This window comes from Panicum virgatum, chromosome 8N (genome assembly GCF_016808335.1).
Source record: "Panicum virgatum strain AP13 chromosome 8N, P.virgatum_v5, whole genome shotgun sequence".
Taxonomy (NCBI): Eukaryota; Viridiplantae; Streptophyta; class Magnoliopsida; order Poales; family Poaceae; genus Panicum; species Panicum virgatum.
In genome coordinates this window covers 12879533-12951458 of record NC_053152.1, presented here as the reverse complement: position 1 = coordinate 12951458, position 71926 = coordinate 12879533, and the positions used below count along the sequence as shown (strand labels likewise).

The following is a 71926-nucleotide window of genomic DNA, read 5'->3' as shown; positions in this document are numbered from 1 at the left end:
TGTCGAGCCTTAAGCCCATGTTGTGGGCACCCCCAACCCTAGGTCACCCCTGGTTCTCCCATAAACTCAATAGCCGCCGCCGTTTAGACTCGGGTTTTTTTAGTTCTTGTGTTTTCCTTCGAGAAATAGAGATTGCATCGTTGTATCTGTGGCGACAAGTCCTTATACATTGATCTAGTGCCCCTGTTCTTGCTCTCCTCGACTGTGTCGATTAGTCCTTTCGAACCGAGTGCTTGAACCCCTATTATGATTCGCTTCATCCACATTTGCAATTATTAGATTGTGCGTTTACATCTTCTTGCTTGTGTCCTTGGATTCGCTTGCAGGAAAAGCCTTCTCGGCGAGGTCAATCAAATTGTGCTTGGTTGATAACCAACAGAGCAGTGGTGTAGCGATTGTAGGGTTCAAATCTTGCTGATTTGAAGCCAGATCATCAACGTCGAGTCCTCCACCAATCGAACGTACCTTTACCTCTCGGAAGATCGGGCCTAGTCTTCATCAAGTGGTATCAGATTTCAGGTTTCCTGTGAGATATTACCCTTCGTTTTTCCGCCTTAGATTCATTTTGTGTCATATACCTAGAGTCCACAAAACCCCTAAAAAATCATTGTCCTAGAACCATTTTGGCCTTTGCAATTTTGTTTCAGATTTGTTTTGTTGAGTTTGTGTCCGTGGTCGAGTCTTGTTGCTAGTTTAGTGTGTTCGTGGTCGTAGTTTAATTGCTCGTTGCTGTGTGTTTGTTTCCGCCGCTATCCCATCCACCTTTACCCAAACAACAAGTCGATCTACCCCATTACTCGACTTGCCCTCGCCAGCCGCCTTGCGTGAACTCTCGCCGTGCAAGCCCTAGATAGGTTGCAAGCCGCCTTGTGCCTTCGCCTTGCATCACAGCCCCCCTTGGTTCATCTTGCATATCCTATTGCTGCATCCACCAGGGATACTTTGCCCTAGCTGAGACGCTTTGCTCAGCCATTTTGTGTGCCGGGGTTTAGGGAAGCTTTTCCCTAGCTGCCGCTTTATCTGCCAAGTTGTGTCCTCTCAAAACCATAACTTGAGTTACCTTCGGTAAAACGGGCATAACTTTTCGCTCGGTGCTCTGTTTTGGCTCAATTTTTTACAGTAGAAAGGTGACAAAATTCTGCACATACAATAAGATCACTTTGCCATTTGGGACTGATCTCAAAATTGCCATAAAAAATCAGGAAGATAGAGTTTTGAGGCTCCCAAGTTGTTTTCAGGTTTTCAGGAAACGTGCCTGATTTTTTGTAGACCACATCCCACCTCTGTTTAAGGTGAAAATTTTTGTGGTTGCATTTTGTGTTAAATATGTTCATAGAAAAATATAAAAAAATAGTTGTAAAAATAAGAAATTTTGATTCCTACTAGTCCTGGAGGTAATTCGGCAAAAAGATTAAAAACAAGTGCATATAGTGTTGTTTTGCTTGTTCTGTGAGTTTTATCCACCGTACTTTGTTCCAACTTGTTGTGCTACGCTTAGGACACGTCTTAGCCAGCAATTGTGACTTGTACATTGGATACTTATTGAACTTCGCTATTCTGCATTTGTTTTTTGCTACTCCTTGCTACATATTGTGCTTGCCCCAACGCTCCGCATATACTTCAGTCAGTACAGGTTCATCTTACAACTGTTACACCTAGATCGACAACAGATTGTAATATCCTATTTAGCTTTGGTAAGAACACATGCAAGACGGTGGTAAGCCGCTTGAGATTTTGCACTCCACTTTCACCACCGCCCAATAGTTGTTAGTTGATAGGGACAATACTTTGTTGTTGTCTTTTGCTGTCTTCTAACCATGGTAGGGGCAGGGAAAGGAGGGGAGTCCCCTTCAAACATCAATGAATGTGTTTCCAAGGACGAGCTTCAGAGACTTGTTGATTACCAGCGCACCTACGTCGACGGGAAGTTTGATGAGCTGATACGCAATACCAATGGGCTGGTCACCTGGATTGAGCATGTTGAACAACGACCTCCTCAACGGCGGCACCGACGCCACCCTCATGATGGTGATGAGGACGAGGATGGGGATGCCGACCAAGATGATGATGTTGCTCGTGACGTGGACCGTCTTCGGCGCAATCGTCAAGATATGAGAGGTAATAACAATCGTGGTAACAATGATCCTTTTGCTAAAGCTAAATTTATCATGATTCTTTTTGCTGGTACTGCTAATCCTGAGCCTTATTTAGATTGGGAACTTGCTGTTGAACAAAAGTTTAATTCTCATTTAGTTCCTGCTGAGCATAGAGTTAAACTTGCTACTAGTGAATTTACTAGCTTTGCTATGTTCTGGTGGAATGATCTTTGCACTGCTGGTAATGCTGCTGCTGTACCTCAAACTTGGCCTGTTTTAAAACAGCGCATGAAGTCTTATTATGTTCCTCCTTATTACCAATGTGATTTACATTTAAAATTGCAAACTTTAAAACAAGGTGATAAAGGAGTAGAGGAATATTATCAGGAATTGCTTATTGGGCTATCACGTTGTGGTATTCATGAGGATGAGGATGAATCTAGTGCTAGATTCTTTGGTGGTTTAAACCGTGATATACAGAACATTTTCGATTACAAAGAATGGACTCATTTTTCCCAATTGTACCATCTTACACTTAAGGCAGGACAGGAAGTACAGGGATGCCACCAAGACCAATCTTCTTTCAGGTCCAACACTGGGAGATCGTTTCAGCAGCATGATGTTGACAAGCCCAAGGTGCATGTTGCTAAGTCACCACCAACACCACCAGCTCCTGCGTCAGCTTCTGAGGTAAGCAATGTGTCTTCTGTGCAGGCCCAACCTCAGAAGAAGGTAGTTCCTAGTAGTGCTTCATCGAGCCGCTCCACCAACATCGTGTGCCACCGCTGCAAGGGCACGGGACATGTCATGAAGGACTGCTCGAGTCATTGTGCATTCATTGCTACAGAGGATGGAGGGTATGTAAGTGCTAGTGATGTTGAAGATGGTTTGGCTCTTGCTACTAACTATGTTGCAGATTCGGAGATCAAAGAAGAGGCCATTGATCCTATGATTGCAACTGCAGGCTACAAGTCTATTCTTGTGCAGCGTGTATTGAGCACTCAAGTTGCTCACGAGCCAGAGAAGTTGCAGCACCATAATTTGTTCCAAACGTTTCTCATTGTTAAGGATTGTCGTGTCCGCACGATAATTGATAGTGGGAGCTGCAATAACTTAGTTAGTTCAGATTTGGTCAAGAAGCTTGGCTTGACCACACGTGCTCACTCCAAACCTTATCATCTTGAATGGTTCAAAAATAGTGGTAAGGCCAAGGTAACTCAATCAGCAAGGATACACTTTTCCATTGGCTCATATCACGATTATGCTGATTTTGATGTTATTCCTATGCAAGCATGTTCGCTTTTATTAGGAAGTCCATGGAAATATGATACTGATGCTTCACACCATGGTAGAACTAATACATATTCTTTGCTGCATAAGGGAAAGAAAATTGTTTTGCTACTTTTAACACCTGCTGAAATTGTCAAACATGATAAAGAGCTTGCTGAAATTTCTAAGAATGACAATGTTTTAGACTCATCTGCAGCAAAAAAACAAAGAGATTAAGTTGAAGGGAGGTGCTTTAATTGCTACAATATCTTTGAATGCTGAAAATTATGTTGATGGTGCCCCATGCCGTACTATGCTTACTATGTTCTCTACACAAGTTTCACATTCCCATAATCAGGCTACTTTGTCTAGCAATTTGTGTCCTGCTGTCACTAACCTTTTGCAGGAGATTGATGCTAGGATGGAGTCAAGGACAACTCAAATTCAAGAAGGGGAGGATGAGGAGGACATCACCACGCTGGACATGCTCGAGCCGGCCTCATCACCAAGCTTCAATTTGTCGCCAAGTTGGACAGCGAATTCGGTTCGGATTCAGCCGACATGCCTCCACAGAAACGGCGATTCTCCCTCATATGGCGTCCAAATAAGGCATTCTTGGATGCGTTGGAATTGTGATGACAAGACGCTTATTTTGGTTCTGGTCCTAGCTCTAGAAGTCTTGTTGATCATTATGTGTGACCACAAAAAGGTGTTGTGTCACATGTTTTGGGCCTTTTCAGGTTTTGTATCGTGTCAGGCCTTAAGCCCTTGTTGTGGGTGCCCCCTGGTCACCCCTGTAACACCCGGTTTATAAAAGAACATAAACCGAGCAATCATATACGTGCCAGGATCAAGTCACACGTATATACAACAGAATGAACAGTATATCATAGCACATATCACGTAAAAAGACATAATAAAGCGAATACGAATGTTATTTATTACAATAATGACAAAAATGTCTGATACAGCGGAAGCGAAGTACAAAATACGATAAAGCTCTCCGAAGCTGAAGCAGGGCGCCACAGGGACGTCGACTGGGAGACGAACACCTAGAAGTCCTCGTAGTCCTGGTAGCGCTGGACGAACTCCCTCGTGTCGGCAGGAACTGAGCAGCAGTAGCGTAGCCAAGAGGAAAAAAAAAGTAGAGAAGAGGCAAGAGTGAGTACACATCTTGTACTCAACAAGTATAACACAAACTATGAGGCTCTAAGGTTGGCTGACTCAACTGCATTAGCTTTTAAGTGTTGGCAAGATTTTATTAAAGCTATTTACTACGAGTTGATGAATTACCATTAACCCAGTTACATAGTAATTAATCAAGATTAAACATGTTACTACTGAGAACCAAACCGAAACCAAGCCACCAAGGCAACCCCGAGAAGCACCTCCCTCGTCGGAAGGAGATAACTCCACTAATCAAAAGGAGGATCTGGGCTGCTCATGACCGTGAGCACGGCTAGTATACCAGTTTTACACTCTGCAGAGGTTGCACATCTTTACCCACAAGTCGTGAGCTACGCTAGAGGTTCATCACACTTCCTTAGGTGAGATGACTAGCGACTCACTACGAGGCCATTACAAAGAATCTCGTTGGTAAGGCGTAACCGCGAGAGATAGGTCAGCGACGATGGGGCCCACCTCCGGGGGTACAAGCACAGGAGCGCAATCCAAGCACAGACCAAGCCGGAGGAGCAGGGACCATTGAAGCTTACTACTCTTGCCCCGCAGGTAAGTTACTCCAAACCAAAAAGACCTAATTAGTAGGCCAAGTCTATCCCATTCTAGCCTTGTGGTAGCGCTGTTGTCCCAGGTTGTCGCTCTATGAACCGGTCCTTATGGAGAGTGGCCAACCAAGCACTAAGCACCGTGCTGGCCCCCTAAACCATGTTTCTACAAAAACCATCTTTTAACGAGATGTGAGCCACTCATCCACACAGAGGGCCACTCTCAGAATTAAGTTCAAGTAAACCATTAATCAAATTAATTAAAAAGGGCCAGAGTGTGTTATAGCGCAACAACCTAGCACAACTAACCAAAATGCAACCCAAGGATATATATAAAGGATATAAAGTGGCTAGGAAAGTCCTTATAGGCATACAGTATTAAAATGCAGTATGTAATTGTATTTAAAGATGATAGGTTGTTCATGTTACACTTGCCTTCCTCGTACTGCTCTGGCTGCTGCTCAAAGTGCTCGGAAGACGGCTGCTCCGGGTACTGGTACTGGGGCTCCTCAGGTAGCTCAGCGTCTACTCACGAACACATGGCCAAAACAATGCACAATAATAAGCATACAAGCAAATACTAACAAAACTAAGAAACAGTACATCAATACATAAAAACAGCACACTAAACTAGTCTAAAACTATTCTATGCGTTACAACGATCGCGTTGATATAAAGAACGCTAAAAACGGAGCTAAAACGCATAAACTAGGCCTAAAACAAGGTCCAGGGGCTTATTTGTAACAAAAACAGGGTTCCAGGGGCTTTTCTGCTAAAACCGAGGGCTAAAACGTAAATAAACATTAATCCCAGGGTCTAACTCGCAAATCTACCAGAGCAGGACGGCGGGTTCTATTTTAAAGAAGCTCAGGGTCTAAAACATAAAAGGAAGGGCAGATTTGGAATTATTTTCCAACGGAGATGGACTGCGGGTTAAATAAAGAAAAACTGAGGGCCTCTTTAACAAAAGTAACGCGCGAAGGGGTATCTTCTAATCTGGGCCGCCGGTTTTGGATCTGACGGCTCGGATCTAAGGGAGACTCAATCTAATCTGAGCCATTGCGTACGGATCTGACGGTCCAGGGCAAAGGGGCGCAGGGCGGCGGCGGAACGCCGCCGGAGTTCTGCTCCGCGGCGGGGGAGGTCGCCGGAGAAGGTGTTCTGGAGCTACATGGCTCCTTTTGGGCCGGGGTTTGGCCGTGAAGGGCCATCGTGGAACGTGTAACCCACCTGGACACTCAGGGCTGCGGATCGGGGCTCGGACGTGGCTCGCCGCAGTGGGAGGCGGGTCTGCACGGCGGCACATCGCCGCCGTGCGATATCCCAACGGTTCCAGGGGCTACGGCTACTATAACTAGCGTATAAGGTCAAGGAAAGCTCGGGGAGGCTCACTGAGGCTTGGACGCGGCCGAAGCTGCAACACAGGAGGTTGGTGTCGACGGCGGGCGGCGGCGCACGACGAGTCTCGGCGGCGTGGTCGATGCAGGGCGTCTCTGGGCCTACGGATCCGTCGAGGAAGTCCGGCAGGGCCTGTGGAGGTGTTCAGGGGGTTATGGTGACCTGAACAGCACCGGTGGCGGGGAAATCGCAGCGACAGAGATGCTCACCGGCGGCGGGTCTCGCGTCCGATTCCGGCGCCACGCGGGTTAGAGTCGAGGGAGAAAGCTTCGGTGAGACTCCAGGCAGCGATTCGGTGCTGCTGCACGGCTTGGGTGGGTCTCCGGTGCGGTGGAGCGGCGTGGCCGCGGTGGCGCAGCGCGGCGGCACGGCGGAGTTGTCCTGGCGCGGCGGCTAGGGTTGGTGGCGGCTCTTGGCGTGGAGGGTGAGGGACTTGGGGGTCCGCAGGGGCCAATTAAAGGCCGGAACCGGGGTCGGGGTGTGCGTGCCCGAGATGGAAGGGCGAGATCTCTGGCGAGACGGGCGGGGTTCGTTGCGCCGTGGAGGGGAAGAAGCTTCCAAGCGGGGCCCACGGGTCAGTGGCGAAGCGCGCTCGGCGCGGCTGAGCGGGGAGGGCGCGCTGGGCTGAGGGGCTGGCTTGCGGGCCCGGCTGGCAGGCCGACGGGGCGGGCGAGCTGGGCTCAAGCGCGGGGGAGGACTGGGCTGCAGCTGGGCTTCGGCGCTGGCGCGAGCGAGCGCGTTGGGCCGAGGTGAGGGCCGGGGTGGTTGGGCCCGCGGGGAGAGAAGGGAAAAGGCTGGGCCGCAGGGAAAAAAACGGGCTGGGCTGGGAAGTTGGGTTTGGGCTTCTTTTTATTTCTATTTCTAGTTCTCTTTTCTATTCCTAATTCAAACAAAGTTTGAATTCAAATCAGAATTTGAATTCAAACCACACTCAAATAATTAAAACTATGCACCAGCATGAATGCAACACCAAAATTTAAACCTATGGTAAAATTTTAATTACTTAAGCAACAAAATTGAATTAAATGCCATACTAAACAAAATAAACCTTAGAAAATTAAATAAAGCCAATTAAATTTATTATTAAAAGCTGGAATTTAAACTAGGGTGTTACAACCCCCAACCCTAGGTCACCCCTGGTTCTCTCATAAACTCAGTAGCCACCGCCATTTAGACTCGGGTTTTGTTTAGTTCTTGTGCTTTCCTTCGAGAAACAGAGATTGCATCGTTGTATATGTGGCGACAAGTCCTTATACATTGATCTAGGGGCCCCGTTCTTGCTCTCCACAACTGTGTTGATTAGTCCTTTCGAATCGAGTGCTTGAACCCCTATTGTGATTAGCTTCATCCATATTTGCAATTATCAGATTGCGCATTTACATCTTCTTGCTTGTGTCCTCCGATTCACTTGCAGGAAAAGCCTTCTCGGCTAGGTCAATCAAGATGTGCTTGGTTGATAACCAACGGAGCAGTGGTGTACCAGTTGTAGGGTTTGAATCTTGCTGATTTGAAGCCGGATCATCAACGTCGAGTCCTCCACCAATCGAACGTACCTTTTCCTCTCAGAAGATTGGGCCTAGTCTTCATCATGCCCTGACGGGATCCCTCCCAGGCGAGTGTTCGTCGGACTTTGCTGATTCACCCCAGCGACCAGTCTAACTAGTCACTCTGACCGGTCTGACCGCTCCATGCAGGCAGCGCTGCATCGAGTTCTTCCTCACGTTGCGCGACCGTGCGCAGACATGTGTTGGCCCAGATCGTGCGCCAACATATTTTGGCGACTCCGCTAGGGAAGAAGTCATCATCGAAAAATATGGCTGAAGATAAATCTAAGATCCACCCCAGGAACATTGTTGATCCTGAGTGCGATGAGATTCCAGAGGACCAGCCCCAAGCTTTGGAGATCAAGGTCAAGGAGATAGAAGCTGAAGCCAAGAACAAGATGATCTAATGCTATGGGAAGACTCGGCAAGGTGTCATCCAAAATGAAAAATTCGTCCTACCGACTCTCTCATCTACTACTTCCACGGATGCACTTGAGGTAACACCCCCTATAAGTGCAACATCTTCTAGTGTTACTATGGAGCAAGTTAAGAATTTGTTAAGAATCTGATTATTGCTAAGTTGCTAACAGCAGCTAGTAAACGGTCAAAGATAACCGATGATACATCACCTGTTTCTACTGTTATTTCTACTAAAATTCATATCTCTCAACCATCGGCAACATTACCTATGAGCCAACCACGGTATGGAATGCTGATGAATTATTTCAGTGGTCAGACAGTAACACCGACTAACGCGTTGGTGGCTCAGCAAAAATATTATGATCCTCTTACAAGCATCACTGGTTCGGCTAACTTTCGCCGAACATATGAGTTGGAAAGTTCTACATCTCCATATTCCACTCACATGTATAATACGCCACCGGTACCCCTAGAGGTACTATGCCACCTATCGGTCTATTCACGGATGAGATGTTTGACCGATATTTGCAGCGTTGAAAAAAAAAGGCAACAACCAGTCAGACTGGTTCACCTCGACAGGTCAGACCGGTCGTATCAACCGGTCAGACCGGTTTCTCCGGTCATGTAACCTTAAACCAACAAATTGCATCTACTTCGACGCAACCAAATTCTTCAATTAATATTGAGAAAATACTTGCTGAATGTAAGAATGATTTGGCTAAGATGATCAAAGAAAATCTTGAAGTAGATGTTAGAGGCAAAACTCAAGCTTATCAAAAGCCGTAACCTATTTCTTTTGATACGGTTACTTATCCCCGCTGGTTTTAGGTTGCCTGAATTTGTTAAGTTTAATGGGGAAGATAATAGAAGTACTTTTGAGCATATTAGCCAATATCTTGCCCAATTAGGAGAAGCGGGTTCTATAAACGAATTGAAAGTGCGCTTATTTTCTTTATCATTAACTGGAACCGCTTTCTCTTGATTTAGTTCTTTCACTCCTAACTCCATTACCTCATGGGAACAATTAGAGGGAAAATTTCATGATCACTTCTTTTCTAGAAGTTATGAGCTTATTAAGTTGTCCCATTTGACATCGGTTAAGCAAATACGCGATGAATCTGTTAATGATTATATTAGAAGATTCCGCGACACGAAAAACCGATGCTTTAATGTGAACCTTCATGAAAAGGATTTAGCATTTTTAGCTTTTAATGGCTTCCGCTCTCACAATAAAAAAATTAGAGGGCATGAATTTTTTTATCTTAATCAAGTGCATCAAAAAGCTTTGGCTGCGGAAAGCTGAAGCAAAGAGTCTCAAGAAAGTCATAGGCATCATCGTCCCAATACTCATGCTCTTAAGTATCATTCAGATTCTTCGGACGATGAGTCTAAATAGGTTTATGCCACTGAATTTGTGCGGTCACCAAACGACAAGCCAAGTACTTGTTCTTCTTTAAAGCCAATTAACAAAAATCGGAAGAGATCAAGTTCACTATTGATGTGTCCAAGTGTGCGAGGATTTTTGATGAATTAGTAAGGCTTGGGAAAATTAAGCTTTCTCACACAATTCCGTTAGTAGATGAATTAAAGCGGTGTGCCTATTGTAAATTTTATAATGTTTTTCTCATTCTACTAACGATTGCAATGTGCTTTGTAGAAAGATACAATCAGTCCTAGATGAAGGACGATTGGTTCCTCCTATAATGCAAATTGACCAGAACCCTTTTCCAATGCATATGCATGTGCTTGATTTGAAGAATTCCATGGTGTTAGTTTGCCGAAGTCAATCCAAATTGACAAAAGGAAAAACTGTGATCACTGAAGAAGAAAGGCTTGAGAAGAGGATGCTGCAGAGCAAGACTTCTTGGGCTGCAATAAAGAATTCAACACTCGGGGGGGGGCAAGGCAAAGAAAAGAAGACCAGCAGCAAACTGACCGGTCAGACTGGTTCTCAGAGCGGTCTAACCAGTCTTTATGGCGGTCTGACTGGTGCCCCGACCGGTCGGACTGGTGCGTCCAGTAAGTCTGGAAACTCCTCCATAGCTGAAATTAAAACATGGCCGAGCTTTAAAGAGCCCTTGACCAAGTACGAGAAGGAGGGAGCGGGCCAGAAGCAGAAGGGACAGCCGAATAAAGCTAAGGATGTATAAATTCAACATCAAGAATTTGTGAGCAATCGGATCTCGCCCATATCAAGATAATGGTGTTATGCCACATTCAAGGCCGGTTACTTCATGGTTTTGACCGTATCCTTATTTTTATACACCTTTGGATTATAGTAGGATGTATATGCAACCATATTATATTCAGTATCCTTCTGTATATCCAAGTTGTATCTCACAAAGATCGATTAGCTACAATCTGGTCAAAAAATATCTTAATTGCAGCAAGGAGGGTGAGAAGGACGTGAAGAAAGGCTTATCTGACACTCAAAAAAGAAGGTTGCAATGTTTGCGCAAGCAAGAGTCAATGGAGCAAAAAGTGGAGGTTGAGCCAACAAAGTCAATAGCCACGAAGGAAGTTTGGAGGCCAAAACAAATTGTTTCATCATCAACTTGAAAAGAAGCAAGTTATGGCCAATAATTTTTATCGCCCTTAGCACAAATAAATGGCTGATGTATTATTGATCATCACCCTTAGACAATTTTGGTCCAAAGGAGTATTTTTTAGCACGCAAGCTTTACCAAAAAAAACGGGGGGCATATGTTGACGACCAAAATTGGCAGCAACCTGAACAAACCGGTTTGACCGGTATGCCGAAACGGTCTGACCGGTCGAGATTCCTGTAACCGATCTGAAACGACTGACTGGTCTGACCGGTGGGTCTGACCGGTCCAAGCAGAGTCCGAGTACAACTAGTGAGTTTCATAGTTTTAAGATCTGTAATAGGATTTTTTTTACGGGGCAAGTCCTCCCCACCATATAAATATAAAGGGTTGCGGCCGATTGAGGCATCCAATCGGTCAAAAACACATCAATACATTACTTTTCTTTATCATTTTATTGCCTTTACTTTTATTCCCAAACCCTAGCTCTTCCAACCTCGTATCTGCTGTTCTTTCTTCGTCTTCACGACGTTTGAAGGCATTCTAGGTGGCCTGCTGATCCTAGAACAACCCTACGTGTGCCTGCGCTGACGGGTCCCTCCCGGGCGAGCATTCATCGGACTTTGCTGATTCACCCCGGCGACCGGTATGACCGGTCCCCTGACCGGTCTGGCCGCTCCACACAGGAAGCAATTGAGCTCTTCCTTGCGCCGCGCGACCGTGCGCATTCGTGTGTTGGCCCAGATCGTGCGCCAAAAATAGTGCTACTACATGGGCTGGTCCTCAATACGTGCACGCAGGCACCAACAATACTGGTTTCCACCTAGCTTGGCCTGCGCCAACAATACTGGTTTCCACTTAGCTTGGCTAATTGCTCCTGTGAGGCCCATTTGCATAATCATGTTCTGTCTCATTAGCTGATCCATATGCACATCCTTGCCAAGCTCAGACTCCAAAGTACTAGGTGGCCACTCAATGTGGTCGATGCATGCATGCAGACAGGCCATGGGATGGCCTTGTCGACGTCAGAACTCATGGCGGCGAAGCGGCCCCCATCGTCGACACTGGCTGAGTTGCCACCCGACATGGCGGTTAAGATCGCGAGTCTCGCTCCGATCTCGAAGCAGCCAGTGCATGAACTCCGCAACCTACGGGCACGCTACTTATAACATTTCAGGTATCACACAACCTTGAGATGCTACACTCTACACTACCAAATGCTAGAAATCAAAATTTCAGTAGCAAAAACCTATAAACAAGCATGACATGGAAGCAATAATAGATAGATGTATATGAAAGCGTGATTCTCCAACAAGACAACTCTACATCGTGTACAAATATGATTGAAGTTAATAAAAGATGTGACAAACATATAATTATGCACCAAAACATTATAAGATCTTGTAGAAGTACTAGTGTATGACGTGGAACTAACCTACTTTCCTTTTTTTCTTTAGTTTTTCCATAGTGTTACATTCTTTAAAGGAATTTGTCCCCGAATTCTTCCACTACAATGCAAGTACTGCAAAAGATATTATCGGTTAGACTGTTCACGACAACCCGCAAGGCGCTAAAGGTTCTCTCTGCTTAGACTTAATTGTCTAGTCAAGCTTTTCCTCATGAAAGCATCTCACCAAGGCACATGCTAATAAGGTCAAAGTTATACACGGATCACCCTTAATTTTATCAGCTAAGCCATAACCTAATTTCTAAATATAGACTAAATAAATAAGGATCGAAAACCTTAAAGACACCAAAATTTATTACCCGCCAAAACTAACCCCACATAGCCAAACTCCCTTAATAGACCAATTGCATGCATATGCATGAGAACCAAGTAGGGTATAGAAATCCATGAAGAAGGTATGCACCTACTACATAACTGAGCTCAAAGCAATTGTTCTTTATACTCTTCGATCAAGCCCTTCTACCTTTAAACTACCCATAAAAACATGCTAAAGAGGCTACAAAACCGCTAAAACCACAAAAACGTCCCACCATCCAATAAGACAACACAGAAGTTATACCACCACAGAAAATACATACTAGATAAATCCAATACTAACCACAATAACATCAACCAAAAACAATACATTTTCATAAACATATATAGCATGGCATATAAGAAGGCAATCATACACATCCAATAAGTAAAAATAGTGGCATATAACACAGTTAATGCAATAAGCAGAGACATATAACAAAAACAATAAATTATTACACCCTAAGGTGTCCAAACAACAAATTATATCAATCAACCAACCAGATCAAAAACAGAGTATGAGGGTGTAAATCCATCCTACACTTTAAGAAAAAAAAGCAATATGTAATTATATAGACCCAAACACATCCTACATGTGCTAGTGTGTCAAATCAAGTCATATTTAACCGAGAATCTAATACTTAATAAGCTCTGATGCCAACTGTAACACCCCAGGTATCACGCAACACCTAGATGCTACACTCTACACTACCAAATGCTGGAAATCAAAATTTTAGTAGCAAAAATCTATAAACAAGCACAGCGCAGAAGCAACAATAGATAGATGTATATGAAAAGTGTGATCCTCTAACAAGACAACTCTACATCATGTACAAATATGATTTAAGTTACTATAAGATCTAACAAACTTAGAATTATGCACCCAAACATTATAAGATCTTGTAGAAATGTATGACGTGCAACTAACCTACTTTCCTTTTTTCTTCTTTTCGAATTTTTCAAACTGCGCCTTCCAGACTGCTTCCTCCTCCCGTTCGTTGCGGAGAAACTCCAAGGGGACCCTAGACTAGATGATCGCCCCGTGACGGGGCCCCTCGGACGTCCCTGTGCTAAGTACCTCCTCGGAGGTCGACGCGAACTCGGCAATCCGGTCGGCGACACTAGTTGCAGCAGCGGGGTCGACGCCCCTCGAATCCCCGAACTCGTCGCTGCTCTCCGGCAGCTGCACCACTGGCACCACGTTCTCCGGCATCGTGCGTGCCATCACCGCTGCGGCAGCGGTACCCTCATCCTCGGTCCTCGCGGGCTCCAGGACGCGGGTCTCCTCCATTGCCGGCGCTCTTAGCGCTGACTCCTCTCCCATGGTACCCTCGACCCCAGCCCCCGGGGGCTCGAGGATGAGGGTCTCCACCTCTCTTTGGCTGGCGGGGCACTCCTGCGCGCCCCTACCAGCTCCTCTTCCTACAACCGGCTGGGCGGCGCTATCTGCGTCGCCCTGACCGGCCTCGATTTCGACGTCCGGCCGGGCGGCATCAACCGCACCGCCCCGCCCAATCTCCTCCTCGGCGTCGGCTTGAGCGGCCGTTACGACGCTGCTCTGGCCGGCGTCGCCCCCACTCTCCTGTGCTCGGGCCAGTTGGGCCTCCAGGGTCCCCCTAGCCACCGCCTCTCGGAGCTTTTCGACCCCCGCCTCTAAGACCGGGTCCACTCCGATCGGGGGCTGTGGCGCCGTGTGTGGCATCGAATGCGCCCCAGTCTTGAGGGCCTTGGTCGGCGCGAGGCGGGTCACATCCTTGGTGGCGGCCCAGCAGTCGGGCAATCAGGGAAGAAACGTTGAAGTCAGCAGGATTGGAGGGTCGAGTAAACGAATGCGAAGGATAAAATCAAGATCGCTTACCCTGACCGAGCGCTCATGCTGCGCTTGCCCATGCCGCTCCTCCGGGCCCACGGCACGGACACACCTCCCGAAGATTGACCCGAGGGTATCGCCCTCGGATCGGCCTGGAGCTTCGAGGCTGTCTGCGCGGGTGTCCTCCCACCCGCCACCGGCGGGGGCGACCTCTGCCCTGTCACGGGCGTGGACGATCTCCTGCCCGCTGCCGGCGTGGGCGACCTTTGTCCCGCCGCCGGCGTGGGCGCCCTCCGCTCTGTCCTCGCGGGCGCGGCTCCACAAGTGATCCCGATGTGAGCCTTGCCTCACCCAGTGTCACCGTCACATCCTCGCCGCCAGCCCTTCGATAGACCGGCGGGGAGCCCGCGCCCGTCACCGTCTCGTCGTCATCCGAGAAATTGAGTTCAACGTCCGAGGAGTCCTCCTCCTCGGTGGACTCAGGCGTGGCGGGCCGCGGCCTTCCCTCCATGAGTGCAATCTTGCAATCCTTCTCGTGATTCTCCTTCGTCTCCCTCTTCCTGATGGTGGCCTGCTTCGCCGCGTCCTTCTTCTTCACCACCTCTCCGTGCAGGCGGTTGTCTTTGCGTTCCTCCGGGACCGGGGGCTTCGAGACATGGCCCTTGTGGCTCACCCCCTGCAAACGCAAGTCAGAATCAAGGAGCGGGGAGAGGAGTAGCACGAATCGGCAACGAATTGAAACTTGAACTAACCACAGAAATGTACCCCATCTCGGGGCGCATCTTGATCTCCCAGAGATCGTCTGGGTTGTCGAGGAACTCCGCCACCGCACTCTTCGCCCTCCGGGCAGCGACGTCATGGGGGAGCAGCATGTTCGACGTCCTCGAGCCCACTTACGTGGCCTCGGGGGTGAGGTCGAAAATTAGCAGGTTCCTCTCCGTGAGATGAATCACCCTCTGCCGATGAAAGTTTGCGATGACGGCTGCCGTCGTCTACCCTTTCCTCGCCAGACGCTGCAATGCGTTGGTGAGCACCTCGAGCCTGTCCTGATGCGTTGGGGGCAATACCCCCCCAGTTCCACTTCTCCGGCCTCTCCCGGAGCACCTTGTTGGTGAACGCTGGGAGTCGGTTGCCGTAGTTGCGCAGATAAAACCACCCTCGGGACCACCCGGCGTTGTTCGTCGTCATCTTGCTGGAGATGTACAGGTGCGACTTGTGCCTGCGCACATGATGCATGAGGCCGCCGCCGCGAGCTTACCTCTTTGGTTGGCCCTGCGCGTTGTCGATGAAGAGTTCACCGCGGAACAGGTGGATCCACAGATCCCAGTACACTTCAATTCCCAGGTACCCCTCGCAGAGGGCGACGAAGACCGCCGCCTACGAGATGGAGTTGGGGCTGAAGTTGTGCAACTCCACTCCATAGTAGTCGCACAGCGCCCGGATAAACCTGCCGACGGGGACGCCGACATCCCCGCTCGTGGAGCCGCACGAGGCTCATGACGTAGCTATCGGGGGGATTCGGCTCGGTCTCCTCGAGCCGCAGGGGAATCTACGCCAGCTGCTCCGAGTTGTTGTTCACCGGAAGCAGCCTCTCTGCGACCATCTGCTCCAGAACCGCCACGGTGGCGGTGGACTTCCCCCACGGCAACGGCTCCTGGACATCCGACATCGCTTCGAACCGCCGGGAATGCGGGGAAGCAAGCTCTACGATGGCTAAGGTGCGCTCTCGCTCTCGGCTCTGGGCTCAAGATGCAGGGGAGGCGGAGAAGGCAGGGGAGACGAAGGCAAAATGGCCAGGTGAGCCCAAACAATCACCCCTTCCTCGCTTTTATCCATCAAGACGGGCGGATTCGCCGCCGCAGCCCGAATCCACCGCATTGAATGCGGTGGATTTTGCTGTCACCGACAGCTGGGCCCCATGACCACGGAGTCTCCCACGCGCGCACTTGGCAATAATTACAGCGCGGTAACCAACGGGCGCAGCGCGACTATAGCACTGTTCCATCTGTCAGCCGCCGCCCACGCCTCTCTGCCTACCCAAGGCAGCCACCTGAAAGGGCGCGCCCGCACAACCCGCGTGTGTTGGGCCACGTCGCCCACGACTACAGGAAACCCGCGCGCACAACCGGCGACTCCGCGCTGTTTTAGCGAACCGTCACGGAATATTCCCCCAGGGATTCCTTACCATCAAAGGAAACCAATTTCGAGGCCTTACTGATTAGGGGTTCAAAGCCTGGCCCGTCGAGGGTTCGACAGGCGCCCCAGATCGCCAGAGTCAGGGACTGCATGGATGTGCCGAACAAGCTACCCTCGAACACGGAGTTCGAGACATCCAACGCAGTGTTCGAGGCTAGTCAAGGGTGCCTAGCTGGGGGATCCCATCGAGCCCTCGGACCCTATCGAATGGGTTCGAGACCCGCATAGAGAACCTTTGCGAGTGCTTTATGTGATGTGTCCACGGACCACAAGCCGGCCCTTATCAAATGGGGCACGGACGTCCACTTGAACCACCCGATAACAGCTCACTGAAGCAGCCATAGCTCGCGGCCCAGGCATGGGTAGCATGGTGCGCTTCACCCCTCCTCCCTACGGAAGGGCGACGAGGGTCGTAATAAAAGTTGAGGTTCCCCTGAATGCCTTCACGCAGGCCAGGGCTCGGGGGCTCCTCGCACGCCGCGGCTCGGGCCGCACCCTCGAATGGATCGACAACCGTCGGTTGTGAAGTTCCGCGTGTTTAGCCAAACCCACCACTCTTAACGCACGCTTGACAGATGATTCAACAGGACCACAAGTCGCTGCGCCAGCACGAAAAATCTATCTATACTATACAGATCGAAAACAATTGAAATTTTTTCTCACCCAATAATTTTCACAATTTTGGTTTACGCAATGGGCAGAGGTTTAAAAGCTTAAAAGTTCTACAATTTCTCAAAAAAAAGTAAATAAATCAAGAGAAGAGTGAAAGCCTAGGAACCGCAGATGGATTTACATAATGCCATTCGATCTGATTGCCGCCTTCCTTCCTTGCGGGCCGCATCCGCGTGGGCTCTCCACCTGACCTGCCCCTTTCCGGCCAATGAATTCCTTCTACCTGCCACCATCGGATCGCGATCGACAAACCAAGCAAACCAGCAGCAAAAGGAAAAGACGACGCCACCAGGTTTTGCAGACAACTCCAAAACCAGCTGGCGTCCGCGCCGGGCCTCCTCGACGCGCTCACCGTCGCGCTCCGCACCACGCCGCCCCCACCGTGCACAGCCTCCTCTGCGCCAAGGCCCACCGCGCCGCCATCGACGTGAGGCGGACGCTCCTCGCCTTGGCGCACCGCGCCGCCATCGGCGGGAGGCGGACGCTCCTCGCCGCGCCGGTCGCTGTGAAGAGAAAAAAAAAGGAACGGGAAGGGGATTCTCGGGAGAAAGGATGAGGAAAAACAGGTACAGCTGACGGGTACAGTAGGATACGGTGAGAAAAACAACACTTTTTTTTGCAGAAACACCCATCTCGCGATTTTTAGGGATAACCCTCTTCTCCCACTCTCGCTCTTTACATGTGGGTCCAGTGTGAGAAGTACCGTAGATCCGATTTGAATGAAAAAAATTCAATTATTTTTTATTTTTATATTTTTGAAATTTTTTCTCATTCAAATTGGACTCACCTTACCCCTCACACTAGACCCGCGTGTCATAGCGGAGGGGATTGAAAGAGGGTAGATCGCATGTTAGAAGATGTTTGTGTAAAAAAACAAATTGTTTTTGTCACCGATCCGATTTCTAACCCCGCACATCTTTCGACACTGAACTGGGTTCACATCGTATGCCTATCTCTCAAATTTCTTTCTCTGTTCTGGCACGCACGGAACGACTTGTTATGAATGAGCTGAGGAAGCACTCTTCGCTGGAGTTGAACGATGTGGAGGTGGAGCTCCGCCGCCGGTGTTGTGAATATGAGCTGCTAGCACCGGACGGAGCTCGGCATCGTGAGGGCCGCCGCTGCCGACGCCAGCCGGCGCTCGCTCGCACCGTGCAAGGCGGCCAGGCGGCCTCAGGCGTTGGTCGACCCTCAGACGCACCGCCGGGCTCCCTCGCGCTGCGCCCACCGGAGCTCGGCCGCCCCATGAGGGCTGACAATGAAGCCAACATGAGAGACAGAGCTTGGGGCGGCGCAGGGCGACGCCCGGAGTGCCTCCTCTCCGTGCGAATCTCAAGAGGCGGGCGACCCAATGGGCAAGTGCGGGCAGGAACGAAGGCAAGCGGCGGGACGGATCCGCCTCCTCCGGGGCGGACCCGGCCAAGACGGCCTTCCCGACCCGAGCGAGTGCCTGTGCCTCGTGGAGCTCGGCCTCTCGGCGGACCGCGGACTCAGCTCCGAGGAGGCCGCGGCGCGGCTGCAGCGGTACGGGCCAAACGAGCTCGAGCAGCACGCCCCGCCGTCAGTCTGAAAGTTCATGCTCAAGAAGTTCGAAGACACGCTCGTCCGCATGCTGCTCCTGGCGGCCGTCGTCTCGTTCGTGCTTGCGCTCTACGACGGCACCGAGGGCGGCGAGGTCGGGGCTCACCGCTGCAGGCCGTGTTCTATCGGAACTTCCTTTTTCCTCCAGATTGCATACGGCAATTTCGAGGGAGGGTCTCTCATGTTCATCCTATGAAATCTAACTGGATGCTTAACATTAATCCACACCAGTCACAAAAAAAAAGCATTAATCCACAACTTCAATTTAGTTTATTAATGTTTGCTTCAGAGATAATCTGGTTCAGGGTATTCTAGGTTTCATATAGTGACGAGTGTCAGGGATTAAACTGGGAAGATTAACATTCCCCTATCAAATTGCTTAATAAGTTTGACACGTATTATTCCAATAGATTTGTGCAAGACATTGTAATTAATAATTAATTCTATTAGGGTTCATGTGGTGGCGAATGAAGGAGAATGACATTCTCCTATCACATTGTATGTTTAATAATTTTGACATATTATTCCAACAATTGGTGCAACCAACAAAGTTAGTTTTCAATGTTATTAGTAACCTGCTATAAAACCATCTGGGTACTGGTAACTGGAAGGGTGTTGGAGCTGTCTTCTCTAATATCAAATATTCAAATCAGAGATGGAGCTTGTCGGAGTTGGGAGCCAAGAACTAAAGAAGTGTAACTTGAGGACTGCTGTGCTACGTTCTTACCGATGTCTAGAAATTAACAATTGTCATGGCTCCGTGATCCGAAGAATAAAGAATTGGATCCCAATCAATACTTTGGGGAAGCACAATGACCGATATGATATGGACCCACAAGTCTTGAAGGTTTTCTAAAATGTACATTTTACTAGTAAGAGGAAACAACAGAGAAATTAAATAAGAGGAAGCAAACAGAGAAATTGAAGAGCACACAGAAAATTCCAATGAAAGGCAGCAGCAAAATTGATGTCCTCCCGGCTCCTCCAGATGAAGATTACACACGTATCATAATATGCTCCCGAACAACCAATAAGTACACATAAAAAATATTCAGTGCACAAGGCCTAGGTGGGAGGTTTAGGGCTTGTTTGGTTCCAAACTTTTTTCAGAAGTCTCTATCACATCAAAAGGAATTTTACTATTTTATATTATTAAATAAAATCTGTTTATAAATGTTTTTTGACAGCTGAGTGTTTTTTCGCGAGACGAATCTAATGAGCCTAATTAATTCATAATTTTCTACAGTGATGCTACAGTAACCATTCGCTAATCATAAATTAAAATACATCATTAGATTCGTCTCGCAGTTTAGCGCCAGAGTTCTGCAGTTAGTTTTATAATTAATCTTTATTTAATACTTCTAAATATTAAAAAGTCCCTGGGATTTTTTTTAATACTTCTAAATATTAAAAAGTCCCTGGGATTTTTTTTAGTCCATGTTCCAAAACATGCTCTTAGTGGATTGTGCTACTTTTAAATTAGTTTTGGATTACTTTCACCGGGGGAACGGTGGCTGGTGCAGCGAGGGCTGCGCAAGCCCCATGGCGAGCTCCGCCGGACCGAATCGTCGCAACTGGACAGCACGGCGGCACACTCCAGTGAGCTCCGCATGGCGGTGGCCCCCGGCGAGCTCGGCCAGATCAGTGGCAGGCCGCCAGGCCGCACCACTATTTTTTTTCTTTTATTTAGTTATGTCTAAAATATTAGCTCTCAATTTTTTCATGAATTTTTTTCTCTTTTTTTCATTCTGAAGTTTCACTTAAAAATTTTGTTTTTAGAATTTTGTTCATAATATTTTCTTCCAAATTTTTGCTGCCAAATTTCTCTCTTTCCCAAAAATTTTCCACTTTTTTCTCCGGTCTTTCTATATATATTCGTTTTTTCCTTACAACTCCTTTTGTTCTTAACTTTTTACAAAAAATTTATTTTCTTGATTTATGTTTCTGAATATTTTTTGTTATATAGTTTTTTTTCATTTTCGTCAAAGAAAATTATGTACCAGAATTTTTGCTAAATATATGTTGCCAACAATTTTTATCATATATTTTTTCACAAAAAAACAATTTTTATCATATAGGTTTGGTACATAAAATTTTGCTCATAAACGTGCCCTAAACTTTAGTGACGAGAACAACCATTCTAGGGTGTGGGGTCGGGTTCGACCCCAGCTGTCGCACTTGATTGAGAAAGCGGAATAAAAGGATACCATCGTAGGACAGACCGAACGAGGTGGGCCATGAAACAACGTTTTAAATCTCTCGCTATAGCTTCCGCTATCTCCGGCTATAACTGTTTTAGAGAGATTTAGCTAAGTTTTTTCATGTATAATTTAGCTCTTAGCTACCGTTATAGCCGGCTATAGCCTGTTTTTGGACATAGATAGCTAAATGGCTTAGCCCGCTATTTAAAACATTGCGTGAAAACGCAAAAGAGAAGGAAACATCCGGACGGATATTGATTGTATGTTTTGTTTTTCAAAAATAAATATTCTTACCCCTATGCGCCGTGGGAGGAGAGGCCTGAGAACAAGGTGACTCGGTGGACAGCCTGACGCCGGCCCTGGAATTGGTCCACGCCGGTTCACGGATGTGGCCGCTTTCCATCCACGAGACATCACCGCCTCAACGCGCCGACTCCGGTCCTTCGTTGGGCCCATGCCACGTCGCGCACCCTCCCTCCGCTCCCTAGATCTACTGCCGCTTCTCCCAGATCTGTCGGTCGCTTCCCTTCCCGAAGCCGGCGGGACCCGCGGGACTCGGTGTGTGCGGGGAGCAGCCCGCGGCGGTGACCGAGCTTGCAGGAGGCACGCAGGAGCAGCGGCCCGGGCCACGGGGAGCGCGCCTACCCACCCCTCCCTCTTCCTCAGATCCTTCCAACCAATGCCTCTTTCTCGCTGCCGCGCGGCCCCGCAGGCGATCGCTTGGTCGAGCACGAGCTGATAGGCGCTCGGCCCACACGCTGTGCAGGGGCTCCGCAGAGTCATGCGCGGTGCGGTGGTGTAGAGATGCGGTGGCGCGGACGTTTGGCTCCGAGCGCAAGGAGATTGTGGCCACTGGCTTTTGCAGGAGGCCGCAAGGGGTGGCGGCGCTTGGACCCCTCGAACTCCCTCTCCATGGGCCGGCAGCTGACGGCCGTGCCGGTGGACGTGCCCTCCTGCAAAGCATAGGAACGGCGTCGAGCTGGAGCCCCGTAATGAAGCAAGGCAACGACGTCCATTGTCCACGCTGTCAATTGTCATGCCCATGTAGATAACAGGTTCGATGAAATGTATCTGAAGGTGAAACAACAGAGATTTGCTCCACATTTTCAAGTGGACGTGGCGTAGCGTGCAGTTTACCTAGTGCTTCCTATAGGGCGTCCTGCGGGCACTCTCCATCCCACACTAGGCATGACTCTGTTTAGTCCGCATACTTCACACATCGCACAACTATCTTTTATTTTTTTGGGAAAAGTCCAATTTTCAACTTCGAACTATCGCAAAAGTCTGATTTTCAACTTTCAACTACGAAACCGGAAAAGATAGGCCATCCAACTGTCAAAACCGGCCAAATTTGGCCCTTGAGGTGGTTTTAAAGGTGGTTTTGTATTTTCTAAAAAAAATTAAATAAATCTAATTTGATCTAAAAAATCAAAACTAATCCACTTTAAATCAGAAAAATATGAAATAAGTACCAAATTTTTTCTAAAAATATAACCTATCTATTATTACTCCATTTGAATCTTAGTTATTAAAAATAATAGGCATAACTGCAAACAACCAAATATTATGAATATAAAAAAATTAGATTTGAATAGCTCACAAGTCATGTGATAATAGATAGTTTACATTTTTAGAAAACTTTTGATACCAATTTCATAATTTTTTGACTTAAAAAGAATTATTTATAAATTTTTTAATGTAAAATTAAATATTTTTAATTCTCACAAAATAGAAAACCACCTTCAAAATCACCTCAAGGGCAAAATTTGCCCAATTTTGACAGTTGGATTGACTATATTATCCGATTTCGTAGTTAAAAGTTGAAAATTCAATTTTTGCGATAGTTGGATAATGTAAACCGGATTTTTTCCATTTTTTTTCTCGTCTGTTTTCTTTCTGGAGGCCACCAGGGGTCCGAATCTTATCCTGCGGCATAACTCCTTGTACGCGCAGGCGACGGACGCCGCGGCCAGGATGACGCCGCCAGTCTCGCGTCTCGGTGTGAGGAGTGAACCTCTCGCGGCCCCAGGAGCTCGCACGGTTTTTTTTTTTTGTCATCAATGGATGGTTAACAATATTTTTAAATATTTTTTTGATGTTGCAAATGATGATTTTCTATATTGTTGACGTTTTTCTTCTATACTGTGAATGTTATTATGTGACGTTGTATTGGACTGATGGAGCGTTCATTCTCATCAGACGTTCGGGTATTTACATGCTACTGTAAACTTGCTTGCCCTAGGGCGTGGTGTGCGGACGTAAGGGCTGTGGGGATGTAAATAGTATAGATATTTTTCGATTGTATTCGAATTCGATTCGGTCTTAAAAAAATTTTATCCATCTGTATCCGATTATGAATATTCAATATCCATAACCAATCCGTATCCAAATACTAAAAAATTATATTTTTATAATATCAATATTCATTTTGATCTTATCCGGTAAAAACTAATACTAACCGTATCGAATTCTGTGTCCAAATTAAAATGTGAAAATAAATACGATATCAGTAATATATACCAGTATCCGATCCTAGTGTGGGCGAGGGCTCACATCGCTGGCCTTTGAACCCATATCGCTGGCGACGGACAGGCGGACGAAAAGATCGCACCGGGCCGGGCGGGAGACGAACGAAAAAAAGAAGAAGAAAAACGTCATCCTTGATCCCACACTGGTTACACTTGTGCTGACGGATCCCACACGTCTGGACGCCTTGTTCGATGAGGTCCACGTCACACAACATCCCAACGTCCCAGTCCACGTCACTGACCCCAGTCACCCACCCGACGCAAATCCTCCGCTACCTCCAACCTGAATTCCGCTCGGGCGGCCCGGCATCATCTATCACTCGCTGCCGCTGCCGGCGACGATGTCCTTGATCCTCAGCATCAGGTCCTTGGCGTCCGCGAACTCCGGGAACACGTAGAAGGCGTGGATGGCGCCGGGGTACTCGAGCACCCGCACCTCCTTCCCCTTGCCGCGCAGCGCGTCGCAGTACCGGCGCTGCCAGTCCTGCAGCGGGTCGTACCCGCCGACGACCACCGTGGCCGGCGGGAACGCCGGCGCGGCCTCGAGGCCGGCCACGGCGGCGTCGGGCGAGCACGCCTCGTGGGCGCGGTCGGCGCCGGGGGGCAGGAACGCGCGCCACATCCAGTCGGTGCGCGCGACGCTGACGATGGGCGCGCCGTCGAGGCGGAGCTCGGCGGGGGTGCGCTCCTCGCCGCCGAAGAAGGGCTGGATGGCGACGAGCCCCCGCAGGCGGACGGCGGCGAAGCGCGACGGGTCCAGCGCGTAGCGGCGCGCGACGTGGTGCGCGATGTTGCCGCCCGCGCTGTCGCCGGCGAGGAAGCAGCGCGCGGGGTCGAGCGGCGGGTCGGCGGCGGCGGCGTTGGCGGGGTCGTCGAGGAAGCGGAGCGCGGCGAGGCCGTCGTCGTAGGCGGCCGGGCAGCGGTGCTCGGGCGCGCGGCGGTAGTCGACGGACAGCACCGCGGCGGCGGCGTGGCGCGCGATGCGGCGGCAGGCGGCGTCGTAGGCCGGGGACGCCGCGGAGAGGTACGCGAAGCCGCCGCCGTGGAAGAAGACGACCACGGGGAGCGGGCGGCGGGCGGCGGCGGGGTGGAAGAGGCGCGCGCGGAGGGGCACGGCCGCGTCGAGGACGACGTCCCGGGACGCGACGCCGTGCCGCGGGGCCGCCGACGCCGCGACGCCCTTGTCGAGCACGCCGAGCAGGCGGCGGTTGACGGTGCCGTCGGCGCGGCGGGTGGCGTCGGTGACGTACCCCGCGGCCAGCACCGCGAGCCGCGTCCGCCACGGCATCGGCGGCGCCACGCGGCCCCTGGCGGCCGCCGGCGCTGGGTCGGCGGCCTCCCCCATTGGTGCGGGTCCGCGAGCGGCGGAGGAGTCCGCGTGGTGCCGGACTCTTCGAGTGGGAGCAGAGGACACGACAAGGATGTGTGTGTGTCCCCGAGTGGTGTGCGCCGCGGCGTCGCCGTCAGAGATCGGCCTGCGCTTATAGAAAGAAGAAGCGGAGACGGAGACGGAGACGGAGACGCGCACGATCCTGGCGCTCTTACGTGGTGTGGGTAGTTGCGCGCTGCCCCTGGCAGGTGGGTCCGCTAGCGTGCGCTGCGAGCTGGCTGTGGGTCCGGGTCGCGGTCCCGGTCGGCGTTTCTGCCGTGGCATTTACGAGGTGCCCGGCTCGGCACTCGTGGTTGGGCCGAGGCGTCAGGGAGCGGTGAGGGGGGCGCTCGCCTTGCCGGCCGGGCGGGTTGGTTTTTGGCGGTGGGTGGTTGGCAGAGTCCCGGGGCGGCAAGTAATGGCCATGGCCCCCCTTCAACAGCCGCCCAGCACCGCACGGCGCGGCATGTCACGTGCCGGAGGCGGATCCCGTCGCCGGGATTAGGACATCCGCGCCCACACAACAGGGGATGAGCAGTGTTGTGTACTTTGCTGCTGCTTTTTTCGAGGGGTATTTTCTTTGCTTTGGTGCCCCTCAGTCAATCTTCCAGAAGGTGCCGTACAAGGAAACTCGTCGGGGCCCGTAGGCCGAGCTGTGTGTTCCGGTTGGCACGAGGCCTGGCCAGCTTCGTTTGGTGGGCTTACAGAGTGATGATCTTACATCAGTAGGCCGGATCTACCTGCTGATGTGCGGCCCATTAGACACGGCCGGCTTCTTCGTTTGGGCTGAGAGCTACGCAACAGAGAGATGAAGCAGATGGTTCCTTAACGGGCAACAAATGTCAACCCAAGAAGGCCAGTTACCCAGTTTTCCTTTCAGAGGGCAAACCCCACAAGGCCACAACGAGTGAAATTAGAACAATTGAAATGGGGGCTATCCGATCTTACACAAGTTGCATTACTGGCTAATCCATCAGCTACAAAAAAAAATTTAGAAAAAGGAAAGTTTTATTGATCCTAGACAGTTACATCAAGATGATATAGTTATATAAGATCCATTCCGGCCTCTGCATAACTAAGATACACACAGCCTATGAAAAAAAAAAACAAAAAAAAGAGAACGCCATGACCAAAAGATCATGTCGCAGCAAACTACCACAAGCGACTTCACCTTTATCGGTTTCGCAAACCAAAGCAGCTATTGGACTATGAAGTAGGCTCCCGAGACAATGCCTCCAACGAGGAAACGACACGCGCACGTGCCGACATTGCAGTGACCCAACCAACAAAAGTTTTCACCTGAGTGAGTAATTCATCTTAATCCAAACAATGCCTTCAACAAGGTCACTGCCAAGTTCAACCAATTAACATTAGACCTAGGAATTTCATCCCGGAACCGCTGAATTAGTAACAAGTACCACCACAACAAAGTCATGTTGCTTCCCCCTTCTTACCAGGCCAATGCTTTCATATAGACCAAACTTGACCCACTTCGAACGGCCATGAACTCCAAGTCCGGCAGACCATCTGAACTCATAACCTGAGATACCATGCTGCAAAGTAGCCACTGGGTACTCGTGCATAATCTACCAGAACAAAGTGCAGATGAAATCCGTCTTCGAGTAAGAGAATCCGCGAATGAAGCCAAGGTGACTCATGTCTCTTGGTCTATATGAAAAACAAAGACGAAATTGAAGATGTCATCAGCAGAAGTAGTTGCAAAGTCCAGAGCTAGCCCTTCCAACAGCAAAGCTAAAGGCGCAACTGCCGGAGAGGAGTCACCACTGGAGGCCAAGCCGACGTCAGATCTGCATCCGGGGGGCCCGAAGTCACCCATCGCGAACCACACGGAACTGCCAAAGCGGCTGGGCGCTGGGAAGAACGAGACTTCCATGCTGCGTCGAAAACGCCGCTGAGATCACCCAAGAGGTCACCTCCAACTCCGTGAAGCCAGCGCCACCACGCCTCAATGCCTTCCGGGCAAGCCCCCCACCGAGGGTCGCCTGCCCGCCATAGTTGCCGCAAGACGCCGCCTGGCAACGCCGCTGCAAGCTAGCACCACCATCGACGCCCTCCGTTGCGAGCCGCCGCCACTCCTCAGATCCAGCCGCAGGATGCGCGGATCCGGCTGTCGGAGCCTCAGATACGCCGGCTGCCAGCCTCGTCGCGCCGGATCTGTGCCTGCCGCAGCCGCTGGCCAAACCCCGCGCGCACCAGGGTCGGCCCACGCCGCGCGGCCTCAGGCCACCCCCGTCGTGCGGCCTCTTGGCCTCCCGCTCCGCGCACAGGCCGGACCGCACCACCGCCGCGCACAGCGGCTCTCGCGGGGATTGGCCCCGCCGCCGCCGTCCTAGGGGCCGCACAAACTTTCAGCGAGCCCCTCTGGCGACGGCGAGGGCGGGGGAAGGGCCAAGGTGAGCGGCGGCGCCTATGTGAGGGCAAGGGGGGGTAGGTAGATGCAATCGCCGCTACAAAATTTTCTCCCCTTGGAATGTACTAGAAACCCTAAGGTTCTTGAAGAAACTCTCTCATATCCTTAATAGTGTCCTTAATTCTCCAGTCCGAAGTAACACTTCCTATTCATTTGTTCTTCTTTCACACAGGCGATGAGTTCGGAATTATATCCAAGGAAATGACACTCATGGACCTGCAAAGAGACAATAAAATGAAGGCCAAGGAAAAGGCTCAATACTCATGGACCTCCCAATAAAATGAAGATAGAATTAGCTTGTGAAGTTTTTTTGCTTTGATGCTTAAAGTCCATGAGGATTGGTTATCTTGAATTCCAAGATCAGTTACTTGGCCATTGATGAAAGTGGTATCTGATCTCCAACCACTACTAGAAACAGTAGGAAAATGTTCAGAATGATGTTTGCTGGATGTGGACATCTGGGCTCGGTGCCACATGAGGACAACTGCAGGAGCAGGACCCGGCCGATGCATCTCTTGTCTTGTTTAGATCTCAAAACGCAAAATGCAAAATTTTTGTAAATCGCTTGCATAGTATACTAAATATAGTCAAAAAATAAATCGCATTACACAAATAGACTGTAAATCGTGAGACGAATCTAATGAGCCTAATTATGACGTGATTGGACACTAAATCGCTACAGTAATGCTACAGTAAATATGCTCTAATGATGAATTGATTATGCTCATTAGATTTGTCTCATCGTTTAAAGACGAGATCTATTATTAGTTTTATAATTAATCTATATTTAATATTTTAAATATTGAAGATTTCTTTCTAAAAATATAAAAATGCAAAATGATCTAAACACACCCTCTCTCTCGCGCGCGCAGTGACACAGACAAAACACTGAGCAAGATACATCCATATATATCGCTCTAGCAGCCATCCGTTCCTCACACGAAGATAGGGTTGGAATCAGTTGATAGATGCCATCCCGCTCTATATCTATACAATGCAAGTTATTATTACTACCCTGATGACGAGGGGAAGCGTCGCTAGCCGTTCATCGAACCTATGCACACACACTCAAACAACGTGCGCCATCGCGTCGTCGTGTATCACAAGTGTCGCCTGTTGATCGATCGTGTCGTCAGAAACACACATGTGTCCTTGGTGCATTTCATATTCTTTTGCGAAATATATTTAATTTGTGCATTTCATATTCTTTTGCGAAATATATTTAATTTCTTCGTGGTTTGTTGGGTTGAGTTTCATCGCATAGTTGGAAATGACAATCAATAGATAGTCTATTCACAGAAAGGACCTGTAGCCTAGTGATTATGATTTAACAACGTATAGCGATGTGTCCGTTAATCTCGAGGATTTGCCAGCTCAGTATATTCAAAGATGCTCATAGAGATATGATTTTTGTACGCATATTCATAGAGATAAGTGTGCATGCATTGTGAATGTCCGAGTTGTATACAGTGAGGAGAGATAAAAGATTGCTAGATAGTTGAGTCATGTATTCCAATGCACGTGCTTTTAATAAAGCTCATCTATGACGTGTAAACTCACAGAAATGATCTACCGCTGATCCACTAGTTACAATATCTATGATGATATCTTTAAGGTGAATATATCTGTTTATTATAGAAAACCATTAACCAAAAGCTACAATTGATTCATTGGTATGGTATTTTTTATTCTATCTTTGAGGTGAAATTTAAGCCCCTTACAGAAGATCTTTGACTCCAGCATGAAAGATACTCGGATTAAAACCGTGTGTTAGCAATATAAACCCCTCACTAGACTTCCCCAACCACAATTAATCCATTGAATACAATATCTATCATGCTATCTTTAAGGCCAGTGTCATGTAAGTTTCTTATAGATAATCATTTTCTCTACTCTAGTACTATACAAGATATTTGGATTAAAAACCATGTTTCCCCCAGTGTGATCGATCCTTCCCTAAAGCCACAATTAATCCATTGGATATGGTATCTACCATGCCATATTTAGGTATAACATGTGCAAGTTTTTTAGAGATAACAATTGACTCTAGCATGAAATTTGCTCGCATTGAAAACCAATGATACACAATATGAACCTTCATGCTATCTTTTTTGTGACAGGTGAGTGTCTTAAAGATAAAGATTGACTCTAGTATGGAAAATGCTTAGATTGAAAAACTGTCTCACTGTGAACCCTAGCTATACTGATAAATCTATTGGATATGATATCTTTCATGTTATTTTTAGGTGATATATATATTTATTATAGAAAATTGTGAACTCCGACATGTAAAATGCAAGGACTGAAAATATGTATGTTCCTAATCAGTATTATCTTAACCACCGCCAGACATATGGGCTTTAGTACCGGCTCTAAACCCCCCTTAGTACCGGTTGCGACAACCGGTATTGTGTCTCCGGTACTAATGGGGGAGCCATGTAGTACCGGTTGTAAAAACCTGGGCACGCGGCCAGAAAAAAATCAACTCCTCCGTGGAGTTCGAACTCGCGACCTTTAGCTTCGCGTGTATCTCCCCTACCATCCCACCTACACATCACTTGTGATTGGATAGGATATGCTATCCTTTTGAAGTAACCCCGGGAGAATCATTTAGTGCCGGGTCATAACACCACCCGGTACTAAATGACCATTTAGTACCGGGTCATAACACCAACCGGTACTAAAATACCACCATTTAGTACCGGGTGGTATTATGACCCGCTACTAAATGTCCAACAGCCTCCGAGTATCCCGGGACCATTTAGTACTGGATTTTAACACCACCCGGTACTAAATGGTGGTATTTAGTACCGGGTAGTGTTACAAATCGATACTAAATGGTCTCAGGGGCACTGTGCTATATGACCGGTACTAAATTGATATTAGTACCGGCTCAAAAGCAACCGTTATTACCACAAAACCATGACTGATCGACTATATTTTGTATCTCTCATGACATGTATGTTTTTTATAGATAACAAGATAATAGTCGACTCTAATGTGGAAGATATTTGGGTTAAAAATTGTATTTTTAAACCACTCTAAACTATAATTTACCTATTGGATGTGATATATATCAATTGCAATTTTTTCTATACATAATCAACTCTAGCTCTAACATAAAAAACTCTAGCTCTAAGACACAAATGCTGGGAATCAAACCAAAACGTGTTGCCGTGTGAATCCCTAGTCACTAGGCGAAGGGCAAAACCGTCCAAACTATTAAAACCTCACGCGCCCATCGAAGCCAATAAACCCACTCGCCGTCCTGTTCTAACCCCTCTCCTCCCCCGCTTCCCCACCCGACCATGTCTCCCAACGAGGACGACGCGGGCGGCTCCTCGACGCCGCCGCCGCCACCGCCGCCGGCGGCGGCGGCTGCGGCCCCCGTCCCGGCTGCGGCCCCGAAGCCGTCTACTTACGTGCCCATGGGCGCGCTGCGGGGCGGCGAGTGCGCCGACCTCCTGGCGCTGGTCGCCGCCGTCACGCGCCCGCTCGAGGACGCCGTCGCGGACTTCCGCGCCCGCGTCGCCCCCGAGCGCCGACTCCGGTTCGGCTCCGCTGTGAGCTTCGTCCTCGAGGTGAATGCGTTCTCGAGATCCCCGAGACCCTCCTCGCTGCCCTGCTTGGAGCCACGAAAATTGGATTGTTGGGTGCTGGGGTTTTTAGGGGTGCTTGGGCCGAGCAAGTTGGCGTAACGTTGGGTGGAGGTTTGTGCACCGGGCTGATTGGGGGACAGTTAGTTTCTGAGGCAATGGCTGGCCTGGCTAATCCGATTGTTGGTGTGATTGGTGAATTTTGTGTTTTCTTTGGATGGTTTCAAGTGGCCAAGTGGGGATTCAGTGAATGTTTAATCTTCTCTTGGCGGGTAGTCCGTGATGTATGAAATTCTGGCTGCTTTGCTTTTACGTAATCCCCAATGTAAGAGTTAGTGAAAGTTTTCGCTTAGCCCTTGTTTGGATACATACAAATCCCCTCCAATCCAAATGTATTGGGAGGGATTGAGGTGCAAAATTTAGTTCATTTTCCCCTCCAACCCATATGTACTGGGAGGGAGTGAGTTTGTCCAAACAAAGCCTTAGGTGGATTGGGGAATTGTGGCTCGTGGTGAACACTACTATTGGAAATTTAAAATTAGTTGAGTTCCTTCCCCCCCCCCCCCCCCCCCCCGAATTTAGTTGGCTTCTTGGGTTGGGTAGGCTTCACTTTTTTTTTTGATGGGGGGTTGGGTAGGTTTCACTGAAATTTTGAATTGTGGTTGGCTGTGAACTCTAGATATGGCAATTTAATTGTACGCCCCTTTCAAATTTTGCACTTAGTTTGCTGATTTGGTTAATGTTGAGGTTATGTAAGAGTTTGGTTTGGAGCAGAGCAGTGAATTGACTGTTGGTCTATTACTTCTCAGAAATGAAAAAGTATCAGGTGTCGATGAGGTTGTTTGGTGTCTGTAGCTTGAATCTTTTACTGTTTTAGCTAGGGCCAGTGCCTCAGCAATATTATGCCCAAGCCAAACTCTCCAATGACCCCAGTGCATGAGATCCTTCAGGGTCCTGTCCTGAGAAGTTGGGATTTGGGAAAAAGAAATTAATCGTCATTTTTCAGCTAGGCATGAAATTCTATACACACATAATGGTATCTTCTTACCTGTTTGTTGGGATAATCAATGGGCTGGTAGCTGAGATATCCTCTGTTATTTGGATCATTTTTGCTGGAATTATACCTTCTGGTTTTATTATATTCTCATATTCCACTAAAGGTCATTAGAGGTAGGCATATTGTTGCATGTGTCCTGTAGTTTCAATAGAATAAAGGCTAGTCAAATGCACACGATTTACATAGAGCAAATGTGTTCTGTAATTTTTTTTGAAGCCTTTGTTACATTTATATAATTCTATGAAAAAATGGCAAAATGTTGAATTTTATCTCATCTATTTCATAATTGAGTTATTAATTTTTCTGTTTTTAGAAATTATAAATAGAAAGGCGAGGCTTCCAGAGTTGATAGGTTTGATGACATTTGTCATTTCACCATGCTCAAGGCTAGACCAATTCAAGGCTTATCATTATAGATTTGTTTGGACTGTATATATGATTCCACAGTCCAGGCTTAACTAACGTGTTTAGTGTTAAAGTTTTGGCTTAGTAAGCATTTTTGCTCGATATTTGTTCTCCTGAAAGAACTTTTTGTTCATCTGTCACTGAACTTACCATAAAATATGCAGGCAGGCAGTTCATTATTCCATTTGATGCTCTATTGTTTCTTGGATTTATTCTCTTACCAAGCAAAAACCAGGCTTCAATTATGTTATTTCTTTTTTCCTCTGATCAGGACAAAATGATGCTTCAACCTGCTGAGCGTTTAGTTGCATTTGCAATTCTACATCAAGGTTATTCCTCACAGTTGGCAAATCCGTTTGTTCCTCTTTTAATAAATGTAAGCTGTAAACTTGTCTATTCCTTTGAGACTCATTTTCAAGTTTCTTTGCCATCTGCATTAACTAAAGCTAACTAAATGGGAAAAATTATTACCAAACATTCAAGGGAGGGAAAAAAAAAATCTGTAAACGTACTTCATAAATCACCCACTTTTTCAGTTGCCCATGATATTCCATTTTTGTGTATAATAACTCCAGGCCCAACTTTAATCTTGCTTAACCAAGAGATTACTGAATCCTTGCTGATATTCTGATGAAAAATAGCTGACATTATAAATTTGCTTTCAGTTATTGTTTTTTCAGTGTATTATATTTGGCCAGTTGCTATTAGCAGTCAAGCTAAAGTTTTAACAGACCCAGGTCTAAGCTGTAGTCTCATTTAATCCTATCTATTGAAATAACATGCGCGCAAGTGAATGCCATCCAGTTTTTACATTTAAGAGGAATAGAGGGCTGGGCAAAAGGGGAATCCAGGGTCTTTCTGTAAATTAGCCATTAGAAAGATCACTCTGCATTTTTCTTTTATGAAGTTGATTGGTATCACTCTCCAAAGGGTCGATGTCTTGTAATTACTTAGTATTTGCCTTCCTTCTCATAGGGCCTTTGTATGAACTTGTTACCTTACTTTCATGATGTGTATGCTACTGTGGTACACACTTTATCTTTAGCTAGGTGAGCCTGTTGGAGAGTGCCTTAAGTTTAGGGGTGTGATGTAATGTTAAACAGATTGGAATAATATCTTACCGCAGTTCTGAAAATTGTCTATGTCATCCTTTTTTTATCATTAGCTTAATGATTATGATCTTTTGCCCAGAAGTAAGTCAAGTTACTGTTGTTGTGTTTCATATGTACAACATCAATAGCATGATCCAGCGGTTTGCAGATCTATCTGCTTTCTGAAGTGTTACATAAAGCTTTTAATGTTTGGAGTTGTTCAAGGCCTTTTTTTTTGTTTCTTGCAGGCTGCATGTGATGAATCCTCTGAGAAAGCAGAACGAGTTTTTCTCCAACTTTTGTTAAGTTCGACTAATGAGGACAGTAATGAGGTATTTTTCTTGTTCTATGTCTTGTGTAATTGTCGAATTACTTGTGTTTATTTTGGAAACTTTACATGAAATTAAGCTGCATAAGTGCTGAGATATATAGCACAGGATAGCGATGGAACACGGCGATATGCCTTCCTTCCCTAAAATATAGTTTTGCTCTGATATGCATCTGTAGTTCATCTTGTTTTCAAGATATATCTTGAAAGTTTCATGACCTTTAAGGTGAAATCCAGTTAGGAGGTCATACCCTCCTTCCATTTTTGTAAGGCGTGAATTAAATTGAACATTGATGAAGATTATTCTTTGTAATAATTGTCACTAATTATAAAACCATGGTGTTACAAATTTAGATTGATAATAATTAAAATCTAGTGTTATATTTCTGTATCACAAAACTTATACATAATTTGTCCAATTGTTTGTCTAAACAAGCAAATATTGAAATGCACACATGCCTTATAACTTTGAATGGAGTACTGTAGTTGATCAGGAACTAGCAAGGAATAGATGTGTTTTATTACATAATTGATAGTAATGGTAGCATGCTGTATTGGATGGCTTGCAGTTGCAGCTGCCAATTCGTGATTGGTTTTAGAACTGAGAGCTGTTTATCTCTACTGCTCTGCTACCTTCTTCTTGAGTTATCCACATTTTGTTGCCTGTAGCAAAAAACCAGATAATATTACAGTCCAGTTGGCAAGACTGCCTTTGTTTCAGATTGAGGTATTCTGGCTTTAGAAGCTTAGGGGTTAGGATGTTTGGTTTCTATGTTAAGGGGTTTGTAAGTGGACTTAGATACTAAACGATTCAGCATTAGTTTCTTGTTACCTTGCTGAGATACATCAGAAAATGGTAGATCTGCTTTGTTAAGTTTGAGGTAGCTCTTAATTCTTACGCTTACTGAAAGATGTACGTCACAAGTTCGTAAGGTAGTTCTCATTTTATACATTCTACACTTGGCACCATATAATAACTCTGCCTATGTACAGGTTCTGAAGCAGTCTGCTGTAGATTACTTGAATGAATCTGATCATGCATCTCAGGTAAATGGTCGTACCTTCATATAATTATGAAACCTAGTGGATACAATTTATAGGCAAATTATGTTCAGTGCATGTTGGATTAATTGTTCAAAAGGGCATCTATTTTATAGGTTTTATTGCCGAGAGAGCAGCTTGAGAAGCAATGCTCCCGTGATGCGGCATCATCCCTGCAGAGTAGTTCCAGAGATGCCACTGTTAGAAATGCTATTCCTGATCCAGATGTTTTTCAAAGCTGTGGGAGTTCAGCAGAGTATGTATACTCTTCTTGCAATGACTTTTGATGGCCATAGCTTGGGTTCATTTTACTTCTACTAGTTTGGTTATGAACCAAAACTTTTTCATTATTTATAGGATGTCACCAATCAAACCAAATAGAGATAACATGATTGCTAGTTTACTTCAACAAACATCACTCAAAGGGTTGCCTCCTCAATGGATACGACCCCCTCCACCAAGACTTGAAATTCTTGAAGGGGAGGTACGTTGCACGTAAGAGTTGTTTATTCATATGCCACTTTTATTTCTGAACATGTATATGCATTTATCTATGAATGTACAGTTACAGTGGCTGAACCTAGACAACAACCATGAGCTACTATGGGATGGTAGCATGTGTGCAGACACTAGCCGAGGGGCTGTGATCCGAGAGTTGGTTGAAAAAGCTTGCAAAGGTCCACTTGCACCTGCCCAACAAGAGGTTCTTTCTGCAATCTTATTCTCAAAAGTGTGCAGTTGTTAGACCTCTGAATATTTTACCATTTAATTTTTATTCTGCACCTTGTTTCATCCCTTTGTTTATTTAAATATTTTCTAGAAAAATAGAACTAAGCCCTTAAAACTATTTCTTTAGTAGATCCCTTTTTATTTGGGAAAGGTCTTATACGTGCCCTGCAACCATCCTTGCAATGTAAGTCCACCCTGAATACTTGTCAATGGCTCAATGCCAATGTTCCTTATCCCTTGGCTCACTTGTTTTGGGCTTTTGAGGTATAATGAGCATAGGGTCACACATGTCAACAAATTTTTCATATTCCTTTTTTTCCCTCACTGTTTTTCTCTTCTCTCTTGCTGCGTTCTATTCTCCATTGTTGCTATAATCCCAAGTCCTTCACTAACTATTGAGCTGTTGCTGAGTGCTGGTTGTTTAATTGGTGGTCATGGGTGGTGAAAGCACTAACTATTGAGGTGGTGCCGAATGTTGGTTATGGACGGTGAATGCCACCAAGGGAGTAGCTAGTGTAATATGGTAGTGTGTGATTGCTAAGAAGATAAGTAATGGTGTGCAAATCAACCAATGCATAGTACGCCTAGGCAACTTGGCAACCAAACACTTAGGGCAACGAATGGCTGGCCAATGCAACTAGTCTCAACCTGTGGTGACTTTTGATTATATATGAGGGGCAACTAAAGCAGTCTGGGCACAAGGACAGTTGGCAATGCCAAATGGTTGATTGCACGCAAGAGGTTAGGACTCTAGATTCTAGAACTAATTGCATACTCTTCTCTACAAGAGTATAGAAGGTGACATGCGGTCATCCCAGCTCAATTATGCCAAATTATGGAAATATATAATCTGTTGATTTGATCCTATTAATAATTACTTTGATTAAAAGGAAGGAACCGAATTGCTTGTATAAAGAAAGCAGAAAAGATCATGTTTTTCAAAATATATTCTCTACTGTTTAGTTCATATGGATTTCTTCTATTTCTTTTTACTGAACATTTTTTTATTTTAACTAACTGATAGTTCAGGATTCTTAGTTCTGCTCGAAAGCAGTCTTAAAAATGTGCCTATATAGTTCACCTAAAAATACAAGCCTAAACACATACAATAAAAAAAATGAGGCACTCCCGCAAAGCAACTAGGAGGACTCTTGAGGATGTTCTTGTAGGAAAATAGACTAAACAACAGCATTTTCGTTTTGCTTTTGACATCAAGTGCAAAACACCCTGCTTTTTTCTCTCAATCCCATATAATGCATTGATGCATTGCTTTTACACTGAAATGTGTTAGTAAAGTTGTGTGATAGCAGATAGTGATGGATGTGATATTTGGGTGCAAGATGCTTAACTCTGGTAAAAAAAGATCAAAAGTTATTGCATTATTCAAAATCAACAACTCCAAGATAAGTGTTTCATCTTGTTGCTCTGTATTATGCTTGGCTTTTAAAAGTTGCATTGCAAATTCTGCACTCACATTTTTAAGGATGGTACTACATATTGTCTAAATGCTCATCTTATGCAGTATATTATTGGAAATACTATAGTGCTCAAGTTTGTTTAATGCTAATATTTAGTATATATGCCATAACAGAAATGTATAAGTATACCTCCTAAGGGTGCATTCCTCGGCAAGGTCTACAGCAGGCGCAATCGGAAAAATGGTAGCAGGCCAACCCAATCATCGGGTTCCAAAGAACAATAAACTTACAAAAGATAAACATTGTGGGCATATTTATAGTGATTTATTATTGTTACAAAATTTAATACTCTTAGCATAGTTGTCGGGTATTCATAGACAGGACAGTCTGAGATTGGTCCACATAAGAGAAAAGGTAGCCTCTTGTATAGGAAGAAGTCTGATTTGGCCATACAATTGCTGTTGAAGTGCGGTTTTGGCCATCTAACCCTAAAAAGTTCAAGATACACCATCAAACTGTCATGATTGTATAGTTTTCACTTGTAAGCTGGTTTGTTGAGTGTCTTCTCCATTTTGGGAGCCATGTTTTCATGTCAGATCACATTACCAAGGGCCTACAAGTCAGCCTGACTAGGTCATCTTCCTTTTCTGCCTCAATCTTCAATCCGTTCTGCTGTCATGACCTTGAAAGATAAGCCTTCGCCCATAATTACTCCATCCATTTGGTGGGTGGCTTTATGTTGTGGAGACCTATGAGCTCTCAACGTTGTCTTTCTCTATGAGCGTTGTCAACACATGTCATTTTCTTCCTATTCAGCTAGCTCTTGCACCGCTACATTGCCCCCTCGAGCACCCATCCACATCCCCATGTAAACCCAAGATGCACAGCTCACTTCCATCTAGGGATGGCAACGGGGCGGGTTCGGGTCGGATATCAGCGGGTTTCGGGTCTAGCGGGTTCGGGGATGATTCCTCACCGACGGTTTTCGGGTTTGTGGCCTCGAAATCTATCGGGTTCGGGTTCGGGTTTGGTTTTTCACCTGTGGATACCCAATGGATAACTGTTTCGAATAAAAACTCTTGTTTTATAGTATACTTAATGATAACTTTGTTTATTTAAACTATTAAATTTATTCTAAATTGACTTAGAAAATTATTTACTATTTATTGCCCCTTGTTTATATGTGTAAATGTTATATATATCATGTATATGTTTATAGGAAGTACTTATTGCTCTTACTCTATTGTCATATAAAACGGTTTTCGGGTATCCGCGGGTTCGGTTTTGGGGATGGATTTTCACCCGAAATGTTATTCGGTTCAGGTTTGGGTGCCCCGACACTCCACCCGATCCGAACCCGACCCGTTGCCATCCTTACTTCCATCGTAGCATCATTTTCCTGTTGTGTACAAAAGGTCAAAGGCAAGGCATCGTTTAGGCTTTATTCGCATCGTTGATCTACTTAAATTTCCCCCAAAAAAGGGCCAACAAATTCCCTTGAATATCTTTGTCTTCTTACATCCTCTTCCATATTCCCTCATGAACCCATGTCCCTCGCTCCACTCAAGCTGAGCAGCCTGTAGAGCCATCATGGATGCCATCTATAGTAAGGGAACCAATTAATTTGTTATGTGGATCACATATAACCATGATGTTTGCTACATCATCTTCCCTTTAACGACATGATTCTCCTCGAGTCAAGGTAGGAGGCTGTGCTATAAGCTGTCATCGCAAGCCTTTGTTGGCAGTGCCACTACAATGCTCGGGTCCATCCATGATTTTTTCCGCTTTGGCATGCCAGCCTCCTCTATCGCAACATCGCTCGTCCTCCTCAACAATGAAAAAGGTGCTAGGATAGCAGCTCCTTCCTCCTCAACTTTGCTTGGGGTTTGGCCATCTTCATGTTACTAGCTTGCCGGGGACAAGATGAGAGATGATGGATAGGCTTGTGAAAAATGATAATGGACCTACATTCCTCATAAATATTTGAACCGTACGTGATTCATCACAATAGAGTATTCTTCCAAGTCGAAGAATAGGGTTGAATCGCGATATTCTTCAATTGTAGTTTTTCTTTGGACTTGCATGAGACCACACTAAACTCTTTTAGAGGTGAATCTAGGTAGTTGATTTAGAGAAAGTGAGAAGGGAGATGGAGGTGGAATCTCGATGTGACTATGCACATATTGCTTCAATCGTAATGTTCTTGGGACTCGCATGAGCTTGTGCCAAACTTTGTTCTAAGGTGAATCCACGCGAGCCGTGCCACCGCTCCTCGCACTGTCACCATGGCAGCATGAGGGTGGTGGCAAGATTTGAAATTTTGGCGAGCTCACCTACGAGTTGATGCTTCAATGGGATCAAATGGAATCAATTGATGGTGAAGAGGTGTGAGGAAAGAATGTAGAGGGGACTCAATATCAGTGCCGATGCCTCCTCTACCTATGCGTTATCTTCGTACACCCTTGAGCACCACAACTCCGTGTTGCGAGCACCGGCGAAGAACTCCATGTGCCGCCGTGCCATGCCCATGCCGGCACGGGCTCACCTTCCTCTTCCTCCCTTGGTGCTCACTGCTGCCTGTGATGTCCGCACTAGCTAGATGCCCACTCGATCATGCCATTGGGATGAGTCTGACCCCTCATTTTTGGCGGATGGACTCGTTCTGCATCGCATGCAAGACCGACCTATCTCACATCGCCCCCTAACCAATCGCTAGCAAAAGTGGGATTGAGCCATCCCGTTTGCTCCATGAACCAAACACATGGTTTGAAGATATGATCAGGAAGATGGAGGAGAACGTGCGAGTCTTCATGCATAGGAGAAAAAAGTTAACAAATGAGTTGGCATGGGGCACTAAATTGCTCATCATTAGTTCAACATTGTGGCCGACAACGGGCCATCGACGGCGAAGGTACTTAGGGAAAGAAGCTAACAGGCGTCCATGAATTGGGTGTACCAAAGAGTTTAGGGTATATTACATCAAGGGTTGTTGGTGGGCCATCAAGCCAACAACATAAGACATGGATAAATTGTTCACATTTATTATTCTTGGTGCCAAATTACTCTTGGAATATTACCATAAACTGCGAAGTGTATTTTTGGTAGAATCATAGAGTCATATTCTACATCGATCCTACGACTTGTGATGTGACCATCGAGTCTTTGGTTTGATTTAGAATCTACTTTTTGTAAACATTCTTAGACTTAGCAAACAAAGTCACAAAAAAAGTTGGATAATGAGGCCCATTTGCCAATATCAATTTTCTCTCTTGCATAGTATGTGCATGGAGGATCCTCAGGCCTCATTGTCCTCTGTGCATTCCACTTGAGCCATATGCATGGCTTTCTCATGAGCATTGCCAGTACCAACACATCTCTTGTTTCTCAGCCTTCCCTTATGTCATCGTTGTTGCAGTGAGGCCTCACTTAAGTCATGAGATTGCTGTGATTGGCTGAGCGAAGGCGAAGCAAATACATATTGAAAGTGGAGGTAAAAGTAGAAGGTTTTAGATGACTACTAAATGAAAAGCAAAACATAAGAAAAGACAAGTCTCCACGCATGGATATCAACTTTGCACTAGATACACAAAGAAAAGAAATCAATTAAAACTCAATGCATGGCCTCAACCCCGCAATAGTCTCCGGATGCTCAAAAGTACAAAAGAAATTAATACCCATAAAAGTCCAGATGGATGAAGGCACACCTGTTAGGTTTGTAGTTAACCTCGTAGGTTTGTTCTTGGATTTGTTGAGTTCGGCTTTTGCAAGGCTTTTCCAACACTGATTGTGGTGCGTCACTTCATTCTTGAGTAAACTGTGGGAACCTGGAAATTAGGTATAGTGGTAAGGGCTGCTGGTTAGAGGGAGTCAGTTCACAGTTTGGACACCTACATCTTGGCGTCTAGCTTGAGGTCTAGATGTCTCCATGGGAGGGAGAAATAGTACAGATGCATTCATAACTCATAAGTCACGCTTACAGAAGTAGCAAGTGGACAAGTGGCAGTGGACCAGGGCATAAATATCTCTGTAAGTTGAAAGAGTAACTTCTTGTCTATTTCAGTAACATATTCAGTTAGAGATCCGTTACCCCTTTTAGAGATATGATGTTTCTTTCCTGGATAGTTATTTAAGCTACTGAGAATTGCAGATTCTTAAGAATATACAGAAATAAGCTTTAAGTCTACTTGAACTTATCTCCGTCTTTCTTGGCTGCCGGACAAGTGTATCGCTGGGTAGTTACTAGTTAATCATTCCTAGATGCTGCCTATGGGCATGTCTACGGCCTTGTTAATCCATTTCGAGTGATTGGTTTAGCATTAGCTTTCTTGTGACACTCTGTTTCTTGAATGATGAAATTAAACCAGCTCTTATGCTAGAAAAAGGAAACTGAAACTGAAACCTCTAGATAGGAAAGTCAGTGATATGTATGACTTGGAACACAAAATATGTGTGCTATCTTTGGAAACATGGACTACAAAGTAAATAAATCATAAATAAACGCGATCATTTTTGTACATAGTGGTAGTAGCTGGCTGTGTGGTTTGTTGTAGATCATTGAATTTTTTACCTGGGCATGCATGTAACGGCTGATGCTCTATAGTGGTCCCAACCATACACGTGTATTATATTGTGCTGTTTTGATCATTTTACATCTCTAATGAATTTATTACTTCTTGCAGAAAATTGTTTTAGATTTGGGAGAGGACTGGAAGCTAGTCTATCATTGTGGCATGACACCACAGAAACTCCCTGTATGTACTTGCTTCTGACAGCTGAATCCTTTGAATGCTTTGTTGTTGATCTGACAATTTTTTTTCAGGACCTTGTTGAACATAATCCATGTATAGCTGTCGAAGTTCTTTCAAAGCTAATCAACTCTCCGGACATGGATGCGTATGCATAATAACTTTATTTTGTAATTTGTCTTCGTAACTATTTTGCTTTTCTGTACTTCATGTTTCATACTTGCCTTATTGTTTGACAGATACTTTGATGTTCTTGTCCATATGGAAATGAGTTTGCATTCAATGGAAGTAGTAAACAGGCTCACTACTGCAGTTGTTTTACCACCAGGATTCATTCATGACTACATCTCAAACTGTATTCGATCATGTGAAGACATTAAGGTTTGGTTCTTAATCATGCATATCATCTTTTCTGGTGGGTCAGCATCTCTCGATAATTATGGTAACATGATTCCAGCATGAGCTCTGGACTGCTAAAAGAATTATAGGACTAATCCCTACTTGTCCTCAATCAAATTCTGATTGCCCCAAGGACATGAACATGAATTTCATTTGTTATGCAAATCAAAAGTATGGCATATTATGAAATATTCATTCTTCTCACAGTGCTAGGTGCAACCACCGCCGGGTGGAGTTATGCCACTAATTTTTGGTTTCGGGACCAAATCAGCATTTTTGAATAAATAATTAAGTTCATGATATTGTCTACAAAGTGTTGTATGATACTCAAATATTTTAATTTCAAATTTTGAATTTGTCTATTGAGTACAACTGTTAGAGTACGTCATGGGGCTATTGGGCCTGGGCTGGCAGTATAGCTTGTTAGTGTTAGGGTTAATTAGGGATAAGGGTTGCTTGCTTACGGGTCAAGTAAACCTCTCTGTACAAGGAGAGGAGATGTATCAATCTAATCAAGCAAGAATTAGAAGGAAAACCCTTCCCTCATGCTCAGCCGTGGGCAAGGCCCCCGATTGGCCTCCTTTCTCCCTCGCAACCCTAGCGGCCACATAACATCTGGTATCAGATGTGCTAGGCGATGAGGATGCACTGGTGAAGCTCAACGCTGCCGAGGCCACAACGCAAGCGCTCGCCTAGCAGATGGCATCTCTTTGGGTGCATTTGGAGGCCTTGGAATCATCCCTGCAGCGGGCAACCACCATCCCCACCATGCCACTGGTGTTCCTCTACGGCTTGCCGGGCTATGGGCCGGCGACCACCAATGAAGCACAGGGCGAGAAGTTCCAGCAGATCAAGCAGCCGGCAGACATCTCAATGGAGCCGGCGGGGAAGCTGCCTACTCGTCACGTGTTGGCGGCTGCAGGCTGTGGCACGCAGCCTCTTGGCGCGGCGACGGCTGCAGAAGATGCGCCGAAAGATGCGAAAGGCGGCCCTGGCGGCGGTCGACCTCGGTACAGGGTGGCATGACCTCGCCCCATCGGACGGCCTCCAGCAATCGCGCCGCCCCGCTGCGGGCTCCATGCGGCTAGCGGATTGGAGGATGTTCGCCCAGAAGAGCTAGGCCTCCTACTTAGATCTGCCGGCACCAAGCCTTCGCGGGCATCCACCTCAGCTCGCTGTTGCTCTTTCCCAGTGTTGTGGCGTGGACTGCTGCCCTCCTTGCAGGGCGGAGGTGTCGGGCTGAAGGCGTGCACAGCCCGCGTAGCGCCACCGCATCCAAGCACCGGCCGTTGCGGGGACGCCTCCGATAATTGCCATGGCAGGCCTCCGTCAACCATGGCGCCCAGCGCCCTCGGCATGCTGCGGCGCAAGAGGACCGGCGGTGGCGCGCCGCGCGAGAGGACCGGCGTCGGTGGATGGCGTGGAGGGCCTCTCTGCGCGAGCGAGACGGGCACGGCGGTACTCACGCGGCAGGCGCGATGTCCGTCCTTCCGTTCGGAAAAGGGGGCGGTGGTGCTCACTTGGCCCTGGAGGTGGGCGGGGGACCTGTGGCTTGCTGCGTTGGAGGGGAGGACTGCTGGACAAGCCTGGTAGGCTGGTACCTTGGAAGATTTTGGCCCGCGTTCAGGCCATTACACGGCTGCTTCCAGGTGTGCTGTTTGGGCTAGTGATCTACTGCTGTTTTTGGAAGATTTCGGCCCACATTCAGGCCAGTCCATGGCTGCATCCCTTGAATCCAGGTGGCTGCACACATGCAGGTCCGGCGTGCGGATGGTGTCCACCTCATGTTCAGGAGTCAGAAATAAAGAGTTTCAGTCCATTTCAGGTTGAGAATAATAAAATAAGTCGAGATGTAAAAGGTTTTTTTTAGGTGTTAGGTTTATGTCGAGTCGAGTCATTGTTATAAGTTGGTTAGGCTGCAGCTCGAGGACGAGCTGCATGTTTAGGTGGGATGTAGTGTTAGAGTACGTCATGAGCCTATTGGGCCTGTCATGGTCCTATTGGCCCTGGGTTAGCGGTATAGCCTGTTAGTGTTAGGTTAATTAGGTACAAGGGTTGCTTGCTTAGGGGTCAAGTAAACCTCTCTATATAAGGATGTTACAGTATATTAGGCAACTCCGGATATGGTTAGTTTAGGATTGATTGTAATCCCGTGACAACCTTCCTTATCTCTAGGAGAGGCTACTTGCCCTACAAGCCATATACTCCTATATATTCGCCCTAGAGGCTCAATGCAATACATCCACCACATTATACACATCCTACCTTTCTTTCATGGCATCAGACGCCTAGGTTACGAGATCCTAACCCTAGCCGCGCCGCCGCTTCCGCTGCACCCGCGCGGCCCCGGGGAGATCGAGATTGATCTCCGCCGGGGGCAGCGCCCTCCAAGGATGCGCCGCGTATCCCTCTGATCCGTGCCGCCGTCGTCGTCAACACGTAGCAGGAGGGCTGACCTCTACCGTCGCCGTGGCCGCGTCGCTCGTCGGCATCGCCATGGCCCTGCCTTGGGCCGCCGCTGCCTCTGTGTCGTCGTCCACGGCCCCGCTCAGAGCTTCCCCGCCCCTTCCGCGCCTCAGGCCAGCCCCCTTCCAGCGCCGCCGCCGCCGCCGCACGGACTGCGCGCGTGCGCGAGGGGAGGAGCCAAGACCACACTGTCGGGCGGACGGGCTGCAGCATCGCCGGTCGACGTCGCTGTCGGGCCGCCGCGTCGTGGGCTCCGCCCCACCGCCCTTCCCTCGCCGGCTCCCTCCTCTGTGCCGTCGGCCGCCACCGCACTTCCTCCCCCAGTTGCCTCTGCTTCTCAAGAAGACGTGGCTGCGGGGGCGGATCTTGGCCTGCCGTGTTGCTGCTGAACGGAGGAGAGCCGCTCGGGTTTCCGATCTCCTTTGTTTTCTCTTTCCCGTGTTGACCACGCGGGGAAGCAATAAGGAGAAGAGAGGAATTCACTACGTGCACCCGAGATTGTACCCGAAGGTCTCCCTGCTGCTGCTATGTGATTTTTTAGGTTTTCCCCGATTCGTTATCGGGTTTGCGTCGCCCTGCCGTTCGTCGCCGCTTCATCGTCGGCACCCCCGAAGGACGAAGGTGTTGCTGCGCCCTTCCAGGCTGTAGCGACGACGTTCATGATCAAGCCACCCTACCGGTGTCTTCGCCTTTTTAGGCGATGGCGCCACTCGCCGCTGGTTTTCATCAAGCAGGCGCTCGATTCGCCTCCGCGCCTTGAGCCGTTCTCGTGCAGACATCGCCGCCGATGTTCCTGAAGGAAGACGTCGTCGCCACCCCTGATCTGAGCGCGACACTTGCTGGAACCTGCGCCGTCGCCGCCCCTGTCCTGAGTGTGACCTAAGTCGCAAACCGCGCCGTCTACCATCGTCATTCGCCGCACCGTCCTGCTGCTGTCTTCGGCAAGAAGCTGCTGAGTTTGTGTACTCGAGCACCTCGACGACGCTTCGACCCGTGCCTCCTCCACGGCTTCGACCACGTCCACCTCGACTTCGGCTACTATGACACTAAAGGGCTATCATTTGCATGAGTCTCCAGTCAAAGCTTTCGCACCGGCGTTCTGACTGCAGGGGGGATACGTCTCCATTGTTCTTCAGTCTGAGCGTTCGTGTTGCTACTGCTACAACTGCGGGGGGATGTTATAGTATATTAGGCAACTCAGGATATGATTAGTTTAGGATTGATTGTAATCCTTGGATAATCTTCCTTATCTCTAGGAGAGACTACTTGCCCTCCAAGCCATGTACTCCTATATATTCGCCCTAGAGGCTCAATGCAATACATCCACCACATTATACGCATCCTACATTTCTTACAAAGGAGAGGAAATGTATCAATCTAATCAAGCAAGAATTAGAAGTGAAACCCTTCCCTCTTGCTTGGCCGTGGGCAAGGCCCCCGGCTGGCCTCCTTTCTCCGTCGCAACCCTAGCAGCCACATAACAACAGCTATCTATTTACTCCTTTCAATGTACTATGCCAGCGTATTTCATTTTCCTATTCACCATTTTCTTCTTGCACTTGTTAAATTGAGGACCCACTTGTCTCTATTGGCTATTTGAATGAAAACTGAAATTCCGCATGGCACTTTATTTAATTTATAGAATGTTGATGATGCTTCTTAATTGGCATTGTTTGCAGGACAAGTATATGCAAAACAGGCTAGTGAGATTAGTATGTGTTTTTCTACAGAGCCTCATTCGAAACAAGATAATAAATGGTGAGTGCATCAATGTGCAATTATTGTACTGCCCCTATTGTACTGACCAAATAATTAAGATGTCTTTAGTTGTACATTATTTAGAACTTGCATGTTCTCTGCAAGCTACTCAGTTCAATACTTTTACCTATATTAGTAGTATGGTAACGTTTCACGAATCATCATATTTTGTCCACTGGGAAAAATAATAACGAGCTTTCATGAAGATAGCACTCTGAGCTTTTCTTTGATGAAACTAATTTTCACCGGTTCCTTTCTCATTCTAATTTTGTAATAAACTCTATGGCAGTTGAAGAACTGTGTCCAAAATCAACATGTTTAATTGTTTATTTCTCTCTGTATATAACTTAGTACTCCCTCAGTCCTGGGATATAAGGAGAATAAGAGACGGGTCATGTGCCCTCATGTAATCCGGTCTAAACCAACAATAGGCTGTAAATCAAGGGATAGACCAGTCCTTAAAAGGCATGAAGGGTGTTTTTAGGCATGAGTTAAGATGTGGTTTCCTATGCCCACAATTCTGTATATTTGTGGACAAATTTTAAATTCCAACATCACTTGTATTCCAGGACAGAGGGAGTTGTTAGGAGGTGCTTCGTGGTTGTTGTCACTTGCCAGAAATTTGAAGTTGTTTGGTCCTCATGTAGGAAGGTTGCAAAAGGAATATAAACTGGTGTACTCATTATATGTGGAAATTTTTTTTTGAACGAACAACATTATATGTGGAAATTTTAAATTATACTGTGCATGCACAGCGAATTATGTTATCTTCTGGAACATTGGAACAATCATAGAAGTATAGTTATAAATCTGTTTCCCCTAAACCAACTGAAATTTGAATTTTATTTTCTTTTTCACTTTTTGATAATTTGACTTACTAAAATCTGTTCCACAAAAGATGAATGGGTGCATCATTTGGGCCCTGAACCGGCTCCTTACAGAATATGACTGGTTTGACTAATGTTACATAGAAGAATGCTGCACATTGTTTTTTTCTTCATTTGAGATATTATTTTTTTTGAACGAACGGGCACGAGATTGTGCCTATTTCATTGATAGAGAAGAAGAGTACAAACCGGAGGACTGGTAACAAAAATTACACTTGTGGTATTATAAACGCTAAGTTCTTTGCTCCTGCTGTTGCCCAAAAGGCTGCTTCCGCCTTAATTTTCTCCAATAACCTAGTTGGTGGCGTTTCCTTTTGATTGAAAACTCTATTGTTTCTCTCCTTCCAGACCTCCCAACTGATTAGCATGGTTAGGCTCCGTACGGCCTTCTTTGGCACAGCCGCCGTAGTACTAATGTTCAGCCACCAAGAGAGCGCATTGTCCCTCGGTCTCCACCTGTTTGGGTTGAGCTCTGGATAGCCGATCCACTCCACAGCAAGCTGCCAGGTCCTTCTAGTGTATCTGCATTCGGAGAGCAAATGGTGTGCCGATTCTATGACTCTTCTGCAGAGGGGGCATGAAGGCGAGTGAGGCCATCCCCTCCTTGCCAGCCTATCCGAAGTCCACACATGGTTTTGAGTGATGAGCCAGATGAAAGATTTGCATTTTGGCGGTGCCCAAGTCCTCCAGATTGTGCTTGGCATCGCTGCCTTGGTGCATCCAATGAACTGCGCTTTGTAGGCTGACACAGCTGTGTATGTTCCTGAGGGCGTGAATTTCCAGCGGATTTGGTCTTCAAGACCAAGTAATAGTCGTACATTCCGCACTTGCTCCCAGAGGTTACAAAACTCTAGGAGGTGAGTAGTGGTTAGATGACTATTATGACGTATGTCCCTGATCCACGCGTCACCTGCTAGTGCCTCCGCTACTGTTTTCCGTTTGCAATTTGATATACTGAAGAGGTTTGGCGCTACATCTCTTGGTCTGCATCCACTTATCCATCCAGAGCTCCAGAAGCTTGTCCTCCTTCCATTGCCAATTGTGATTTGTGTGCAGGCGGCAAAAAGTAGTCTGTCCATAGTGTCACATGGAGTTTCTGTCCCAACCCAAGCTTTTTGTGGCGATACCCATTCATGCCAAAGCCATCGAAGCCGTAGTGCCCTTGCTAAGCATTCCAGATTAAGTATGCCGAGGCCACCATTCTCTTTTGGCAGGCAAGAACGGGTCCAGTTGACCTTGCATTTGCCTCCCGTCAGGGCCGCATCCCCTGCCCACAAAAAGCGCTTCCTGACTCTGTCAAGACCCTCCAAAGTTTTCTTAGTTGTCCTGATGGCTGTTAGTAGGTACACTGGATGCGAAGAGAGGACTGACTTGGTGAGACATATGCGGCCTGCCTGGGTAAGATGTCTGCCATGCCAGCCCGAAATCCTACCCATTGACTTCTCAAGTAGTGGGAGGAAGTCGATTTTCTTTAGCCATCTGATTGATAGTGGTAGACCAAGATATTTTATTGGGAATGTTGCTCTTGCCATAGGCAGGTCCGCCAGCACATCATCAAGGTTGATATTGTTGCAGCTAATTGGGGCGACACTTGTTTTTTGGAAGTTTGTTGTCAACCCTGTTGTTTCTCCGAAGAATTGCAAAATTTTCCTGAGGTTTTGAACATCATTTCTTTTGGGTTTGATAAAAATCACCGCATCGTCCACATACATGGATACTCTGAACCGCATCATGCGCCCACCCAAATTGCTAAGCAGACCTCGATCAGTTGCCACAGAGAGTAGGCGTTGCAGCGGGTCGATTGCCAGGATGAAAAGTAAGGGTGATAGCGGGCCACCTTGGCGCAGTCCGCGACCGTGCTGAATAGCCTCGGAGGGTATCCCATTTAGCAGGATTTTGGACGTCGAAGACGTTAATGTTGCTGCAATCCAATTCCTCCAGCGCGAAGGAAAACCTCTCCGCTGAAGGAGGTCCAACACGAAGTCCCATCGAACAGAGTCGAAGGCTTTGGACACATCTAGCTTCAAGAGTAGGGCAGGTATTTTGTGGCGGTGAAATCTTCTCGCAATGTTTCGCACGTAAAGGTAGTTGTCATGAATAGCATGACCTTTTATGAAAGCACTTTGACAGGGGGCAACTAACTCATTCAAAAACGGTGCCAGCCTAAGCGCAAGTAATTTGCTGATAATTTTTGCAACGGCATGGATGAGGCTGATTGGCCGGAAGTCCTGTATACTTTCTGCGCCCTCCTTTTTTGGAATCAGTATGATATTGGCCTTGTTCAGTAGGTTTAAGTCGGCACATCGCAGGCTATGGAAGGAGTTAACTGCCGCGACCTTTTTTGAGATATTATTGGTTTGTTAGGCTTTTGATCATTTGTGCATTAGTTATTCCATTGCTGATTGAGACTGAAATTCCATACTGTGCAGACAATGACATTTTTCTGAATGTTTCATTTTGTGCAGTGCAAGATCTCTTTGTCGAGGTGCAAGCATTTTGCATCGCCTTCTCAAGGATAAGAGAGGCGGCGGGGCTGTTCAGGCTCCTCAAATCTCTAGAATGAAGAGCACTGTATGATCGCTGGGGGATTCGGTTCTCTAAACAAAATTTTCCATTGTGTACATCCGTAGCCATGTTTTTGTCGCTAAACTGCTAATATCGCATAGGTCTGGACTTAATAGAGCGTAGCGTTCTCTTGATGTATCAGGTCGTCATGCTGGGTTCCCATCAATCTCAAAGATGGGGGAAAATCGCATAGGGTTTGACATGTTGGGTTCGTAGGTAGAACAAGTTCCGTTGGCGGTGTCGCGATGTCATGTAATGTATTGTTCATGCAGCGCGAAGTTGCGGGGGGCTTCCCGTTTTCGTGTATCAGGCAACAAGGGGAAGCCCCATAGTTGACTCGGAATGGGGGAATGGTCAGATGGACTCAAGACAACCAGGTTAGGTTAGTTTGTTATACATGCTGCACCGTGCATCTTCTAGTCTCATTGAAATTGTTTGAATCCTGCTCCTGAATTCGTACTACCTCTGTATCTTCAAAATCACTGTCCCAGTGCTTGATGGACTCAAGATCAGATTACATACAGGTGAGACAGTCATTACCTGCATAACATGTTTGAGAGACAGGTTAACAGTGATTGGAGCACTGCCAGATGAAGGTGCGATTGGGATTCAGATGCAGAACAAAGCTCTGTTCAGCACCATGGTTCAATAATGGGAATTCATGAGATGCGTTTCTTGCTCTTCAAAATTTGAAATTCTGGGCCCCAAAGATTCGAAAACATCGGTGGTCGGTCTTCAGAACATGGACGGTGATCAACGGTATTGGAGTCGACTAGGGCGATCACGTGCCGCCGCAGTTACCTCCACTCATCAATCGGATGGGAGACACAGGGGAAAGCGACCCACCAGAAATGCCATCCGTTACGCAGACATGCGTCGTGCCGCTCACCGCCTCGCAGGCAGCAGGCAGAACCCATTCCCCCGTGTCTCGCAGCACGGTAATATTCCTGCCGTTTATGGTCATACTGATTCTAGTCAAACCTCGAAGACCGAAATTTTTAGAAATGTTTTTCTAGCCTCGCACAAATAATGTAAAAATGTCTAAAAAATAACAAAAAAGAGGAGCTGCAGTTCAAGAGGAAAATAAGGGTAACATTTCACTGCATTTTTGCGGGACACATTACATATATTTTTTGTGGCCAACACATTACATGTACGTGGACACTTATATACACGTGTGCATATTCATTCCTATGAATACGTGTATGCACCCATATAAGAATCTTCGGGAGACTCCGATAGATCTCGAGATTTACGAAATAATCGAAGAAGCGTCATCGTGAGCTTCATCGTCGACGGTCACACCTCTTCCCACTGAAAGAATACCATTAGTTAAACCTCACAATAGATCTTGGAAAATACGAGCACCTGTGCCGAGTAGAGAACTCAATTTGGTTAGGCATGTTTAACTGCAATTTTACTGAGACCTCTCGCTGTAACTTATTTTCTGTCCAGGAGTGGAGCTAACCCATCTTGTATTCTGATCTAGTGCCTCAGTGCCTGGCCTCTTGCATCCTTCGGTTCACACATGGCCAAGTTGGGCCGCCAAAGAACTGGAGAGAAACAACGCGACATGCTACATGTTTCGGGATCAATCAAAAGCTGCCTCTGTCTCTTTTTTGGCTGCCTGAACAGCAACAAAATTCGTCAGAACAGAAATGCTTTGTGTTCCCTGCAAGAGGCCAAAGCAGGGCATAACCGCCAACAAGTGTCCCTTGATTATAGTTGCATAACACACAAGAGAGCACACACCAGAACATGACCCAAACCAATTGTTGTCAGCCTGTCATGCTTAATCTGTCTGTGCTTAAGATCGGGTTCAATGCATCAGTGTGCAAGTTGATGATACAGAATACTGGCACTTTCAGTAGCGACCAAAAGGTAAGCTGGATTTGATCAATCTTATCACTTTATTCAGTAGGTTAATTCATTATCAACTGTATCATGTCTCTCATGCTTACGGTTGGGCTGCTTGTACTTGCTACTTGAAGTACTAGTATGTGCTTACTATCAAAGGGAGAGGTTCTACACTTCTCCAGAAATACATAATTATTTTTAGAAAAAAAAGCTCCCTTGACATTTTGATCTGCTTAAAACTGAGAGTTGCTTCTCATAAGTAATTAATAATTTCTATGGTTCTTAAATTCTACACGATGGCTTGTTTCAGCAACTAGCTTACTAGAAAGAAAATATTGCGTCTCCCCCAAATAGTGGCCATACCAAAAATTGAAAAAAAAAACAGTATTGATTATTGAATGCACTTTGGGTACAAAAAACCTAACAAAGTTAACAGAATGGCATGAATTCCTTTGGACCAGGGCTTTTGCTACTTTCGGTCGACAGCAGCTTTCAGTATATTATAGAAAAATTGTTATAAATATATCTATTACTCTTTGTGTTGCTTCCCAAAGGCAATGCATGGATAAACGTCCGATGGAGCAGGCCTAATTTTATTCAGTCATGATGAACTTGTACGGTGCAGGATCATCAAATGAATCTTGATTTAGGGCGAGTATTGTTTGTTAAACCATCGATCCTAATGCGTGGCACATGGTGAAAATGCGGCTGCAATGGTTTGGGGAATTAAGAATAATGACCACAGGATTCCCCATTTGTGCCCAAAAGAATTGATGAAAAAAAGACGGCCAGATGGGACCCCATGTGACAGTTTAGTTGAGCAGACATGTGGGACCGCACATGTGGGATCCCATTATATGCATAGTTACCAGTTCCCAATATACAATTTTATGTCCGGATTTAGGGGCTTGATTCTAGTATTCTACTCAGCATAATTTACGTTTCAATGTTTTTATGTTTAAAATCCTATATTATTATGATCCTACTTAAAGTCCTCTGATCCAATTTAAATTTTCAATTTTGACAACTTTGATTGTGTGAACAAGGTCAGGAAGAGAACCAACAAAGACTGAAAATTAAATCCATCAAACAAAATCAAGTTTGTGAGTTATGGTTCTCGTGGACACTTGCTAGAACTATCTGATCTGCTAAATTTGTGGTTCTAGTCATTACTACTGTTCTAAAAGGACTCGTATATAAACATCGTACGGTCTAGATTTATTCTATACTACTGAAATGTGATTAGTGGTATGAGGTAGTATAGTTGTGTAGTATAGGTAGTATAAGGGTATTATAGAGAAAATCATTTGTGATATCATCTTCCTTTTAATTTTTTTAGAAGGAAAATGTATTTATCTTAGCGCATTACACCACCCTTTCACAAACAGGACCCCAAAGAAAAAGAAAATTATAAAGAAGTCCAAAACTCCTGTTCATCTTCCTCGAAGCCTTCAGAGATCCGTTCGTCACCGCCGCCGAAGCCGCTTCCCAATCGTTGTCGGACACCAGAGCCAAACTCCACAAGGTGGAGGCCGCAGATGAGGGCTTACTTCTAGGCGAATCAACCGAGTACACTGCCTCCCAGGCACATCGGCCAGCTCCCGTACCCACGACGCATCATTCGATTCCACCGCTAGCAACCCGAGCAAAGCTCAGATTTCACCAAAGATCATCTTTCTCGAGATTAACAGGGTCAACAACATCATCACCTGAAAGAAGACGACGATGCGCCGGCCCTCAACTCCTGGACAGGTCTCCCCAGCCTCTCAGTTGACGTCGGAGTAGATCGCCATCGGAGAACGGAAGAGGCTGGGAGAAATTATTCCGCTGCGCCGCCGTCGCTTCTGCATCGCTGGCATCGCCAGGAAAAGTAAGCCGCAGAGGAGCCACACTCCTCCGACAAAATCTAACTCTACCGCCGAATATCGACAGCGAGCAAACTCTAGATTTAGGTGGACTCGACTAAGACCCTACGAAGACAGGCGATATGTTGAAGAGACGGACCCACTTCTCGTCACCACCGGCAGCGAGGCCGGAGGCGAGGGAACGGGGGCCGCAAGCCGGCGGGGGCGGCGGCGTCGCCGCTCGGCTCCTTTCTTTCGCGAGAGGTCAAGGGCAAGCGGTAAAACGCGTGGCCTGGATCTTCCTTTTATTTTGGAAAAAGTCTATATCACCCCCTCAACTATGGGGTTGGACTACATAACCCCCCAAATTATGAAATGGTCTATATCACCCCTTGAACTTTCCAAAACCGGTCAAATTACCCCCTAAATCAGTTTTGAAAAATCATAGTAAATCACAGAAAAATCATAAAATAGAAAATCGAATTGTGTTAGACTCCAAATGAGTAGATCTACACAATGAACATATAATATGGTATGCTTTAGTACAATTTTTTACAGCTATGAAGAAAAACATAGATCTAAAGCTACAGCAAAAAAATATACTAAAGCATACCATATTATATGTTCATTGTGTAGATCTACTCATTTGGAGTCTAACACAATTCGATTTTCTATTTTATGATTTTTTTGTGATTTAATATGATTTTTCAAAACTGATTTAGGGGGTAATTTGACTGGTTTTGGAAAATTCAGTGGGTGATATAGACCATTTCATAGTTTGAGGGTTATGTAGTCCAACCCCATAGTTGAGGGGTGATATAGACTTTTTCCTTTTATTTTTTATCATCTGTGATATCATCATCCATTCCCCTGTCCCGTCGCCTAGGGTTTGAGGAGGCCCGACGGCGATTCCGTTGTTCGCCGCCGTGATGTGGCGCCTGCCGCGCCTGACGTGCGGCCCCTGGGAGAAGACGGGCCATCTCACAGACGGTCGTCTCTCCCCGCTCGGGAGGCATCCGCGGCGGCGGATCGGCACCCGCCCGTCGCTCGCCGCACGGTGCTCGCCCCCCGCCCATCGCTCGAGAGGCATCCGCGGCGGCGGCCGTGGGCTCTGGAAGGTGGGGTGGCAGGCGGCCGGCATCCGATGGCCGTGTGGTGCTAAAGCTCTCCGCCCGGTCAGTTCTTCCGAGCTGAGCAAGATCAACGACTTCAACTCGATTTTTCTCAAGATTTCATATTCAAGTTCGTCTAAGAGTTAAACTAGGAAGTGTAGATGAATGATAGGGCTGCAATTCTTGTATTCAAAGTTTTGTGATTCGAACAAAGGATTTGGAGATTAGGACGGACAGTCCGGCCGATGCAACGAGTTTGGTTCACGTTTTAGAGTTAATTGCCGCCTGAACCTGTGAATTTCTTTAGATTTCTCCCTCGATTTCAAATAGTGTATCATCAAAAAGTTTAACTGAATTTTATACAGGGTATATAGGGCTCTAAATTTTGTATTTCATACTTGTTGATTTGAAGCATGGATTGGAAGACCAACCAGTTCAAAGTCGGGTCCAAAAACACAACAAAGAAACTTTCAGAGTTTTCAGACTTGCTGTGACATTCCTCAATTTTCATCACTTTCAGAACATATAAAATTGGAGTCTCTGATCCACATCACCACTAACGTAAAGGAGAAAACAAGAGCTATAAGATTTATATTCAACATTGGGTGAATAGATTTGTGATTACAAAGGAAAACTGGGTTAAACCTTGGTCCAATGCACAGGTTCAACAAGGTTCAGACTACAGATTTTTGTTATATTCCACAAACTTTGACCAAACTTTTGAAAGCTTCAAACTTCAAAACTTTGATCCACAACATCAACAATGTGTGAACCAATGTAAAGGTTTAAAACACTAGTTCGGATTTTGGTCAAGTGTGCAGGTAAAAATTAAAGTTAACAGCATCTGAACTTGAGGATTCGGACAAAAAAAACAGAGAACCATCGCCCGGCCAGTGCTGAACTGCCGATGACTCGCAGTAGCGCCCATGGCTGCTGGCTAGGGACGGGAACGCGCAGCTGGGCGCGCAGTAAGGGGCGGCGGCGCCGGCCACCACCGGGGATCTGGGGTGGCGGCGTGGCGCACGCACCGGCCGCAGCAGCCAGGCAGGGGGCGGGGATGAACGCGTGGGGGCTCAAAATGTGGGAAAAAAAAATTAACCTTCAATTAATTAAATTAATAATTACTATATTACCCTTCCTAATGAATGGTTAGATCTTCTCTATACTCTATACTACTGAATGGTAGTATTGTGCACTGTAAAAGACCTCTAAAATACACACCACTAATTCACTAAATCATTTTTCCATGCACAACTTGAGATGCACAACGAGTATAACTAACTTGATTGAACAGCCATCCACTTGGATCGACGTAACTGGCGCAACAATATTGGAACTTGCAGCCACATGATCTGAATTCCAGTCAGATGAGACACCAACAGCTGCTACATCAGTTAGGACAATCTGCTGCAGATCTCGCGTTCCCATCCTTTGCTGTTCATGTTGGATTCTTCTGGCGACTGAAGAACAGCAAAACGAATGCCTCCATTTCTAAATGGTGCAGTTCTTAGGGACATACGTGTTCACCTTGTTGTTCACTCAAAGTGCTGGTACCGTATCGACAAATCGCAAATATACGCACAACCATCACAATGCAATCCCATACATAATGATACACCTTTGTTGATGTACTCTAGAGCAGGATACATGGGACCTAAAAAAGGGGTGGCTGGGGTTGATCTTGGTCCTTTGCCAGGAGACCAAGGAGCACCCAAGAATCTAGTGATAACCATCCTGCCGCCAGGCTCGGATCCTAAAAGCACATGATAGGGTGTTGAAAAGATTGTGCACTCAAAGCAAAATAAAATAATAATCATGCCTTGCTAAGTGCAGTGGTATAGCTTCTGATTTGTGGTTAATGTCAAATAAAGTAGGGCAGAGATGTCGTTAGGTTAATCGTGGTGGTGTTAAGTTCCGATCACGTTGATTAGGGTTGTGTTTGTCTGAATTTAATTATGGGGTAAGTTGTCCTCCCATATGTTCTTGTTTCAGTGGAGGGGACAGGGTCAACAATGGAACAACTAAGATGTTGGGAGTAAGGGGAATCGATATTCTCATTTCCTTAACATTTTGCTTATGCCCTGGCCTCCAAGTATACCCGCTGAAGATTGCTTGGATAGTGACAATTCGAGTTCAAGTTTATAAAATCAGAGTGGTCCCTTGTTCAAACACCAACAATTTTGAGTTGTCAAACAACAGTAATCATGCTATGCATTAATCCTCTCTTCCTTCCCGTTCTTTTTTTTTATTTCTTGATTTGTAGAGGGCCGTTTGCATTTGTTTTCAGGAAAGTGTAATTTGGCTAAATATTGTTGAAATGTTTTTCTTGAACTTGGCTATTTTACACTACCAGAGTTTCTTTTTTTAGCAACTTACCACCTGCCACCTTCCTGAATTCTCAAGACCAAGTAAAGATATATAATAGTACTATACAGGTAATGCTCCACATTCTGTAAAACATCGACCACGGGTCATAATCACCATTTCACTTGAAGCCCACAATCGGCTATGGGGGATTTGGAGGCTTAGCTTACAAGATGATGAGAAGATTGAAGCCAAAGAAGCTAAGCTCACAACTTGGACATTTGATGCCCAAGTCCCCCATGATGTAATGGTAGCTAGATTTCAATTCAAGCATCATGTAGCTTCATTGTTTTTGCTAGGATATTTGCATGCATTGCATTTTCTAGTGCTACATATGGTGGGTTGCTTGTGTCTTACGGGTTTAGGATTAGGGTTTAGGGTAACTAAACATCCCCCGGCGGTATGCAAGGTTCTAAACTCTTTCAATTGGAATTATTGTCAATTCTTTGTTTATTTAGAGCTACCTCTGTGTATGATATGATCTAAGCTTTTTTAGTCTAATACATAGTTGTGCACTTGATTTACACATTATCATTTCGTGCACACACCTTATGAAAAGCTTAGCTTATGTCATGTAAGTTTCATGATTTTGTGACCCACTTTAGTGATTTTTCAATTGATATCTTCATTGATATCATAAAATTGGATCATGATTCACGGAACTAACTTCCTAAACTACTAACTTTTTCCCTTTGAGCTATATTATTTTGCAAGACCTTTTTAGATGATTTGATTCCAAATGGGAGAAATGTGGATCAAAGCAAGGTATCTTCTAAAGTGAAAGGAATGTCTACGAAAGGAGGAGAAATGCCAAGAGAATCAAGTCAATATTTGAGGGCGAAGTAGTAAACATGGGGAGAAGCAAGGGGGGGGGGGGGTAATCATGGATTTAGGGGGAGGCTAAGCCGACATTGGATGTTGGTAAACATCCAAGCAAGTGTAGGTGGTTCAATTTGTCAATTTTTGCTTATTTTGATTGTGTTGTCATCAATCACCAAAAAGGGAGATTGTAACGAACATGACCCCATTTATGCCATTTCGAGTGATTTTAGTGATCAAGTGACAACGCAATCAATCGGACTAACAAGTTTGCGGGATCATATTTGTAAGATTTTTTAGGTCCCATGGATGAAGTCCAAACCATATCCGAGATGTTCAATTCACCGTCGAGACGTCCAATTCACCGTGGAAGCATCCAATCCACCGTCGAGACACTCAAGTCGTAGTGAAATGCTGCATCGAGTTGGACAAATGCACGGAGGAAACAAGATGTTTAGTACCACCGGAAATTTTGGAGGGCCATCAGATGATCCAATGACTTCCTGACTGGAAGGTCTGACGCCTAAGGACCGGGCGAATATACTCTGCACCTTGGATTCAGTTGGAAAACTCAGTACCACCGGAAAGTCCGATGCCCCCAATGATAGCCATCAGACTAAGCACCAGACTTTCACTTAGAGAGCATGTCAAGGGTGCAGCAGTAGAGTCTTCAGCACCGGATGTTCTGGCGGCCATCAGAACAAGTCGTCGGAGCAATGACGTCAGCACCTCAGGGAAGCTAATCAAGAATCTCTTCAGCACCGGGAAGTCCGATGCCCATCGGTGCAATGCATCGGATCAATTGTGTCATCTGTCAGAAGGTTCAATGGCTACATCCGAGCACAGTCTGACCGGAAGATCCGACGCCCTACCATCGGAAGTTCCAATGCCCCATCGGAAGTCCCGATGGCCTATGCAGAAAAAAGGGACAACGGCTACAAACGACTAGTTCGACTTGGTGGGCTATATGAGGGCCTCACCCTAGCCATTTGGAGTTTGCTGCAGTTCAGAGAAACTAGAGAAGTTCTCCAAGCTAACCAAAGAGCTACTTGATCAAATCCTTAGGTTTATCACAAACTTTGAGAGTATTAGTGCTAGATTAGTTCTTGAGTGAGTGAGTGAGAAAGGTGTTGTGCCTTGTGCTGTGGTTCTAGATTGAACCAACACTTGTACTCGGTGTGCTGGCCATTCTTGGAGTTTTGGTGGCTTGCCGTCAATGTCAATGACCCTCCGGCATGGTGTGGAGCGGTGTCGACATCTTTGTGCAGGGGATGTGGAGGTCCCCATCCTTCGTGGAGAAGCTTCTTAGTGGAACCCGAGGGCCAAGGTGACCGTGGTGATTTGCAAGCCTCGATGGCGAGGCAAAAAGAGTCCCGGAAGAGACTTGGTGGCCGAGAAGCGATACTCTTGATAGAATGCTTCAACAATGTGGAGTAGGAGCAGCTTTGTACCTAACCGAACCACGGAATAAATCTTCGTGTAGAGTTTGCTTCCTCTCATCCTCTCTATGTTTTCGCATTTTATACTTACAACTTGTGTGCCTTTACTTTCTTAGAGTAGCTAGTATCAAGCTAGGATTGGCTATAGGTTGCAAAACTCTTTTAGGATGAGGGTGTTTCACTAGATGAACTGTAGTTGCATATCTAGATAACTTGTTTTAGTTTAAATTTATGTGCAAACTAGTAAGAGTCTTAGGTTTAGGTTTTAAGTTGCCTAATTCACCCCCTTCCCCTCTTAGGCTACGAGTGCCCGATTCCTTTCAGCCTGGCAAAAGGCGATATCTTCAAGTTTTTTCCCCCAACCCACTTGAACATAAACCAGGAGCTCAGCCTCTCAAAAAAATTAAGAGAAAGAGCTAATAAAGAACACGACCAACTTATTTTGAGCAGTGCATCCTGCTCACGTACATGTATGCAAATCTTTCGTTTATATATATATAACAATTAAACCCAACAACCCATCGATCTCTATCGACTTGTGCTGACCATCACAATGAAGAGTTTTTTCTTTTCTAGAAAAGAAGGGCCTTGCAATGGTGGTACCTCTCGATGCAGCAGCTAGCTCCCAATAATGCAAGCTACTACGTACTAATTTCTAACACCATCATCTGATCGAGTCCAAATGGCACATCACGAACAGTGTCGAGTAGAGCTTTTGTGCGACGTGTGCAAGGGGCATGATTGGCGCCAGATCGCGCCCAACGGGGCCGTGCACTCGTGGTGGCCTCCCATTGCAAGCTCGCGGCACCAGAGGGCACGCCGTTTGGCGAGGCACAGCTAGCCCAGTGCGTCGTCCATGCATGCCTTCCACATACGCCCGGCCTACGCGCTCGCCAATTATTCCGATGGGGGGCTAGGGTTAGGAGCAGCAAGGGGCTAAGATCTTGAGCTCGGATCCCGATGGGGGTAGTTCAGTGGTGGAATTTGGTAGAGCCACGGATATCCCGATGTGGATATGGCGGCGGCGTCACGATTTCTTATTCCTAAAAGCTACACCGAGAGGCGTCTCATTTTAAAGGTAAATTGGAAGTCATTTTGTTACTTTCCACAACATATAGGAGAAAGTAACTACACAGCGGGAGAAAGTAGCTACACCGCAAAAAAAAAAAGTAACAAAGGGATTCCGGCGATGAGCGTCGTTCCGGCGAGTTAGAGTTCGGAGTTGGAGGTCATCTATGTATCTGCATAGGGATGAACGCGGGAACGGGAAAACCCGTACTGACCGCTACCGTCTACCATGTAAATCGATCGGATATCATATTCACAAAAAAACAAGAAACATGAAAAAATATGGGAAAATGGGCGGTTGAAGAAACGGAAACGGTTGGAGTGTTCTTTCGACCATTTTCACGGTTCCCGATTTTAGCCGTATTCAAGGAGACAAATCTCCATTTAAGCCCACATATTCTTTGCTCGGCCCAACTTATTGCCGCCCCGACGCTCTGCTCGCGCCTCCACGGGACCAAACCCTAAGCCAACCTTCTCCTCAGCTCCCCTCCGGGCCGCCACCTTCTCTTCGGCTCCCCTCTCGACTGCCAATCCTCCTTACAGACATCACCTCATCCTCCCCTTCTTGCCGCCACCTCCTCCCTTCCGTGGTTGCCTCCTCCTCCTCCTCCCCTTCGGGCCGCCACCTCCTCCCGTGCAGCACGCGGTGGAGCTCCCTCGCGCCGGCAGAGCAGCCCGGCCGCCCCTCAGATCTGCTCGCCCTTAGTCGAATCAACCACAAAGATGGCGGGACGTAAGTTGGTGGGGTGCGCCTGGACGTCGTGCTAGCTGATGCCGTTGTTGCAGCTGGGCACAGGTGCTGCTTCCGGCTAGGGCAGCGCCCCGGACGGAGCCGCTGATCGACACGCGTGGCGCCCCCGCCTCGACGCGGGGCGTGGACGACATGCTGAGCAAGAGCGTGCAATCCACCGAGCACCCGTAGAAGCCGGCTGCGAAGAAGCTGACCTCCCCACTGCAACGGGGCATTCTCCTTAAAGCCCCTTGTGTTTTCAATTGCGAATCCCACATTATGATTTGAAGGAGTATCAAATTAGTTGTGTTCTAAGCTTTTCTTGTCTCATGGTATTTTGAAATCGAAACATCTTTAATGTATCATTCTTCCAGAAAGGATATGAGCATCATATATATACATGTACGAGTCACTACCGGATTCGCCTTGTTTGCCCAGTGCCTAGGGCACTCGGCAAAGGCCTAAATACACTCGGTAAAGGCTTTGTCAAATGACACCCACGGCAACCAAAGACTCGGCAAAGCCTAGTTTGCTAAGTGTTTTTTATCGGGCATTCGGCAAAGCCTTTGCCGAGTGTCCTGATGGCTCTTGGCAAAAGAAAGTAAGGGACGCGGCCAGATGACGGTGACGGCATATTTGCCTAGTGCTGTAACGGAAAGTCACTCGGCAAAGATTTAAGCTTAATTTGCCAAGTGGTAGGCCCTAATGTTGCACGAGAAGTTCCAATCGTATGTGTTCACGTAGCATAAGCCACGCTACTCTACGTCCCAATCATTTACAACTCCAACCATACAAGCAAAGAGTACAGATATAAAAGGGGGTGCCCAAGCCATCCTACAGCAGCACGCACATCATCTCTGAAGCACCTCACCAACGAGGAAGAAGGCCAAGGCGAGACGCGCCGCCACCGCAGCGCGCCAGCAGCCATGAAAAAGCCCACAACGCTCCTCCGGTCGTTCTCCTCGCGCCTATCCACGCGGCTCGCGCCGCCGCCGGCGGTCGCCCCGTGGCCGCCCGTCCGGTCCGCCTACGACCGCTGGCTCGCCGCCGAGCTCGAGGAGCTCCGCGCGGACCCGCTCGCGCCCTGCACAAGCGCGACGTGGCTCGCCCGCGCGCTCAGCGTCGCCGTCGCCGCGCAGAGGCGCCTCGTCGTCGCGTCGGGCGCCGGCGCCGGCATTGACCGGAGGACCATCGACGAGTGCACCGACGACACCGCGGAGCTGCTCGACGCGTGCGCCGGCCTCCGGGACCGGCTGGGAGCGCTCAGGGGCTACGTCGCCGCCACGCGCATCGCGCTGCACTGGCTCGAAGGCCGCGGCGGCGGGGCGGCCGCCGCGCGGCGCGCCGCGGCGGCGTTCGCGGAGTGCGAGGCCGTGGAGCGGCGGTGCGGCGCCGAGCTCGCCAAGTGCGGCTCCAACCTCCGCAGGCTCGGCGAGAGGGCGGTGCTGAACGCCAGGCAGCCCGCCGGCGGGCACCGGCCCGGCCGCGAGGAGGCGCTGTCCGGCGCGCGCGCTCTCGCGCTGCTCGCCGTCGGTGCGCTGGGCGCGGCGCTGACGTTCCGGCCGCGCCGCAACGTGTCCGGCCTCGCTGGCCACGCCGGCGGCGGCAAGGCCGCGGCGCAGTGGGAGTGCGCGCTCCAGGAGGTGCAGAAGCGCGTCAGGGAGGAGTACGACCGTCGGAGGAAGGAAGGCGTGCCGTGCATGGCCGAGGTCGACGCCGCGGCGGCAGCGGGGCGGGCGGTGAGATGCGCCGTCGCCGGCGGGCAACGGTGCCCGGAGGCTGTTTCTGCGGCAGCAAGGAGGCGGTGCGATGAGCTGGAGGATGCTGTCACGGAGCTCGAGGAGAAGGTTGGCGAGCTGCACAGAGAGTTGATAGGTGTTAGGATTGTGCTCTTAGAGTGGGCTCAGAGAGCGAAAGGGCATCAGCTGCTTAGATTCGACTATGCTCCATGGCTGTGGACTCCCCCTCATTCTGAAGCATCATGTCCATGATTTTCGTGGTCTAGAAAAACTGATTTTAACTAACAAAAATTCCATGGCAGTGGACTAAACATCACAGCAGCAACTATTTCCATATTGAGCTGCATCTACTAGCTAGGTGATCTCAAAAGCCTAATATATATGAGGTGTCACTACGGGAAACAGCACATATCCCGTGCGCCAGAAAATTTGCCGTGTGTCCAATGTCGGGCACACGGCAAACAATACTTTTGCCGTGTGCCTTGGATTCAGAACACGGCAAATAAGGGGTACACGGCGAACAACACTTTTGCCGTGTGACGATAAAAAAGACACATGGCAAACTTCAAACACTCGGCAAAATTTTGAATCCCGTTACACCTGTCCCATATTTGCCGTGTGCTTACGGATTAAACCCACGGTAAACCCTAAACACTCGGCAAACATTTGAAACACATAACGAAATTTTTTTTGCCGTGTGCCGTCCCTGGACAGTCGGCAAACAAACACATTTGTCGTGTGTTTTATTTGTTTGCCGTGTCCCTTGGACGTAGCACACGGCAAAGTATTGATAAAAATGTGAAATTAGCACTCCCAAATTTTTCAGAAATACACTTATTGTGCATGGACCTTGATGTTAACATCTGGTATTTCTCCAATTCTCTTTGCTATATTTAATCATTTAAATTCATTAACCACTTTTCTTAGATTTAAGTCTTATTTGTACTGCTAGTGACATCAGCAATGTAGAAAAATTCATCGAAAAATCATATTCTTGTTGTTGAGTCCAATCTGAGGCCGTATCCATGAAATCATAGGCAATATCGATTACCCTTGTCCCGAACCTTGATCGGTAACATGAGGCCAAATCATTTTTAAATTTTATAAATAGAATATGAAGTCCGGAAATCATAAAAAATTTCATGATAGAATAATTTCCTGTGCTTAGGCTATGGTAAAAAATTTAGTAGATTTCTCGCATGTTTGATGCACACTCCTTACTAACGCGAAGCATGTGTGGAGAAGATCCATAGTGGTTTAAACATGATTGTTCATATTTCAAGTCAAACTGATGGTTGAGATGGGTTTTCACATTAAAAAAATTTCTATATGCAATATCGTACTTAGATTCCTTAATGCCAAAATTTGGTTATTTTTTGGATCCATTTCTAAATTTTGAATTCTTTTTGCAGTTAAACCATATCAACGTATAGTACATTAAAATTAAGCTATGACCACATGAAACAATGTTTTTTTGAAAATAATCATCAAACATGTAATATTTATGCAATTTGACAAAAAAAGACAATAAATTTTGTTAAATCAGTTTTGGTTAAACACACTGGAAACGATTTGGTTTATACAATTTGAAACGCATGAAATAATAGAATTTTTTGTTTAGAATCGTAAAACATGAGTTGTTCAGTGTATTGGGCAATGTGTTTTCAATGCTCATTCAATAAAATGTCATGAAACAATTTTTTAAATAAAATTACCTCAGTAAAAAATTTGCAGAAAAAGGTTTGCCGTGTGCCCTGGATCGTGGCGCACGGCAAACAGGCGGCACCCACACTTAGCCAAACCGGCCGGCCCTCCACACACGCGCGCGCTCGCCCCACAGCTCCACGCCCGCTCGCCGCGCCACCACCCGCTCGCCGCGCCGCCACCGAACCATAGCGCTGCCACCCGCCCGCACGCCCGCCGCGCCGCCGCTCGCAGCCACACGGCCCCGCCCTCCGCTCCACCACGCTGGCACGCCGCGGTCACGCCTCCACCACGCCGGCGCCGCAGCCCCGCCACCACCCGGCGGCCCGGAGGCACGGCGCCCCGCCCCACCCGTGGGCGTTCTTCGGGGAGGGGCACCAGCCTGGCCCCCCGGCGGTATGTGCCCCGCCGTGAGGCACGCTCGCCGCACCGCCAGCTGCCAGGCGCCGCCGTCCGGCTCCACCACGCCGGCGCTTGCAGCTCCGTCACCCGGCCCCACCTCGTCCACGCCGGCGCGCCTCGACCACGACTATCCGCGCCGCGTCCACGCCGCAGTGAGGTCATTGCTTACTTTACTTGGAGCATTTGAAACAATTAGTCGCGACATTGTGTGGTTAACTAGAGCAAATGATTTAGAAGATAGCATCTTTTATGAATGCATCTCCGCTGATCTTAGCTAACACAATTTAAATAATTGCCAATAATAGTGGAATGGATAGCCTGGGAGGAGTTTGAAACAAGGAGCGGATCATTTCGGTATTGTTCGCTAAAGGTTAATGTGTTGTGTTTGTTCAGATTTGCCCCGCACTGGCGCCCCACCGCGATGCTCCACCGACGCTTTGTTTTCCCGCTGTGGCTCAACATCCCATAGGTGAGCCAGTGCATTGATGCTTTTTTTTGCAGGGTTAGAAAACTTCAATTTCGAGGGGAGAGGTGGTACTAAAATTTTCAATTGACACCATTCTGTATCTGTTTTGGCAGGAGAGGCTATTGTGCACACCGTCCTTGAGCCGTCCGCACCGACACGCGCGACATCGCCTAGGCCACCGTCGAGCCCTAGGTGAGGATGATGCAAACAACACTTCATTCTGTTTCATGTTTGTATAGGAGTAACTGAGTTAGGCGTCACCCGTTCGAAGGAGATACGGTTGGATATATGAAGATCTTTGCATATGTATGACCGTATCTGTTTCAAATTGTCCATGTTTTTTGGACAGCCTGATAGGGTGCGTAGATGGGGTTAGTTCTCATGGTCTACGCCGATTCGAGACAGAGTCTCGGCATCATCTCCTCGTTGTTCTCCGGATACACAATCTCCTTTTTCGGGACGTGTATTTGGAGAACAATGGGGAGGTGCTGTCGAAATTCTGCCTCGGATCGGTGTAGAGAATGAGAACGAACCCCAGCTACGCATCCTCTCGGGTGGGATTAGGACCTATCTTAACCTATTAGAATTGGTAGACATCGTGTAGATGCAAGGATGATCTTTTATATTATATTACTCATTGATATGATAGAGGATGGATGACCATGCGTGGATGTATACTAGATGGAAATGTGGGGGTCAGTTGTCCGGGGAGTGGATTGACAAGACCGAGGCTTTATTGGACGGAGCATTTGCAAAGCTCAAAGGAGGCAATACCACCTGGTGTCCGTGCAACAAATGTGCAAACACACGAAATCATGACGAATCATCTTTGCAATTATGGATTTACGAGAAATTATACCCGGTGGACCTACCATGGCGAAGCCAATCGTATGAGAGACGAAGTTGTTAGGCAACGCATCGAAGAATATGACGCTGATGCCGGGGTTGCAGACATGTTAGATGATTTTCATGAAGCACATTTTGATGAAGGACGTAGGGAGGAGGAGGAGCCAGTGGCAACCGCGAAGGCGTACTATGACATGTTGGCTGCAGCCCAGCAACCCCTTCACGGTCATACCAAGGTTTCACAATTGGATGCCATTGGCCGCCTAATGGCCGTGAAGTCCCAATTTACCTTGAGTCGAGACGCCTTTGATGTTATGTTACAAGTTATTGGCAGCATGCTTCCAGAAGGGCACATTCTTCCAAGGAGCATGTATGAGGCACAGAAACAACTTCGTGCACTGAAGATGCCATATGAACAGATACATGCTTGTCCCAAGGGATGCATCTTATTTAGGAAAGAACATGCTGAAGCAAAGTACTGTCCAAAGTGTGAATCCTCTCGGTTCGTGGAGGTAGACTCTGGTGATGGTCAGAAGAGGCAGCTCGCGGTACCCGTGAAAGTCCTACGGTACCTGCCGCCCATACCAAGAATCCAATATCTGTTCATGACCGAGGAATCCGCGAAGCAGATGACATGGCACAAAATGGGAACTCGTTACAATCCTGATAAGCTTGTGCATCCATCCGATGCTCAATCACCCATTTCGACGGGATTCATCATCACAAAGCTTTGGAGGCTCGTAATGTACGTGTTGCGCTGTCGACAGATGGCTTCAATCCCTATGGAATGTCGGCTGCCCCTTACACTTGCTGGCCCGTGTTCGTTATCCCACTGAATCTCCCACCTGGCGTTATTTTTCAACGACAGAACATATTCTTGTCGTTGATAATTCCTGGACACCCTGAAAATAATATGAGTGTGTACATGGAGCCCCTGATTGACGATTTGCTCCGTGCTTGGGACGATGGGGTTTGGACATACGATCGAGCTACAAAGACAAACTTCAGAATGTATGTTTGGTACCACTATTTCCTGCATGATCTGCCGGCGTATGGGATATTCTGTGGCTGGTGTGTCCACGGGAAGTTCTCTTGTCCAGTATGCAAGGCACCATTGATGTTCATTTGGTTGCGGAAGGGTGGCAAGTATTCTTCATTCGACAAACATCGACAATTCCTACCTCTTGACCATCCATTCAGATGAGATAAGAAGAACTTTACAAAAGGTGTTGAAGTTAAAGACCATCCACCACAGATGATGACGGGTGCTGACATTCGTGCTCAATTAGATGGTCTCATGATCAATGCTGAAGGTGGGGGTTTTGTGGGATATGGTGAGCAACATGCTTGGGTGCAGAAGTCGGGCTTGTGGAGGCTCCCCTATATGGCTGACATTCTTCTTCCACATAACATTGATATGATGCACTCCGAAAAGAATGTCGGCGAGGCATTGTTCGGAACAATCATGGATATTTCAGATAAGACAAAGGATAATGTTAAGGCCAGAGTGGATCAGGCAACGTTATGCGATAGACCAGAGCTAGAAATGAGGCCTCCCGGATCAGGCAAGGCGTGGAGAAAGCCTAAGGCCGATTTCGTTCTGACGAGGCCCTAGAGGAGACAAGTCCTAGAATGGTTCCAAACCTTGATGTTCCCTGATGGGTATGCGGCGAATCTGAGAAGGGGAGTGAACTTGACCACTATGCGAATCAACGGGCTCAAGAGTCATGACTACCATATATGGATCGAGCGGCTACTTCCAGTTATGGTTAGAGGCTACCTCCCTGATCAAATCTGGCAAGTGCTAGCAGAGTTGAGCTTTTTCTTCCGCCAGCTTTGTGATAAGGAGTTATCTCTAAAAGTAGTTGAAGAAATGGAAAGAATGGCGCTTGTGTTGCTCTGTAAGCTGGAGAAGATTTTTCCACCCGGCTTCTTCAATCCGATGCAGCATATGATTTTGCACCTCCCGTACGAGGCACGAATGGGTGGGCCAGTGCAGCACCGTTGGTGCTATTCAATTGAGAGATGTCAAAATATACTTAGAGTAAGTTCTCAAGAGTGGCGTGCTATCATGCTATATGTGTTGACCAATCTTTCCGAAGTTTTGCCCTACATAGAGTAAGTTCTCAGCATTCATTTAGTTCTCAAGTCATTTCCCTTTTTTGCATCCAACCCTATCATTCGTCTTTTGATTAGAGAATTTCATATGCAATTCTGGCGTCGATCAAGGGCGCCTAGACTCCATGAAACTGAGACCCTACTTAGACAGGGCGCGTGAAATGGAAGTCCTGATTTCATTTCTTGGTTCAAACAGAAGGTAATGTCCAATTCTGCTCGTTTGTAGTATATGACATTACAAGTTGTTCGTACGTGCGAATAATATGACGAACTTGCAGGCACAAAATGATGCGTCGATGAGTGCCGAGTTGCGGCAGGTTGCCAATGGCTGTGCCTATAGGGTCAATTCGTTTGGAGCTTATGACGTGAATGGATATCGATTTCATACAACAAAGCACGAGTAGATTCGGCCCAATCGAAGAACAACAAATACTGGAGTTTTCACGCCAGGAGATGATGGGCTCGAGTACTACGGAACACTTGAAGAAATATACGAACTATCGTTTCATGGGTCCGTACCTCTGAAACCTGTCATATTCAAATGTCATTGGTTTGATCCTCAAGCTGTGAGACGTACCCCGAATATTGGGCTAGTCGAAATTCAGCGGTCATCCGTGTACCCAGGAGACGATGTGTATGTTGTAGCTCAACAGGCGACACAAGTTTATTATCTGTCATACCCGTGCCAAACCGACAATCGTCTCAAGGGTTGGGATGTTGTGTATAAGGTGTCCCCTCATGGTAAACTACCTGTCCCGAACAATGAAGATTACAACATAGACCCAAACACATATACAGGAGAGTTCTTTCAAGAAGATGGGCTACAAGGGAATTTCCAAATAGATTTAACCGAAGCAATCAGAATGGAAGTAGACAATGAAAGTTTTGTTCACGAGGATGCCGGGGATGAAGTTCATAATGCGAAGGACTTGGAATTACTTGAGCGATTACGTTTAGCCAATGACAGTGATAACGAAAGCGTTCCTCCTTTGGAGCACGCCGTTGATGATATCGACGGATGTGATAGCGATGATGAGACTTACGATCCAGCTAATCTCGATCTTGAAGAATATTTCTAATACATGTAAGATCCGTATTTGCAACAATTATATCAGTTTTTCACTTGTTCTAATTATGTTTGTTTTTTACTACTTGCAACAATTAATTTATAATACATGTTCGGATTATGTTTATTTTTGTACTACTTGCATTAATTAATTTCTAAATATTGTTCTGATTGGTTTGCCCCTTTTAATTTCAGGTGATAGATCAAAGATGGTGGGGCGCGGCGGAGGTATGATGCAGTCGTTGGAGGCTGTGCTGCGCAGAGTTGCTGGGAGAGGTGAGTCCTCCCAGATGGCTGGAGGGAGGACGAGGAGGAGGAGGGGTGAGGCAAGTTCGTCGGTGCCTCCACTAGATGAGGACGCCGGCACGCCACAGACGACGAGGAGCGGCAGGAGTAGCAGGAGGACGAGGGGGCCTCGCGCGAGGTCACCCTCCCATGAGGACGAGGAGGACCAGGAGGAGGACCAGCAGGACCAGGAGGAGGAGGACCAGCAGCAGGACCAGGAGGAGGACCAGCAGCAGCAGGAGCAAGACCAGGAGGAGGAGGAGGCCTCTAGTGAGGAGGACGACAACCAGGGAGGGGTGGCAGGAGACATACCTGCCGTCTGGATGTGAGGCCCCGCTCGTCTCCCGAACTGACCTATACCGCTCGAGCAACGGCCGATTATTCGGCCGGACGGTAAAAGGTAAGTAACTTTAGCCTATTTCATTACGTTTCGTACTTATATATTTCAATTCCAATTTTACACAAATATTTTTGGTAGGAATTTTGTAATCGTCGTTCCAGGTGTTCACAAACGCATCCCTAATGGCATTCTGGGCCTGCTTTGCAAGGACCACTACCCTGGATGCATCGAGATTGACGGCCGTCTTCAGCCGGCGTCGGGTTGGGAGCACTACATCCAAGCCATCGATAGACCGGACCGGGAAGGTAGGTGCTTTGCGAGAAAAGCAGAGCGGGTGTTGCAGGAACTGTGAGTAAGTCTTGTATGCGCTATAATTGTCAATACATCTCATTAATTGGACTTTCTTGATATAATGGCTTCATTCATCATCATGTGCAGGATTTCTACAGGTGCGAGGAGGGAATGATGACCGTGGCACGCGAGGTGGCAAACACGGCCTGTCACAAGGTGGTGGTGGATATGCTCTACGAGGCGCGCATCCAGGCCAACTGTGATTACAAACGCCGCGTCGAAAAAGTGAAGACCAACAAAGGGGCTGTGCGAAACCTCAGGCTAACTCGGGAACAATATATGAGGGTAAATATACAATATTATTAATATTGACTTTTACTAAAATGAAGTACGCTACAGTTGATCTTCTTATATGTCATGTATGACCTGCAGGTGATTCCTTGGTGGTTAGCCGGGAATGAACAGTGCTGGGACATGATAATCGACAGGTGGTATGCAGAAGGTTGGGTGGAGATGCACGAGTCTTGCCGGCAGTGGCGTTTGATGATGCCAGGTGCACCGCACCATCAGGGCAACAGTCACCTACGACAGTACGCGGCTAGATGGGTAAGTGAATTCATTTCTTCATTTTAACGCTCAACCGTACACAATTTGTAATCATCTTTCTTTTTTTACAGTCGGCCTCACATGGAGGCGAGCCTTGCCCCCCGATCAAGGCGTGGGCTTTGGCCCACAAAGGGAAGGCGACATCGGATGTCAACTACAACCCGGCGGACCCCCCAGAAGCGTACAGCCACGCGACTGTCCACAGTCACCTCAGTGAGTACAACTCGATGGCAACGGAGGTGCATGGGCCGGACTTTGATCCGAGCACGGAGCCCATTGATGGAGAAGTCGTGATGAGGGTGGGAGGAGGGAAGAAGCATGGCCGGTACTGGATTGGAGACAGCTTGATTGACACCGCCAGTACTCCTACTCTCGCACAGATTCGAGCCAGGAGCACCAGCTCTAGCCCGGCCATACGCCCACGTCAGAGCACTACGGAGATTCAGATCGAGGCACTGAAGGTTATCTCTGTTACAACAAATGTTTATTAATTTTGACATATGTTTCTTGGTACTCTAACCATGCAATCTAATTTTGTAGGCCCAGATGCAACGGGACTTTGAAGCACATCTCCTAGCACAGCAGCAGGCGTGGGCGGCACAGCAGCAGGCACAGCAGCAAGCGTGGGCGGCCGAGCGGGAGAGGATGCAGCAAGACCTTCGGCAGACACAGGAAGCCTCCCAGCAGAATCAGATGCAGCTGGCCCTGGCTTTTCAGTTCATGCAAACTCTGGGCTCACAAATGGGTCTTTCGCCACCGCAATTCACTCAGACTAATATCCCTGCGCGTGCA

At 47.1% G+C, this 71926-nt stretch overlaps 2 protein-coding genes and 1 long non-coding RNA gene across 4 annotated transcripts; 2 read left to right on the top strand and 1 right to left on the bottom strand.

The window, feature by feature from the left end:
• Positions 1–23855: 23855 nt before the first annotated feature.
• LOC120686462 (probable carboxylesterase 18) lies at positions 23856–25255 on the bottom strand. Its single transcript, XM_039968678.1, has one exon. The coding sequence runs from the start codon at positions 25093–25095 to the stop codon at positions 24067–24069; it is 1029 nt and encodes a 342-aa protein (XP_039824612.1). The 5' UTR covers positions 25096–25255; the 3' UTR covers positions 23856–24066.
• A 5567-nt stretch (positions 25256–30822) lies between these two features.
• Positions 30823–50517, top strand: LOC120685762 (CCR4-NOT transcription complex subunit 11-like). 2 transcript variants are annotated; one of them, XM_039967846.1, is made up of 12 exons: positions 30823–31131; positions 32880–32984; positions 33948–34031; positions 35021–35074; positions 35185–35324; positions 35426–35552; positions 35634–35771; positions 41898–41969; positions 42038–42111; positions 42203–42344; positions 46508–46586; positions 49939–50517. In XM_039967846.1, the coding sequence occupies exons 1-12, from the start codon at positions 30859–30861 to the stop codon at positions 50034–50036; spliced, it is 1386 nt and encodes a 461-aa protein (XP_039823780.1). In that variant the 5' UTR covers positions 30823–30858; the 3' UTR covers positions 50037–50517. The 2 variants fall into 2 exon arrangements, with proteins under 2 accessions (XP_039823780.1, XP_039823779.1); XM_039967845.1 differs by lacking the exon at positions 49939–50517 and adding an exon at positions 47156–47349.
• A 3421-nt stretch (positions 50518–53938) lies between these two features.
• Positions 53939–55241, top strand: LOC120685996. Its single transcript, XR_005679915.1, has 2 exons — positions 53939–54017; positions 54626–55241. It is a non-coding gene; the product is annotated as an uncharacterized LOC120685996 (long non-coding RNA).
• The last annotated feature ends 16685 nt before the right edge of the window (positions 55242–71926 follow it).

Excerpts from the sequence above, each read along its gene's own strand:
- LOC120685762 (XM_039967845.1), top strand. The coding sequence starts at position 30,859 with ATGTCTCCCAACGAGGACGACGCGGGCGGCTCCTCGACGCCGCCGCCG. Across the intron at positions 32,985-33,947 it reads TTGTTCCTCTTTTAATAAAT|GCTGCATGTGATGAATCCTC; the intron begins GTAAGCTGTAAA and ends TGTTTCTTGCAG. Across the intron at positions 35,553-35,633 it reads TTGAAATTCTTGAAGGGGAG|TTACAGTGGCTGAACCTAGA; the intron begins GTACGTTGCACG and ends ATGAATGTACAG.
- LOC120686462 (XM_039968678.1), bottom strand. The coding sequence starts at position 25,095 with ATGGGGGAGGCCGCCGACCCAGCGCCGGCGGCCGCCAGGGGCCGCGTG.